At 40.6% G+C, this 58,572-nt stretch overlaps 1 protein-coding gene, 1 long non-coding RNA gene and 1 pseudogene across 3 annotated transcripts; 1 reads left to right on the top strand and 2 right to left on the bottom strand.

Moving 5' to 3' along the window:
- Positions 1-15,163: 15,163 nt before the first annotated feature.
- On the bottom strand, positions 15,164-16,420 carry LOC100720423 (ribose-phosphate pyrophosphokinase 1-like; annotated as a pseudogene).
- Positions 16,421-21,334: 4,914 nt separating this feature from the next.
- Cldn2 (claudin 2) lies at positions 21,335-30,626 on the bottom strand. The gene is made up of 2 exons (XM_013150232.3): positions 30,436-30,626; positions 21,335-24,082 (listed from the first exon to the last, which is right to left on the bottom strand). The coding sequence occupies exon 2, from the start codon at positions 23,903-23,905 to the stop codon at positions 23,213-23,215; it is 693 nt and encodes a 230-aa protein (XP_013005686.1). The 5' UTR covers positions 23,906-24,082; positions 30,436-30,626; the 3' UTR covers positions 21,335-23,212.
- A 2,570-nt stretch (positions 30,627-33,196) lies between these two features.
- LOC134475480 (uncharacterized) lies at positions 33,197-54,767 on the top strand. 2 transcript variants are annotated; one of them, XR_010046617.1, is made up of 5 exons: positions 33,197-38,437; positions 40,301-40,392; positions 41,900-41,937; positions 50,456-50,520; positions 51,914-54,767. It is a non-coding gene; the product is annotated as an uncharacterized LOC134475480 (long non-coding RNA). The 2 variants fall into 2 exon arrangements; XR_010046616.1 differs by having other exon boundaries at positions 51,835-54,767.
- Positions 54,768-58,572: the final 3,805 nt, after the last annotated feature.

Genomic DNA, 58,572 nt, shown 5'->3' with positions numbered 1-58,572 from the left:
AGGATGGTCCATGCCTGCTTTTGCCCATCACTATATCCTATCACTTATCATGGTATCCAGGAGATAATAATCAATGAATGAGTTAGTGATTCGAACAGTTTCAGTTATAGCTCCATCTGTTTCAAAGATTTAAAACAGTGCTCCATTCATTGAAATGGTTAGATAAATACAATGTGAATGAAATACATTATCCTGGATATTAAACTGAAAAATATGAAAGAGTGAGATAATAAGTACTGCATATTTTGGGGATCTGCGACAACCATTGTGAGTGACCTAGTGCTTCTCTTTAGCTAATCTCTTGTATGAATGATTTGAAGGGATGCCAGGGAGAAAAGGAATATGGTCGCTCTTTACCACAAACGTTCTGAATATTATCAAAAAGCGGCTCCTTAGCATGCAATTTTTAAATACTGAGAACTATATAACATAACCTGGAGAAGGTTGTAAAGCCCAGGTTTGGAACGTAAGAACTAAAAGGAGAAAATAAAATTCTGAGTAGATTTCTGTTCACTTTGTTGAAGTGGTGATAATTTATTTCCAGTGCAGAATGAAGAGCTATTCAAAAGCAAAGAACAGACATAACCTAAAAAAAGTTCCAGGCATATATCAGAAGTCAGTACATATTTGTTGTGCGAACAAATGAGCAACTAGAAAAGGACTAGACCAGAAACCCTGTGGCATCAGGGAGTAGGACCATGCTCTCTCATGGTCAGTGATTGTAAATTATCTGGGCTAACAATTTAGAGACAGAGGCTTAATTGGTAGCTTCTTAGTTCCTTATGTCCCAGAGTGGATCTGAGAAGGTCCCTGCAGCTGAAATAAGAAACTTAACTCACTCTTTTGCAGAAGTTTGCAGGTTATCTGACTTCCATTGCAGAAAAAGAATTTTCAGAATGCATCACTAAGAGGCACAGGAAAGGTTCAATAAGCAGAAATTTTAGCACACTAGAGTGGTGTATGGAGAGAAATGAGACACGCTTAAGTTTGGAACTGGGAATATTTATGTGGTTTCCGTGGTGAAAATCTGTGGAATTTGCCTGGCTTGGTGGCAGAGGCCTATAATCCCCACACTCAAGAGACTGAGTGTGATCACAAGAATTCAAGGCCATCCTGGGCCGCGTAGTGAACTGAAGGATAGCCTTAACTATATAGAGAGACCTTGTCTCAAAACCAAAAAAAAAAAAACAAAAAACAAAAAGGAATTTGATAATCTATAGTTGTGGTCTTGGTCTGGGGAAAGGATGGTCTATCTATAGTAAGCTAACGGCCTAGTCATAGGGGAAAACCTAATTTACAAGTGAAATGGTAGTCTATTCACAGATGAAAAAGGACAATTTGCAAGTAAAAAGGGAATAACCAAATTCATTTGCAGGTGAAGGAAATTGTCCAGGTTTTTTGTGTTCTGGAAGAAGAGGAAAAATTAAACAGCTTATATCCTGAAGCTGCAGGTTTCATTTTTAAAATTACAATTTTGTTTCCTCTATGCCTGGTTTTTATTTGTTTTATTTCACAAAGAGCAGTTTCACTGCGAATGTCTTTCTGAGTTCTCTTACTATGAGTTAAAACTCTTCTCTATAGTACTATATTAGAAATGAAGATCTGTTCTGAAATTCTGGGTGTGGACCCATGCTAAACCAAGAGCAATATCAAAAGGAAGTATATTCCTGGTGTGGTGATGCATGCCTGTAATCTCAACACTCAGATGGCTAAGGCAGGAGGATCCCTGTGAGTTCCAGGCCAGCCTGAACTACATTTTAAGGTCTTGTATCAAAAATAAATAAGTACATAAATAAATAACAATGATATAGGGGAACAAAACTCCCAACTCATATGTCCAATATGAGGTCATGTTCTCTAACATCAAAGAATGAATTTTAGGAACAATGGAGGCTAAGAGCAGAACATATTTATTGAGAAAAAGAAAGCTTCTGTCTGAGAGAGACAGAAAGGATGCCAAATGGTTTGCCAAAGACTCTTGTCTTTTCTAGGGACTTTTATAGAACAAAATCACGAGGTGAGATGGTCCATGATGGAGAAAAATGGGAACTCACAAGGCAGGGAGACAGGAGGTGGAACAGAACTATTGTCAATGGATAAGATTACGAGTGTAATTGCTCAGATAAAATTGATTAAGTCAGGAGCAAATGGGGAAGCAAGTTACATAGCAAGTGGGCATGAATAGAGAACAGCACCTTTGCCTGTAGGAGATTGGATTAGTGGCTCTCTTTTGGCTTCCTCAAGATGATCCATACCTATTTAGAATATCAATCCCTGATGTGTATCATTAAGAGTATGGCTGCATTTGTTTTGTCTTTGGGAGGCAGCTGTGCTTACCACTGTCCCACCAATGCTGCACTTGTTTTGTCTTAAGATCTGGCCCTCATTGGGAGATGTTTGTTTTCCCCCATAATGGCAAGGTGTCTGGTCTTTTGCACTGGCTCCTTCAAGGGCCTAATCCTGTCTGACTGCCTGTAATATTATATGTAATTTAGCTGCCTATAATACTTCCTCCTTCCCTTTTATACCATCCACATAATGTGATCAGATGCAGAAAAGAGGGTGAGTCTTCTACACCATAGGATGTAGGATTGCTAAACTGATTTAGTTAAATTTATAAACTTCTCAAATTGACCTAACAACTGCTACAATCCACCCCCTGTAAACTTGGCAACCAGGCACATTTCTTTAAACTAGTCTCCAGATAGAAAGTCATGTATATAATTGCACCTAACATGTTATAACTATCCTATGTACAAACAGAAATGCACTAATTCCCTCACCAGAATAAAACATAAGTCTTCTTTGGTTGATGCTTACTCTTATAATTTCATAACTTCAACATTATAACACAGGTTTATTTATTTATTTATTTATTTTGATATTTTTGAGACAGGGTCTCACTATGCAGTGCAGGCTTGCCTTGAGTTCACTTTGCAGCCCAGGATAGTCTCAAATCCTCTTGCCTCAGCTTCCCAAGTGCTGGGATTACAGGCATGCACTTGTCTTATAACACAGGTTTAACAATCCTTAAGAAACAGTATTAAGTGTATCAACATTATATTAAAACCATATTAGAGCAGAAATAGTATAATTATAATCCTCTTTTTTTGTAGCTGATCACAGGGTCGTAGCTGGGTATTTAGAATTACCTTCTTCCACTACCCATTCTGTATTCTCTTGGCCTTCAGAAAGCACCTCAGCCCATCTTGTTTCTTTGGTAGAGAAACCTATACCTTCGTTCCTGAAGGCTCTGGACTGCTTGTTATTCTGCCTGTATTAGGTCATTGTAGTTCACCACTGATTTTAATAACAGGGCATGGTAATACTAAGAGGCACCCTAAGGAATCTCCTGCACTCCATGTATATTCTTCCTCTTCTCCATTGTAGAGTAGTAATCCAATTTCCCCTTGATAATCTGAGTCAATCACTCCTGACAACACTGTGAATCCATTTTTAGCTTGTTTCCTCAGAGGCATGATGAGACCAAAAGGACCAGGGAGAAGGAAGTCTTAGCTCCTAGTTCAATGGTACCACTGTTGTGCTTCCTGTTACAAGCCTTTCTCCTTCCGGAACTAAGACTTCTAAGGGAGCAGAACATAAGGTTGTGGGGACAGGAAGCAAAAATTTTTCTAGTGGATCACTAAGGGTAATGCTGAGTGGTATTATTCCTATTTCCACTCCTTGATTCCTGGACCCATGAATCCTGGCTATGGGAGACAGTTCCAATAGTGGATGCCAATTCAAAGGACTATATTGCCTTTTGAAGTGTCTTATACCAGCCATGCAAACTATTACCACCTAGCTGGTGCTGTAACTGTGTCTTCAAAAGACCATTCCACCTTTCTGTCAATCCAGCTGCTTCTGGGCAGTGAGGAGCATAGTAAATCCAGTGAATTCCATGAACATGAGTCCATTGCCTCACTTCTTTGGATGTAAAATGTGTTCATTGGATCAGCTGCATGCCATATGGAATTCTGTGGTGGTGGATAAGGAATTCTTTGGGTCCACACATGGTAGGTTTTTTTTTTTTTTTGTCTTTTTCCTTTTTATTGGTACCAGGAATCGAACTCATGACTGCCTACTTGCAAGGCAGGCAGGCACTTATGCCGCTGAGCTAAATCCCCAGCCCCCACACATGGTAGTTTTGGCAGAAGTGTTATGTGCAGCAAAGATAAATCCATATCCAGAATACATGTCTATGCAAGTGAGGACAAGGTGCAGTCCCTTCCATGATGGAAGTGGTTTAACATAATCAACCTGCCACTGGGTCACAGGTTGTTCATCTCAGAGAATGGTGCCATGTCAGAGACTCAAGGTTGGTCTCTGCTGCTGGCATGTTGGGTGTTTAGAAGTGGCTGTAGCCAGATCAGCCTTGATGAGTGAGAGTCCATGTTATTGAGCCCATGCATGACCTCCATCCCTGGCACCATGGCCACTCTGTTCATGGGCCCATTTGGCAATGACAGGGATAACTGAAGAAGGGGGTTGGCCACTATTCATTGGAATGGGCCATCTTATCCACTTGATTATTAAAGTCCTCTTTTGCTGATGTTAACTTTTGGTAGGTGTTTACATGGAAAACAAATATTTTTACATGTTTTGCCCATATGGAGAGATCTGTTCACATACCTATTCCACAAATATCTTTGTCACCAATTTTCTAATTATGTTTCTTCCAATTTCTTGACCATTTGGCAAGGCCATTTCCTATGACCCATGAATCAGTATATAGTTGCACATCTGGCCATTTCTTCTTCCAGGCAAAATGTACTACCATGTGCACTGCCTAAAGCTGAGCAAATGAGATGAGTTCCCCTCACCACTGTCCTTTAGGGATATCCCAGAAGGGCTTGTAATGCTGCAACTTTCCACTTGCAAGTAGTGCCTGCATAACGTACAGAGGCATCCGGAAACTAGGCCCTAGCCTTCTCTTCTTCTGACAGCTGATCATATAGTACACCATACACTTGGTGCCAAAATCTGGATTAGGGTTTTACTAGAGAAATAGATATAACATAATATGTACAAATGCATAAGAAATTACAATACTGACTAACGATGGTCACCCACAGAGTTGGATAAGGAAGTTATGCTTCATGCCAAGGCCAGCCCTAACTCATGATTTACATTAGGCAGAGATGCCATTCAAAAAGCATAGTTTTTAAATTTTAAAGATAATAAAACTCAGAAAAGCAAAACAATAAATTCAATCAAAACAAAGCAGTGAAACTGGTAGAGAACTTCAAAGCAAGATAATAGGAAAACAACGACTACCATAGTATATCTTGTTATCTTCACAATAATTGTCTATTTCTTCATAACAGCAAAAACAAAACAAAATAGAATAAAACCAATCAAAACAGAATATTGAATAAAGCAAAACAGAATAAAACAAAACAGTGAGAATAATATTGGATTTCAAAAACAAGATAAAAATTCCCCATATTTGCTATATTGCATACTGTTATCCTCCATATAGATGCTCAGACCACTGGCCCCAGGCCTACAAAGTCAACTAAACAATATAAGCATTCAGTTGCTTTTTGTACCTCAGTTGCTATCAACTCAGCCCTGTCCTCTGAACCAGCTGGTTGCTTAAAGGACTGGGGGAAGTTGGCGATTCTCAGTGCACCTGTCAGTAGGCTCATTGGGGGGCGCTATTTGACTTTTCTCTTCCTGGGCCTTGTATGATTTGCATGACTTGCCAGAAAGGCTGGCTAGTTGGCTTGTTCAAAAGCCATATATTCTTGCTGTATTTAGTGGTACACAACTCTACCCAGCACTTAGGAAGCTGAGGCAGGATCACCACAAATTTGAGGCCAGCATAGGCCAAAAAGTGGATTCAAGTCCAGCCTAAATTACATAACAAGACCTTGTCTCAAAAAAACCAAAACTAAAAGGTAGGGCACATGTTTGGATAATCAGCTAGACAATAACTGATTTAGATAGTTTTGGACATAATGTAAGCTTTAATCATTGTGTCAGACATAAATAATACTCCTTTTTTTAAATGCTGGTGATTGAATCTAAGGCCTTACAAATGCTAAACACGTGCCCTATCACTGAGTTCTACCCCAGTCCCATTTTCTATTTGAAAATAAAATTTGCAAATTAAATTTGTTTTGTTACTTGCCTCAGTCCCTAAACCCTAAAGTTTTGATATCTATATGACCAGAAATTCCCAGTCCGTCTCCATTGGCTTTATCATGTTTTATCTTACTGGATTTTATTATATGTGATAGTATAAGCAAAATATTTTATAGACAAGGAGATAATATAGTAACCTTTGTTCATTTTCTGTTAGTTGATTCTGAATACCTTGTAATACTTTCATTCTCTTGAATGGTTTTACACTGTCTTTTTATGTTTGATAGTATAGTATATAAAGCTATACTCAATTATTTCAAGGAAAGAGACACTATGGTAGCTACTATTATGTCAGGTTATCCTGTGGTGAAACACTATGTTGCTTAAACTGTTCTGTTCTGGCCTGTTTTGTTATGCTCTCTTTTATCCTAATCTTTTTTAATTAAAAAAAGAATTTCCCAATTCATTTTTAGATAAAAGAGTACAAATATTTTGTATGTTTTCTACATGCCACACACATTCCTTAAATCTTCCCATTCTCAGGACAGGCAAGATAACTTTAGCCAGCAGCTGACTAAAGTGTCCCAAAAGATCTGGTTTTCCAGAGAATCCCCTAGAAAGCTGAAAGAAATAGTAAATTAGTGGTGTTGTTACAGGATTTGGGGGTGCTAGGATCTCCTTCTAGAGGTGGTTTCTAGGTTCCTTCTGTACTGAACAAAGAATTTGTTAAGACAAGTGCAAACAGTAGCAAGGCTTTACATTTATTAAAGATAGAAAAAGAAACATGCTCTGCAGTGAGTTTGGGTCAAGAAAAAATTAGTAAAAGAAGTACACTCTGCACTATGACAGTGAACTATTATGAAAGAAACCAATAGCCCAAAGCTCATTGGTGACTCCTCTTTTGTATTTCCCACTCTTCAGGTTGGCACTGAGTCTAAGCCATCATATCAGAAACTTGCTCAAATTCTGATGAGAAGTTCACATGTAAGGCTGTGGGAACTGTTCTGTGCATGTGTTCTGGAACTTTGCAACTGATGGGTCACATTTACTTTTTTTAGCTAGCCTGCCACACCGTAATCTCCTGCCTCATTTCCCAGAAAGACACATAACCCCATCATTCGTTATGGGATGTTCAGGCAGTGGTAGTCTCCATCTTTATACAACTACTTCCTGCTGAAAGGGGATGTAGGCCCTACCTCCTGTGGATTATGTTCTCTACAATTACCTTGGGAATTGTGGCTCACTAACTGGGTTAAAGAAAAAAACTGCAAAACAAAAACAAAACAAAATCTGTCCAAAGACAATGAGCAAAAAGTATGAAAGACTGCTGCCCTTTCAGTGGGAAAGGGGATGTAGAGTCCAAACATGAGAAAAAGCAGGTCAGGTTCCCATGCTTACTGTGGAGGAGAAAATGTGACAAAGAGGGATGTTAGATAAATTATGGCAGTCTCACTATGTAGTGCAGGCTAGCCTTAAGCTCACTATGTATCCCAGGCTGGCAATCCTCATGGAAATCCCCCTGCCTCAGCCTCCAAAATACTGGAAGAAATTATGGTTTTGAGAGTTGTAGCTTCAGCAAGATTACCTGTATTGTGTATCTAATTAAAAACAAGCATCTCGATACATGTGTCTGTTTAAACTGTGGTGAATTAGGAATCATTAATGACTCTACTTATATGTACCTGGAGCAATACTGTAGTCTTGCTTTTGAGAAGAGCCTCATATCTTCTGGAGGTTCATAGGAGCAGATCTTAATTCTGTGAAAATTTTAGTGACCATTTCCCATAGAGAGTTCTTACAGCTTTCTGCTTCATCCCTTGAGAAAGGGCCAGTTTAATGATTCTTCAGGAACTGACAATAAGGCTAGGGTCTTGAGAGGCTGTAAAGTTGCCCTTCTCGCATCTCTACCAATCTTCTGATGTCCCAAGAAGACATAAGACATGTCTCTTTGGGATCCCTTGAAATACATGATCTGCTTGAAAAAATAGGCTGCCTTTATGGGTTTTAGGATTTCCTGATTTTGCTTTATTTTATTAGTTAGCAAGCCCCTTTCTAAATTGCTGCAGGGGCATGTCAATGCCCAAATAAGGACTTTGAGCTGTTTTGTGAGCACAGGTCCTGGAAGACAGAGATTTGACTTCAATCACATGTTATAAACTGACAGCTGTATAGCCTGCCTTTCAGTGCTTTTCTTGGACAAAGCTACTTCTATCAAGAATCACATCTTCAGAGTCTTGGAGTGGCAAGTCACTGATGTGTTGCCTGCTTGCCTAAGTCTAGGAAATCACCTGTTCTCAAGAGTGGCTAACTACTGAGTGTGTAGGCATCAAAAAGACAGGATTAACAGTAATGCAAATCTTGCTAGGTATGGTGGCGCACAACTGTAATTCCAGCATGCCGGAGGCTGAGGTAGGAAGATTGCTATAAACTCAAGGTCAAACTGAACTACATAGGAAGAATTTGTCTCAAAACACCATTAAAATGCCAGGTGTGGTGGTGCACACCTGTAATGCTAGTACTTGGGAACTCGAGGCAGGAGAACTGTTGTGAGTTCAAGCTCAGCCTGAGCTACAAAATGAGCTCAAGGCCAGCCTGAACTTCATAGTGAGACCCTGTCTCAAAAAGACACACACACAAAAAAAAACAACATAAAAACATAGTGCAAGTCAGGGTTGTCTAAGAAGCATGGCTTGGCATGCCCATTGAGTAACATCCCCCTTGATCTTTGCTTGAATTTGAGAATTGCCCCAATTTTGCTTGTAAATATCTTAATAGTAAGAGAATAAATCACTGTAGGACAATTGAAAGCTTGTAGTTAAACATTTGAGTTTTTAATTGACATGTCAAAGCAAGAGTGAGGAAGCTCCAACTAGGGATCCCTTTGACCCCAATAATTATAGGGAGCTAGGAGGGTTTTACAGAGAGTAACATTAAAACAGAATCCAAATGAATTGAAATTGCTTACCTATGACATCCAGGGTAACCCAGGGTTTTTTGCAGGAGATGTCAATGTCTGCAGACAGGGGAACCATAGGTTGCCCCAGTCCCCTTAGGTCATCTTCATCAGGGCAAGACGTGAGGGTTTTGGCTGGCCTAGCTCCTCTCTGAGAGTGGAGACAGTCAGTCTTCAGTGCCATGTGTCAGGCACATCAGCTGCTTGACACACACAGCAGGGCCAGACCAGAGACAATACAACGGTCCAGTGTCCAGGTTTTTAGTTAGTTAGTTAGTTTGTTTCAATTGACCTTGATTGGCCTTTGGTTTTCCCTTGAATGACTCAAATGTGCTTAAAGCATTGGCAATTATGACACCCATAATTTTGGTCTATTTTTATTTTCTCAGCCCTTCTCCTTTCTTCCTCTTCTATATCCCAGTTGTTGAACACAGGAAAAATTATGTCCAGAAATTGAGTCATATTTGAAAATTCTAGGTCTCTCTGGAATGCTAGGCTCTGGTAGAAACAGATTAGTGATGTCAATATCCCCATAAGAGACAGACGGATATCAAAGACAGGATCATCAATTTCCTCTTCCTTGGTGACATCTTTAAGTACCATAGTTACTGGGCCTTTCCAAACATAATCATAAAGGCCTGAATATAAGGAATTTCATACTACTTTCCTTGCCTTTAGCAAAAAAGATCTAACTAAAGAGTATTGTGATTTAGACTGACATTCTGGACTCATCTCTCATTTCTTAGTTCATACTGGATTTAAACAGTATAACATTGAAATAGAAAATAAGCTATTAAGAGCAAGATTGGAAATCCCAGGGCTCTAACTAGCTACCTGGATGGGGTGTATAGAGAGAAAGAAAAGACTAGGTCTGGGATCCTTTAGAAGATGTCCCTTATAGGAGAATGTAGACCCATTCAATCCCCAAACCATCATCTGTGAAATTCAATGGTACTACCAGATATCTCTGACAAAATAGGTGAGACTGATGCTTTCTTATTTTTTTTTCCTTAGTACTCTCCATACCTTGTGGCCCAGTATGATTCCTATAGGATCAAATTATTCCTACTTTTTAAGGATATAACCTAACGTTGAGGTTGCTGGGATTAGCAAGGGGTTTCCCATGGTAGATACACCCATGAACTCCTTAGGGAAAAGGGGTTAGCCCTCTAGCAGCTCCATTAGAAACTCCCTTGAGACCATAGTGGAACTCCACACCTCGGGATCACCTTAGCATGATGATGCCACTTGAGAAACAGTATCACTTACATTCATCCCAATAATAAAAAAACTTTGGTACTTTGTTTAAGGCAGTAGAGGTAGAAACTTTAAAAAGTTTTAAGAGTTCAAGAACAAGGATGACTCTAGTTTTGCATAAGTATAGCCACTTGAGTTTACTCCTACTCCAGCCATCAGGGATATGCTTTTAATTTATCCAGATTTCTGCTAGAAAAAAACAAGAGAGGAATTCAACCTGATTCAAAAGAAAAGAATAGAAGAGGCCCATATGTTCCTTAAGATTGGAGGCTTAGCTCTTGCCTCAAGGGTAAGATTTCCTGGTGACAATGAAGCCATGAAAATCACAAACAAGCAAGGTGGAACCATGTGATCAACTCACTTGATCAAATAGAATGACTTACAAATGACAAACATGACCAAATTCCTATGGCTGACCTACAGGATGAACCAAAAGAGCTGATTCATGTGATATGATAAACCAAAATGGCTCCCATTTGATCCCCAGTATCAAAACAAAACAGCAACAACAAAAAAATAGCTCCGAGTCAGAGCAGAAAAGTAGACTGGAATGAAAGTAGCTTGCTAATGATCCCAGAGCTAAAATGTCATCTAGGGGAAAACTGCAGATGAGACTTTGAGCACAAAAAGAGCAATTTAAGCACTAGACCAACTTTCAAATAGCTAATTTTTCCAAGAGTGAGAAAGCAGAGCAAAGTATCATACAGAACACAAACAGGAGGAGAAAAAAAAAGCATACTAAACTCCAGGTCACACTCATGTTCTGTGACTGACTGCTCTTCACTGACTTGTACCCACAATGAGTGACCAAAAACAGAAAAGGGAAGAAAGAAAAGGGGAGATAAACTTAAAACTGGACCTATAGGCTACTAACCAGCTGGGAAAAACAGATGCTGTCTGCTTCCCCTCCTTCCCAGAGGGAATACTGTTCCTGGCACCATAAGAAAGATTCCAGAGTTCCCCAAACTAGGGAGAGAGGGAGAAACAACAACAACAACAAAAACAACAAACCTTCTTGGCCATAGATTTTAGAGAGATCAAAAAGGCCTTATCTCCTGGCTGACCCTTACAAATATGCTGCCAGATGTAATGCTGGAGTCTCCTTCTGCAGGTAGTTTCTGGCTTTTTTCTATCCTGAAAAAGCAATTGATCAAGACAAGTGCAGACAGTATCAATATTTTACATTTATTAAAGGTAAAAAAAAGAAACATGCTCTGAAGAGCTAGTTTGGGCCAAGAAAAACTAGTAAAAAGAAGTACATTCTGCAACATGACAATGGACTTCTGTAAAAGAACACAATAGCCCAGAATTCAGTGGTGATTTTCCTACGCTTCAGGCTGGTGTCAAGTCTAGATCTGTAACACACAGAGTAGGGGAGTACCAACAGGGACCACCAAGCTTGTATAAAGTCAACATGATATGGGCTTTATTGTGCCTGGGTGCAGGCACACAGAGAATGATAAGGTCATCTGCTGTAAACAAACAGAAATGTGTTCCATTTACAGGGGTGGAAAGAAGGCAGGGGACACGGGGGAAGATTTTAACAGACATCTGTAGTCAAAGTTCTCTGGCAGTCTTGCATCTCAGTGAGAAAGTCCCTGAAGCATCCCATGTAAATTTTTGGGTAATTCCAGATATCCCCAGGTAACTCTAGCACCTGCAAAATTCCTTGTTCTATCTTATCTCCTTCACAATATCCTGTGCTGGCTGATGAGTTCCCTGCTGAGGGTAGTGCTTATACTGGCAGGCAGGTTGGCAACTGGGAGAGTCAGGTCAAGTCAAACATTACAAGGCCATACTATTGAAAACCTTCCCTATTTCTCATGAGAAGTTCACATGGGGACGAACTGTTCTGTGCGTGTATCTGGGAGGTTTTCTTATCATTCTTTCATTTTGTTACCAGGGATCAAATTCATGACCTTGCATTTGCCAGTCAGGCACTGTGCCACAGAACTATATCCCCGACTGGGAGGTTTTCAATTAACAAGTCACACCCACTTTCCTAACCAGCCTGCCATACCCTAATCTCCTGCCTCATTGTCAGGGCAGAGTTTTTCGTTATTGGGAATAGTTAGTATGAACAAAGTTACAAAACACTGGGGAGTTAAAAAAAAAAAAGGGAGCCCATATGAGGGTTTGAGAAAGACTAAATTATTCAGTTTGGAGCACAAGAAACAAAATGTACCAAGGTCTTGTTGATGCTAGCAAGAAGTGGCCTGTGCAGAATTTGCTTAACAATGATGCTCTTGGAGGCTATGAATTTGAAAAAAAAGATAGTTGACATTTCCTCAGTTGTGAAATTTAGAAAGTTAGCCTTAATCTGCAGTTCCCTTGGACTGAGCTTTTCTCTGTTAGACCTGGAGAGTTGTGATTCTCTTCTACTCCCAGATTTTTACAGATCTGAATGAAAGTAAAATAGCCGTCACCATCTCTTTTCAATTTCTCATCTATTTTTCCTCCAGCTTCTGTTCATAGATTCTCAAGTAGAAGCCTATCTGAGGTCTTCACAGGTAGGGGATGAGGTGGATATTGAGAAGTTTTTGAGGTAGGATGGAAGAAATAAAAGCTAGACATAAAGGAAATAAGAAAAATAATACTTTTAAAAATGAAAACTGTAGCTTCAGGACACAAGCCCAAGATGTTTGTCTTATTTTGTGTTGCTTTGCTTTTTTGTTTTTTGTTAAGCTCACAAAACACAAAAGCTTAGACAATTCTTTTTCACTTGCAAGAGGCCTATCTTTCCCATTGTACCTGCAAATGGTCCTCTTTTACCTCTGAATATTTTTCACCTATGCATTAGAATTTTCCCTATAAATGGATCATTAGCTAAATGTGGGTAGGCTGTACTCCCCTATCCTACAAGCCAAGACTACATATTTCCACCACTAAAAACACATAAATATTCCCATTTCCAAATTAGTATGTCTCATTTCTCTGTGTGTCCACATTCTACTCTAGTGCTCACACTCCACTTGAGTACACCCTTGAAATCTCTGCCTAGTAAACCCTTCCAGTGCCTCTTACAGAAATATTCTGTAAATTTGTATTCTATAGTTGGAGTCATAGAACCTCCAAACATTCTATTTTTAGTGTTAAGTTTCTCATCTCAACTTAAGGAACTTCTCAGACCCAACCAGGTGACAGACTTGATCTGGGAATGGTTGTTCTACTAAATGTGGATCAGCTCTATGGTAGAAAACTTTGTCACATTCCCCTCTGCCCTTCATCATACACACATTTTGGTGTGAGTGACATGACTGTGGGTCACTAGTATGCTTAGATAATAACAGTTAACCATTTGTTAGTACTTATTGTGTTCCACAGTCATGCTGACAGGCAGCTATCATACACATTTTCCAGATGAGAAAACTAAGGTATAGAGAACGAAAGTGGCTTTTATACTGTGTCAAAGCAAAATCTAAAGTCAAGTCTGCCTGACTTCAGAGTTTGAGCTGTGTGGCAATTACACCATTCAATTAATCTTTTCTTTTACTGTTGATAGAAAAGTGCTAAAGCCAGACTACACTAATAGGAATTTGAAAAGAAAGGCATTCCACAATCCCACACAATGTTTAACTGCCCTCATGACCAGAAATTGTTCACTTATGTAACAGATGTCCTTCCAAACATGGAAATCTATTTCCTCTTAATGGGGATTTTCACTCACTTCTGTTGCTTGGCAGCTTTCCTAATATGAAAACAGTCATCAAGATCCTATTTTTACACTCCAGGAGGTCTTGGACTTCCTGGCCTCTGCCGATCAGTGTTCTCACTAGCTCCTTTGAACACCTCTTTCTCAGACAATGCTGAGTTGGGCAAGTCTCTTGGTAAGTGAGAAAATGATACTTGAGAACATTTTGGTTTATTATTACAAAGAGAGGAGTAAAATTAACCATATGAGATGCGTCTAGAATTGTCAAAAGCAGGATGGCACCACCTTTCTTATCCTCCTGCCTTTTCCTTGATCTCTCCTTCATGTCCATCTTTGAGGTTGTTTAATTATGTAGTTGAAGGGTTATGTTACTTAAGTCTCCTGCTTCCTGAACTCCAGTGTGTATTGTCTCTGACTTACTATATTATTTTTTAAAACCCATTGGATTCATTTTTTTTTTTTTTGAGTCAGTGTTTCAATTGTAGTTCAAGCTGGTCTTGAACTCACTTTGTAGCCCAGGCTGGCTTCAAACACACAGTAATCCTCTTGGCTCAGCCTCAGAGTTCTGAGATTACTGGCATGTGCCACCACACACAGCCCAATCTTTTTTTCACAAACATATTCATTAGATTCCTCTATAAGAGAGTAACATCAAATTTTTTTAAACAGGAATCTCGGGTTATGAGAGGCCAAATGGATCCAAGGAAGACGAAAAGTAAATACTTAAATTAATCAAAAGGCACTATACGATACCACCTATAACCTACTACCCTGGTGGTAGCAGGCTAAGGAAGATTAAACTACAGCAAATTATGTAATGTGAACATTAATGATGACAAAACAGGAAGCAAGTCATTTGGGCCCAAGGGGATTATTTGGCCAGGAAAAGGTCACAATGGCTGTAGCTAAAGCCAAATAGAAAGGGTTAGGTAGAAGGAGAATACAAACTGTGTAGGCAAGCAGATGATGATGGGCCAGGCTTCTTGCTCCCAAGAAACATTTGCTGTAGTGTATTATTCCCTTCCCCACCTTCATGGTCCCGCCCAACAGCTGTTCCAGCTGCGCTACCTACTTCTGCTTTAAAGGCTCCTTCACTACAGGGATAAGTTTGAGGCTGTCCAAAGTTTTGGCAATTTAGAACAGAAATTAGAAAACTTGTCATACATGGGCCGGCTCTGCATAAAATTGTTTTGACCAAAGAACAACCCTGAAGTAATCACATGCAAAGGAGTCTGAGCTTTCATAATCACATTCAAATGACCTTAACTGCCAAACTCAAAAATTTGAAATTTTTCAGCAGCTAAGCTCTAGTCAAAGTTTTAAGGCTTATAAAATCATCAAGGAAGGCATAATAGACAATGAAGGTAGGAAATCCTAGCAATCAGTTCAATCTGGCTTTCTCTAATTTAGGATAAACTCTAGTGTACCTAACATGAAATGTGAAAAATCACACTGAAGCAAATTGAGTCTTCCAAATGTGTCATCAAATACCAAGGGAAAACAAGAGGTAGATTGATGTTATGTTCAAAAAGCTGCAGAAATTATTCTACCATAAAGGGACATGACTGAACAGGTAGGAAACAGATTCCTCTTTGTGAGTTTTGCTGATAGATTCTGCAAGGATCATGGACATGTTGTTCACTTCTTTTTTGGAGTATTACTTCATTTTGTCCTCCTCAGTTATGGTATTGGTGACTACTACTGCTTCAAATCATTTTTGCTAATGTGAGAAATGACTGGGCCAGAAAAATCTTATAAGTCAAGATGGCATAAATTCTGGCAGCTCCAGCTGAGAGAAGTTTGTCAACTGCAAGGCAGGTTGTGCCACAAGTGTTAGCCATGTCATCCACAAGAAGAGCCACTCTATTCCTCACATATCCAGTCCATTGCATTGGCTGCCTTCTCTTCTTTGTGAAGCAAGGCAAAGTCCACAGTCAGCTGATCTGCAATGGAGACAACTGTCTTGGCTCTATCAGCATCAGGCAACACCACAATTTGACCGCTCAGAGATATTCTCCATATTGCACTTCAGGACAGAAAATTGTCCATTTAGGTATCAAAAAAAATCCTGAATTTGAGAAGCATGTAGATCCATAATGATAATATCATCTGAACCTGCTACAGATAATGTATTTTCTACAAATTTGGTTGCAATTCGAACCCAGCTCTTATCCTTTGTATCTTGCTGGGCATAAGAGAACCACAGGATGACTGCAGTAACCCAGTTGGCTGAAACAATCTTGTAGGCATTAATCATTATCAATTTGTCCATTAAATTATCATTGATTTCACCACACCATTCTGAACAATGTGGATATCTTCTCCACATTACACTTTGACCAATTTCTGTACAGGTTTTCTGGTTGCTAAACTTCTTAGTCAACAACTTGCCTGCTGACTTAAGCAATAACGGTCTTCTAGAATACATACTGGTGGAAGCTACCACTGCAGATTTTGATAATTGGCATCCTGAGCAACTACCCTAGGTAATCTTTGCTCAGCAGTCACTGTTCCTGTGGAAATGGGAAGCAAGATCAGCACAGACACTCATCATGTTGATACTCTACCATCTTCTATACTTGAGTTTAAAATCAAGGCCTTTAGTGCTTTCAAGTCCAATGAGTGTGGCCTTCACATTATCTTCAGATACTCCTTGTGGGAGATTTTGATCCATCTTCTTGCATCCCACTGGATAATTCCAGAAGCAAAACTCAGGCAAAGAAGCTATAAGGCATATCTTCTCTCTATACTTTTGAGTTAAATGGCCTTTCTCTGTAGTAAGCCCCCAAAACCTTCTTCTTAGACTCCACAAATACAGAAAGTGCTGTTGGAAAATAGGAGGTACCACTCACATGCTAGGTTGCCTGCTATGAGATGTACTTGTCATCTAATATCACATCCTATCCACTCTCTACTCTTTTTTAAAAGCCTGTGAATATTTTCAGTATTACCTCCCCAGTGTCATGATTGTTTGAAACTAGAATTTCCTCAAAGCCATTATAGGAGGTTATTTGTGAATAGGCAGGATATCATTCTGGAGGAATAGGATTCCAGAGATGACAGGTAAGTAAGTGTTCTGTCCTAAAAGGGACCTAATGATGTCCTTGTATAGTGACTGCCTGCTTTGTCAAGCCCTTAGACATTCCTGCATGTCTTCTGGAGTAATGAAGCCTAGGGTAGGGAACTGTAGGTTAGAGTTAACTAGGAAATGCCCAGAAAAGTGGTGGGTTGTAGGCAGGAGGGGATGGGTAGTTTATAGCCTCTGTATCATTGTACCTGATAGCAGCCTGTTAATCTTTTATCAGTAATCATATTATAGCATATAGTAAGAGCTACATTTAGGGCAAAAGAGAGAGATAACCTGCTGGACTTCCTGTTTGAGGTTCCTTTCACTCATGAGATAACAGAATTTCTCATCAAAGCCAGAAGCCGCTTGGGCAGGGAGACCAAGCTTCAGCCAGCTGAGGAGAACCACAGTTACTGCCTATCCTGGGCTCTCCGTGCCCCAGAGTGGGCAGTAATAGGCATGCAAGAATTCCCTGCCCATAGGCCTGGGGCTGAGTGGGAGACCAGTTGACCCTACAAGACCTGATTTGCCCTCCTGTAATTTCAGAAAGGCAAATGGGACTTTCCTGGTGTTAGAGGTCCTCTCCTCTCTTGAGTCTCTCATATCTGTGTTTCTACTCTATTGAGAGCCGAAAGACTTTGCTGCCCCAGCAATTTCTAAACAACTGTCCGAGAGAGGGAAAAATGGTGGAGAGACTGAGCCTCAGGTTTACTCTCTATTAAAGCTCTCTAGAGGTTCTATGAGACAAATTCAAGAGTAGTAGCTTAGCTGTGTGGTATGTCCATGTTTCCCCCATTGCACTGCTTTTCACCCTATTCCTTAATTTTCCATAGTATTGCAGCTGCTGAAAGTAGTTTATTTTGATATCCTTTCCACCAAATTCAAGTGGTAACAGGCCCTCATTTCATATGGATTGACCATTAAGACAAATATATTCAGACACGCAAACATTTTTCTTAGCTACTGATACCTCTATCTTAGGTCATGTTTTCCCTATCTCTCATGGGACAGTCCATATTATGCCTTGTAATACAAGTATGCATGGCTTTGGTCCCCTAGATCATCTGTCAGTTCTTCCAAGGCACAGACTTTACATTGTTTACACTTGTCATCTTCACAGTCCTTAGCACACTGCCTGACATAGTTTAAGTGTTCAGTTAGTGTGAGTGGGTTGGCCGACTGACTAGATGCTGGTAATATTTGGCTGGATAAAGATCTCTCAGAAGGTTGGAGCTGGCCTTTGTGCTAAGAAGTCTAGGTCTCCCCAGTTCCATTAACTATCATACAGCAGCGGGTCACAGGAGCCACACAAGGGAGAAAACATGAGTCACACTATTATCAGAAGAGTGAAAGAGTGCAGAAACATGTCTCCTTGTGCAAGGGTCAGAGCCAGGAGGTGAGGGCCTTAACACAATGGCCTTTCAGGATCTCACAGGTCTATGGTTAATCTAAATTATTTAATTATAGAAGGTAAAACAGGGAGCCAGAGGCTATTCAACTTGGACCCAGACTCAGGAAGATTTTGAGTAAACTTAGAGCAAGGCTTTTCTTGCTTAGCAGACAAAAGGATCAGTAGCTCTTTGTCAATTGTGCCCTGGTTTTTCTAGTTTGAGTATGAAGGTTTCATTCCTTCCATTGAAATTTCCTTTATTAACAAAGTTTGGAGGAACCCCCAGGCGAGCCTCACCCTAAGAAAATGGAAGCTCTATGCTCTATGTCTTTCCCTCGCAAGCCCTTCTACTCCAGTAGAAGACAGGAACAGAGAGTGTTCTTGAGTTTGAAGAGCCACAGGTTCTCGTATTCTGAGATCAGAAATTTATTTATTTTTTCATTCCTGGAAAACTCCTTGCAACCTTGTGTGTTTTTTTTTATTTTAAAAAGGGTAAAACTAAAAATAACAACACAGAACAAAGCAGTTCAGAAGAAAACAATGTAAGTGACACAGATTTCAAAGCAAGACAACAGATCATCACTGGCTACCATAATGTCTCTTGTTTTCTTCTAAATAATTGTCCATATCTTCACACACAATGAATTCATACAAAACAAAATAGTATAAAACTGATCAGAACAGAGTAATGAGGCATTATAGGCCTTCAAAACCAGACTACAGGGAAATCAACAATTGCTGCCATGTCTCTTATTGTCTTCAAAATAGCTGTCCATACCTTCATGTATGTTGAAATTAAATGATACAAAACAGACTAAAACCACTCTGAACAAAGAATAAAAGCATTACTGGATTTCATAGCATGACAGTATGGAATCAGCAATGGATATCATAATGTGTGTTTTCCTTCAAAGTAGCTATTCATTTTCATCACACAAAATACAATCAATTCTCATAAACTGTCTAGGGGAAGTTGTAGGCATGTATAAGCCTCTACATGTATACCTATCCTTTCTGTATTAGAGGGAAAAATAAAACAAACAAATTACTAGAAAACCAAGAAATAAAAAAGGCAAATAACTAACAATAGCAAAGAGCCCAAAACATTGACAATATAGCTTTCAAAAAAGGTGGTAGGAATATAACCAAGATTGTTATTTGACATAGTGATCTTCAAAAGAATTCCTCAGATCACCAGACACAAGCATGCAAAATTGTTTCAATCCTATAAATGTTAACTGTTTTGTTCTACCAACTCATAGAATTTGTACAATAATGTTAGCTATCCTAAGTGTGTTTATACAAATTTAGATATTTTTCTTTTCCCTTCCTCTTTCTTTTTCCTCCTTTTCCCTGAGATACTATTTTTCCCCTTTGAGCAGATTCTTACCCTTTCACTGTATTTATTTAGGATTTGGTATCTTATGTACTATTACCATTTCTTTTACTAGGGGGACAATACGGTAGTTACATATGTATTTGATTTATTTCACTTATGAGCATGGTGAGACCAGAATTTTAGATCTACATTGCCATATAAAGAGTTTCCAAGCTTATTCCCAGACTGTGCCACTGTAACTTGAGGGATTTTATTCACCTCTCAATGCTCCATTTTGTCTCCTATAAAGGACCTACTTCACTGAGGTACTTGGAGGGTGAAGTTGGTGGAGGCTGAAAGTGCTTTGGCTGCCAGGTAGGGGATCATCAGAGCCCATGCAGATTCCTACTCACTCAGCACAGTAGAGTCAGCAAAGCAACCCTGTCTTTAAACCTCCAGTGGCCCTCAGTAATCATTCTGGGGTTCTAAGCACCAGACTAGAGACATTTCTTAAGTTTCTCTCTGTAGAGCCCCCACCACACACATATATACACTGCATTCCTTCTTGATCCATTCCCTCTAAATGGGCTTGGGCACTGGGATTCTAGACTCTGCACCAAATAAGGCTCACATCAGAAGTGTAAGAATAGCATCTATTAGGGGCTGGGGATTTAGCTCAGCAGAATAAGCACCTGCCTGGCAAGAGCGAGGTTGTGAGTTCAATCCCAGTACAAAAAAAATGAGTAGTGTCTGTTAAAATAGTCTTACAGGCTGAGGCCTTCTAAATTCAGAATCTGTTTAAGCTGACTCTTGTAAGACCCTGTTACACTCAGTATTTTTCTATTTAATAACCTTATGAAATAGGCTTTGTTAACTCCCAAGGAAGTCAAATTATTGGTCTTCCACACTCCCATACTTCCAGAATCAGGGAAATTATAACTAAGTTACAGTGTCTTATTCAAATGCAAATCTGGCATCTCCCTAAAGAGACACCTTACTGGTCCCAGGCTCGCCAGTTGGCTAGCATGTTAAGAGAGCACCATTCTGGTGACATGGTCAATGAATTCTTGTTTTCCCTGATCACTGCCATGGGAGACCATGAGAGCCTGCATGCCTGTTTTGTTACCTTGTTGGCTACAATTTATCTTTTTCAGGCTGCTTGAGAATATTTGGCAGATTCTTCCTATTGGCTATGACTATTACTGGCTCAGCAGGGTTCTATTCTAGGAGTTAGGAGACTATAATTAACACCAGCTGTGTGAATCTGGGAAAAATCACTTTACTTGTGTTGGCTTTAGTTTTCCCATTTGCTAAATAGAGATGGTCAGATTTATCTCACCTTCCTCATAAAGGTGGTTCAATAAATGAAAAGAACATGAATGTAATCATTTAGCAAATAACTTCAATGAATTAAGTCTGAAAAGGCAGGAGACATTGGTAAGAAGAGGTTAATCTCCTTGGTGAGGGATGTTGTTATGTTTCCGTGAAATCTGGAATTTGCTTTTCATCCTGTGAGGAGAAAGTCGGGCTTCCATCCTCCCTCCCCTTAGCCCAATTTCTTCCAGTCACACGTGGCCTGTTTGGGCCCCTCTTAATCAATAAAAGAGTTACTCAATCAACAAGTGTTTATTGATCACCTATTGTGTGTTCAGCACTGTTACAGATAGTCTGGGATATACAGAGAGGTGTAACTTGGCCCCTGCCCTCCAATATTTACAATGTACTTTTGAGGTCAGACATACGCACACACACACAGAATTATCAATAAAAATTGTGAACAATAAGCATAAAGAAGCAATTTTTACATTGAGGCTTGGAGGAGGAAGGGGTAAGAGGGACAGAGTGGTCAGAGAAGGCTCAGTGAAGGAGGTGATGCTGAGCAAGTTCTCCAAGCTTCGGGAGGACATGGCTAATGGGAAAGGGTTTCTAGCTGGGAGAATAAGGCATTTTAGAGACCATGAATGCCCCCCCTTTTGCTGGCACTGAGGTTTGAGGAGAAGTACAGGATTTCTTCAGAAGCCAGTCATATTAGTCTGACAAATAAATGACATAAATGACAAATATTTATGACCTGTACTCATACTCCAGGGGAAATGGAGCATTTTCAGATCTTGGAGGTGGGACTGTCTGCCTGGGAAAAATTGTGTACTTTCTTCAGTTGCAATTCCAGGTAGCAGCTCAGTTACCACTGCTCAGATCATGGACACAGGGCCATGGGTATGGATGAACCACATTGCAGTTCTCCTCTGGAGTGTCTTCTAATGGATCATAAGGGAAATACGAAAGATGACAAGGGACCCACAGGGTGTTGCTTTTTAGGCTGATTTTCCATTAGGCCTGAAGATTCTTTGGTGGGCTGTCTGTCTTTGGCACAGTAGAAACACCCCTAAAGCCAGCACAATGTCTGCTCAGCTTCTTAGATATAAAAGTTCTCATTCTCCTAACTAAGCTCAAGCAGTAATATCTTCTTCAGCCCCCCATAGCTCCTGTGTTGTCATCCTAAACCAAGGACCAGTTCTAGAAAGCCTGGTTTATTGTTCCTAAGGAAACCATTCTTTAAGGGCCCATAGCCTGTGGTTAGACAGGAGGCCATGTCAGGTACCCCGGACGGAGGCAGAGGCTTCAGTGAAAGTTGAAACCGCAGTGCTGAGGCAGTTCCTCAGTGAAGTCAGAGTCTGCCGCTGTCTTGAACTTTCCATATCTTCTTTCTTTGTGCCTTCCTCTAGCTGTGGGCTTGATTCCTGGCCCACAAGCATGAGAAAATCCTGAGAAGTGCCTTGGGAAATGGTTTTGGTATTTTGTACTCCCAGGCTTCCTTCTTTTCCTCCCATACTGCACCCAGGTTTTGTTCTTTGAATACTGTGAGATAGCTTTCTTTCAGTTCATATGGCAATCAGTCTAGGCAATCTGCAGTCATAACAAGAGTGGGACAGAGGGTCTGGGGCTTATTACTCACCAATCAGTCTCTTTAGAGGGAAGTTTGAGAAGGAGGTTAGAGACATGCCCATATAAACCACCACTCCTCTTCACTATCCCCCAACAATGAGCTATGTATGAGCCAACCTCAGCTAGAGGGACAGTCTTTGTTTCAAAGTCAGTCAGTAGGATGTGATTAGTGGGTTTTGGAATGGATTCCCAGGCAAACCAAGGGACAGGAGGGAGCCTCTTGGGCCTGGCCTAAGGTAGGGGGTGAGTTGGAATTTAAGGTTGAAAACTCAGGGCATGGAGGCATGGAGGTATGGAGGCAAGGTGAGAGAAATAGAAAAGCTGGTTTGCAAGCGTCCTTGAAAATTCAACCTGTGTTCTGTCATACCAGCTCCTGCTTCTGCCTTCACTTGATCCAGTGGCCAAAGCCAGTCTATCCTCAGCAGTACTTTCTGATATAATCCAGTGGTAATGTCCATCACCCCATGGCCTTAGGGGTGCTGTACACTGGTTCTCACAGATCCAGACACCCCCACCCCCCAGCTCTTGCCCCTGATTCTTCACACATACCCTGTCAGGCTGTAGGAGTTGAATTCACTCTTGGCTTTGGATGATTGACCAGGCCTTGGAGAACTCCTAGTGGCAAGAGGCTGGGCCTGGTAGCCATCATAGTAGTTGGCACGATTTCCTTGGGATGAGCAGGAAAAGCAGAGAATAATTCCAGCTATCAGGGAGAACAGAGAGGATATAATACCCAAGTAAATAGCTTCTCCAATCTCGTATTTCATGCTGTCAGGCACCAGTGGTGAATAAAAGTCCCGCAAAATCCCATGAAGATTCCAGGCAACAGGGATGAAGCTTAGGAGGCCTCCAACAATGAGTAAGACTCCACCCACTACTGCCACTCTGTCTTTAGCTCGGGTTTCCTGGTAGAAGACTGTGCATCTCATGCCCACCACAGAAATAATGCAGGCCAGTGAGGAGACTGCACAGGAAGTCACCATTAGGGCTTGGGCAGCCTGGGTGTCAGCAGGCAGGCCTAGAAGAGTGCTGTAGATGTCACACTGAGTGATGCCTGTGCTATGTGTAGCACATTCCATCCAGAGTCCCTTGGAGAAGCCGACTGCTGTCACAATGCTGGCACCAACATAAGAACTTGTTCGCCAGTTGGGGAGCAGCATGGCAATCACTGTGCCCAACAGTCCCAGAAGGCCTAGGATGTAGCCCACAAGTTGAACGCTAAGAGAGACCATGGCAGACCTCTAAGCAGTGTGTCTTCAGGGCCTGTTCTTCTTCTTACGGCTGTTGTTCTTGGTCCTTGGATCCAGTCTCTAATCCCACATTTCAGAGTGTCTGCCAGGCTGATTTCTCTCCTCCTTACAAGTCTCTGTGGGTGGCCACAAGCAGGCTCAAGAAGGCATCCAGAAAACCTAAAAAAAATCCATAAACCAGATTAAATATTGACCAGAAGCTTATGAGAAACCAGAAAATGCTGGATGCCTTTTGACCTTTGTTATCTTTAGAAATAACACATGAGAAAGGAAAAAAAAAAAAAACTTTGAAAGTGGAGCCAGAATATCATCACCTTCCGCGTAGGTACATGCCTTAAGTTGGCAGTCAGACAAAGGTAAAGGCCAGACAGGTGGCTGCCTTCCGAGAAGGTAGTGATGGAAGTGGCGGGCAGTTGTGCTTGTGTCAACTCCACTGTTAGTCTCCAATGTCTGCTGTTTAATGCACTGCTAAGCAACAGTGCCATAGGGCCCCTCAATTTCAGACTGAGGCCAAACTCCAGGGCACTGAATCAGGAGGAAGGTCCTAGACTATAGACTTGGACTCTAGCATGTTAGGGGCCACTTTAATCTTGAAAGGCTCAAAGAGTAGTGGCTTGGCTCTGAATCATCTTCCCATGTCAAAAATCTACTCCAAAGCACATTGCGGCAGGCAACAAATTTTTCTGTCCATACTCTAAGAGACCAGGCACTCCCAGCCTGCCCAAATCCCTTCCTACAGGCCCAGATATTTTCTATGTGATCTCGTAATACATGTCTCCATCATCAAACTCTCAGATGATGTGGGAGACTTGAGAGAAAGGTTTTTCCAAGTCCTAGGAGGATCCTTGAATTTCCCTGAGTTTTCTGTTAACAGTATAGTGGACAGGAAAAAGGAAGCAGCTAAATTGGATTGTTCCTCAGAAGTCCATTCTTGGACTGAGAATACAGTTCAGTGACACAGTGTCTGCCTGGCCAGTGCAAGGTCCTGAGTTCGATTTCTAGTACAAAAAAAGAAAGAAATCCATTCTTTCCTCAGTCAACCTTGTGTCATTGAGCAACCACACCCACCCCTATAAATCTATTACACATCTACTGACACACCCAAATCTGAATGTTTCTTATAGAACCTTCTTGCTCCAAGTCTGGCAAAGAGTTTTCTAGTCAAATTTCCACATGGAAGTCAAGTGTGGTGGTGCATGCTTACATTTGGGAGTCACAGGTAGGATTGTTGCAAGTTTGAGGCCACCCTGGTCTACATTGTGAGTTCAAGATCAGCCTTAACCATATACTGAAAAAAAAAGTCCAATGAAAACCTCATAGGCACCTTGAATTTGACATGTCTACAAGATAACACATTGTGTTCCCCATTGCATTTTTCCTAAAACAATTTTTCCCTGGGTTCCCTTGTGGTCACTGAATGGTATCTCTACCTATTCCCTTACACCAGACCAGAATGGCAGAATTGATTCTTAACGTCTTTCTTGTGCTACTATTTGTTACTGTTCCACTAGATACATCTCTTTAATATACCCCAAATCCATGACTCCACGTTTTTTCATCTCCATTGCTACTTTTAAGTATAGGGCTTCATCATTCTCTCTCACCTGAAAGCAACAGCTTCTTAACTGGCCTTCTAATCTTGTCTCTTCTGATTCATTCTCCACTCTGTTGCCAAGGAGATCTTTTAACACATCTGATTAAATCATTACTCTAAGATACTGCAATAGTTCCCCACTTGTTAAAGAGCAAGGTCCAAACTTGTTTGCATTCCATTACCTTCCAAGCTTCACCTGTTATTCCCCTCTTCATGCTCTCTACTGGCCTGGCGCAAGTACCCCACTTCTAAGACCTTACAGTATCTGATATTTATTTACTTTTACCATCATCATCATTGTCAGTGTTGTCACTGTTGTCATCCTCGTCATCTTCATCACAATAGTAACACCTATAGAGTGTCTCTTTTTGATCATTATAAGAATTTTACATGTGTTAACTGATTTATTATCTCAAATTTTGTGGTACCCACTAATGATCTCTACTGTATAGTAGATGAAGAAACTGAGGTAAATATATTACTTTTTGCATTATATTACAAATCCCTGTATATACTCATTTTCTGCTAGTCTATGAGCTACTTGAAGACAGAGACTATATTGTATTTATCTCTATTTTATGTTATGTAGAGAGTGCTTTACTCAAAGCAAGTGTTCAAAAGTATCTTCTTTTTCCAGCCCCTTTTTTATTTTCAGGCAGGGTCTCACTAAATCACTAAGTTGCCCAGGTCAGCCTCCAACTTAGAATCTCCCTGCCTCAGCCTCTCAAGTACAAAAATATCTTAATGAATAAATAAGAGTGGTAAAGAGGTTTTAGGGGCTTCACATAACTGTAAAAGAGGATTTCTAAGTGACTCTGTGACATTTCAATGCAAGAACCACCAAGGTGCTACCTAATGTTGACAAAGAAATTTGAGACAAGGGAATCAGAGGAAGAAGGAATTAAATAGAGAAGAGTGAGAGGGAAAAACAGACAAACAGAAGCATCTTTACATCTGTATTAGGGCATATGCATATAAAGTAGCTTGTTGAATGGCTTGTCTTCTCAATTAAATGTTAACAGTTTGATGAAAATATATGAAACTTCGTTGTGCCTTTGGAGTATTGGACACATGGTTGATAATACTATTCTTCAGAGTTAAATATGATGATACCAGTGTTTACACAAAGTGATGCAAAACAGAAAACAAAAACACTTGATTTCTATCATTGTAGGTATGATAATAAGTCCTTTCCCAGCACTGATTTTCTTATTACTTAGCTGGGCATTATTAGAATCATGACTTCCTCTTGGCAAGATCTTCAGTGCTACCAGGCAATCCTTCTATTTCTCCCCAGTATGCATCCTCTTGGTGACCACTTTAAGTATTTGGCAGTCTTTCTTAAATTGATTCTCTTTTGCACCCAAGACTTTTAAAAAACCATTTACAATTGTTGTCTCTACTTCTTTACCATTCCACTTACTTCTCAGCCCTCTACAATCTGGTATTTGCTGATACCCTTCCACTAAATGTTTTCACCAAGATTATCAAATATTTACTATTCCAATACTCAACAATCCCATCTTTGTCATCTTACCTTGTCCCTCTCCTTCTGACAACTTCTCCCTTTTATTCTGTTGCACCACTACTAGTTTTCCCCAGCTCTCAAAATGATTCCTTTAGATCTCGTAAGTTCCTCTTCTTCTGCCCACTATTTAAATCTGACTATTCCCCCAAGATTTTCCTCTAGACTGATCTGCTTATTCTTTAATCTCCATGGGTGATCTCATGCACTCTATGTCTGTAACAGTGAATCCTAAATCCAAACCCGCTGCTGCAGATCTCTCTCTTGAACTCAAAGTTTGGGTAGTCAACTGCATTTGGAATGGCCCCAAATGAATGTGTTAATGGCACCTCAAACTCAACAGCTGTAAAGCTGAAACCAGCTGCCCTCCTGTCTTGTTATCCTGAAATATTGTTCATACAGTGTTCTCCATCTTATTTCCTTATTTCTGTGGGTAATTAACCATTCAATAACCCAAAGCAGTCATGCTTGATTCCTCCCCTTTTCTTATCATATAATGATTATGAAATTCTGTCAGGTCTACCTATTAAATAAATCACAAATCCATCTACTTCTCTGTATCTCCACTTCCGAAACCTTAGTTCCAACAACACAACCATCATCTCTTGTTCACTTAGACATCACAAATTGGTCTTTGTAGTTGCACCTGCATTCTATTCCATAATCAACTATCCTTCCAGTAATCAAGGACCCTTCAAATGTGGAAATCAAATCACAACTATCACCTCATCTTTTGCCAGGTTTCAAACATTTCAGGAGACTTTAATTCCTTTCAGGATGAAGTTTAATCTCCCTATCTGAGAAAACAATAAAAGCTGTCAGTTGTCTGAACCCCTGATTTTCTTTCCAGTTTCATCTTGCACTATTAACTTCCAATCTTCTTCATTTTGCTTGTAACACACACACACACACACACACACACACACACACACACACACACAAAGTCCAGCCATACTGGACTTGTATATCTCTGAATTTGCCCATTATTTCTCTTCAAGCACTGATGAATGCTGTCCTACCACCCACCATTTGTTTGGGTAGTTGCTAGTCATCCTTCAGGAGTAATCATCTCTTTGAAACTATCCTTGGGACTGGAAGTAATGATGCACACCTATAATCTCAGCACTCTGAAAGGCCAAGGCAGGAGTACTGCAAGTTTGAACTCAGTCTGGGCAATTTAATGACTTAGTGAGATGTTGTCTAAAAAATAAAAAAGTAATTGATCTGGGGATATAACTCATTTGTGAATATGCTTCACCAGAGAGAGAGAGAGAGAGAGAGAGAGAGAGAGAGAGAGACAGAGAGAGAGAGAGACAGAGAGAGAGACAGAGAGACAGAGACAGAGAGACAGAGAGAGACAGAGACAGAGAGACAGAGACAGAGAGAGAGAGAGCTTTCCTTAGTCCCTACTCCACTCCCCCTTGCCCATTGTTTAAATGTTTTTCCACTGTATCTTCTCTCTATGTCTGTGCTTCCAGTGAAAGTTGCTGAGCTACCTTGAGTTTTTTATGGGAAAGCCTTCCTCCTTCCCAGAGCAGCAGCTTTTGCTTCCACCTTCCTGGGATGGCAGCAGACAACCTTGAGTTTTGAATGGAAATCAACAATATCCCTAAGCAGAGAGACTCTCCTCAGAGCCAGTTAAGAGACTATTTGGGGACACAGAGAGGGCAGGATCAATACAATGTCATTAATGAGGCTTGGTAACTCTAGAGTCTAGTTTGGTATAGCTGGGTAAAAGGAAGAACAGGTTGTTAGAACTTACTCAAATGGAAAACATTGCTCCCTGGAGACTAAATTCAGCCAGGGTCAGGCAAACAAGGTAGACAAAACAGCAAGTATGTAGTTCTGTAGTGAGCCAGGCTAGATTCTGCTTTTGTTACATGAGCAGTAGAGGCAAAGTTAGGGTTTTGATAATGGGTCTTGACCTGAATGTCCAAAGATCTAGTTTCTTATTTTGGTTTTCTACCTGAGACCTGTTGCAGAAGTCCTTTAACTACTCTAAGTCTTCATTTGCTTGTCTCTAAGATTTTACTTCTCAAATAAAGTAATGAGGACTGGAAACTATTTTATCAAATATAGAAGACTGAAAAATAGCTAATGGAAGCAGGTAGGTTTAAAAGAAAACTACCGTTGAAGGATTCTCCTAGAAGCCAAGCATTGCCTGTTCTGGGTGAACAGAACTCTAGGTCTTGCCAGTTAAATTTGTTTCCTGGGCATTATGCCAACATACTCCACAGCTAGGGGGCTGGGCAAGAAAGTTTCAGTAGGGTCCTTACCTAATCTTCATTAGAGGAGGGACTGAACCTGTTGGAGAGGATTAGAAGGGTCAATAGTGATAGCAGCTCCTAACTTAACCCTTTCTTACTGGGCACTTGCCTTGATGTTTACTCCATTTTTTACTCCAAAAAGCTTGTACATGGTGTTCCTCCGTTTACAAAACTTTCAAAAGACTGAGTAGGATGGGAAAATTAAGGTTCTCGGGCTCAAGGCAGGACTTGCTATGATCTTCTGGACCTGATGGAATCCAGCACAGCCCTTTTCTGTCACTTCATTTCTCTAACCCTTGCCCTCATAGCTGCTCAGAGGAATCTAAGACACTTGCTTCTCCCTTTGCACTTCACCCCCAGCTCTAATGGCTCCAGCAAGTGCTTGGAAAGTTTGTCCTCAGAACATTTCACCTTTCCTTCTGCACCAGCTAATTGATCAGCTGAACTGCAACTGCATTGAGAAATTTTTTAATTGCTTCTTTTAAAAAGGTTTGTTTTTATCTGTCATTTAAGTAAAGCATGTTCATTTTTTTCCTGTGGTACTGGATCAGTTTAGAAGGATGAAAAACACGGAGAGGCAGAATTTAGAAAGTAAAAAGCACCTACAATCTCTGAAGCTAGAAGTGCTGTGAATATTTTGGCTCCAACTCCATTTTCAAGGAGGACACAAGAGAATAATGCCTCAATGCACAGGACAAAGGCAAGTGTACCAGTCCTGGAGAGTTATTTAAGGGCTTAAAGGGAGGAATGATTGCACTTAGGGTCCCCTTTCTGTTGCTTCTCAGAGTCTTCATGCTGAAGAGGTCTTTAAAGCATCCAGTCCTCCTCAGACCTCACAGTTAGGTAAATGAGTAAAACATAGGTCTTTTCTTCCTGTATTTACCCCCAGCCTTTTGATCTCAAAAGTTCCAGCCAGAAATTATCTAATTTAAATAGTGGTTCTTCTCACCCTGAACTTTCAAGGTAAAGAATATTTATGACACCTTTGAGGAAACAAATACCGACAACCTAAGTGCCATAGAAATTTTCTGTCCCATATCCTTCATTCAGAAACACAAGGTGGCTCAATCCGATTCCATGGGCTGAATTTGAAAGGCAGCAGCTAAATCAAGATTGAGATACTTACAGAGCTGTTCTTTTGCAGAGCCTTGGAGTAGGAGATGCCCCTGGAGAGGGAGGAAGGGGTTCTGAGAAGGGGGAGTGAGGTCCAAGGTGATAAAGGATTTCTAATGGTTAACCACAGCTTTGCAAAATCCATCTGCAAATCCAAGCCTTATTACAGATGAGAATTAAACCCCTGGAGGCTGGAAACGATTGAGGTACTTAAAAAAAATATTTGGTGGGTTTTGTGTTTTTCCTGTCAAAAACTCCAGCTGGGCTTTTGTGTATTGACCTCTGAACACCCAGGAGAAACTGGGGGGGGGGAGTGGATTTGGCTCAAGTTGGAATTCAGAACATTCCAGCTTTGGGAGGGAGGTGAGAGAAGGGGATTCTATTAGGAGTCCTTGGCTAGCAGCCCAAAGGCCCAACAGGAATAAAAGCCTCATAAACAGCTTCAGTGAGTTAGTGCCCAAGCAACCCTGAACTACCTACAACTCCACAGATTCTTCGCCACAACTGCCTCTTCAGGTTGACTCCAATGCCCAAGGGCAAACATGGGCACTGTGCATTTAGATTCTGGATTCACAGAGCAGCTCCTTCAATGCGGAGCTGAGGTGGCAGTATCACACATAATAGTAGTACACTCTGTGTCACTGAAGTGTCTCATAATTTCTGTGTAATTCAGTGAAGGGATTCCTCTCCAAGTGGAAAGAAAAGTTTTCCTATGTTTTGAATAAAAAGATACTAGGTGCTATCAAAAAGAATTTGGAAAATAAAATGTAAAGAAGAAAATAGAGCTTCTTACAATGCCACAAGCCAGAGATAAATGCTGCCAACAATTTGAGGTATTATAGAAGACATTAATAGAAGCATTTTTTTTACAAAGTTGTAACAAGATCATACTATGCCTACGATTCTATAATTTATATCATTTCTAAAAATGTGTCATGGACCTGTTCTTATGTTAATAAAAAACAGTTACAGCATTCTCTAATGGCTACACTGCATTTTATAATATAAAATATTATTTCTTCCACCATTTACAGACATTTTATTACCTTCATATTTTCATTATTAAAAGCTTGCACTTTTGTACATAGTCCTGATGAATTCTTATGCACAGAATTGTGCATGATTTAAAAACTAATATGACATATTACAAAAGTAGAGCAACTATTACTAATTCCAGGTGAGAAAATGTAGGCTCAATGAGATGAAAGAATAAATTACCCAACATCTCAAGTTGAGTAATAAAAGGTACACATTCAATCTAATTATCTAGTTCAGTAAATTTTCCAGTGCTTGACAATGACTCCTTCCCAAGAAATCCCATGTGAAAATAACAAAGCTAGTGGGTCACTATTTGTTGAACACTTTTAGTATCAGGCACTGTGCTAAGGGTTTTCATATGCATTGTTGATACCCATATCAAAAATGTAACTCCCAATCTGTTTGACGTCAAATAAGCTGAGTTCATGATTTCACAACATCAAGTAATGAAGTCATATGAACCAAAGGAAGAAAGAAGGAGAGTGTTATTGGAAATTAGAACAGATGAATAGCTCCTGGACTTCCAGGAGGGATACCAAATGGAGTGGCCACCAAGGCCGTTTATCAGGATTAATTTACATAGAAACGTCACAGTGTAGATAAAATGTGTGTCAATCTACAATTAGCCTATAGAATTACAAATACTACTGCTTAGCTAATATTGATCCAATAGGGAAATGAGTCATATAACAAGTGTACACATGGAAAGAACAAAAGGATTTTGGGGAAGAGATGGATCCAGTTACTTTGGTCACCCAGCCGGGAAACTGATGCCTACCTGGATTTACTGGATCAGGTGGTTCTCAGTACAGTATAATCTCAAGTTATTGTTTAGCTTTTAGGGAAGCATGTAGACCTGGCCATTGAATTCTTATCTTGAAGCCTGGCCTTTTTCAGATGTGCCTCCAGTAACAAATCTGTTGTCTTTATTTTTGTGCTGACTTTCTTGAGAGTCCAGTCCCTCTCTGACTGTATATTAGTTTTCATCTAATTTAGCTGCCTATAATATTCTCCCCTCTGAAGAGCTACCCCTAACCATGGTTAAGGGAGAATAGGTTAAGTTTTAATCTAGTTGCTTTGAACTGAAAGTATCATGTAGGGACATGACAGTCAAGGGCCTTTTCCACGGGACTAATTTAAGGGGGCCTTATGAACTCCTTTTAGAAGGTTGATATACTGGGTCCTGGTCAAAATGATCTAGCATATTTGTTTTTGGTTCCATCTGCAAGATCACTTAGAGTTTGCCAGTGAAGGTAGATAAATTTTACTAAGAGATTAGACCATGCATGATCAAAGGATGAGCACCAGAATGGAAAGACAGGGTGAGGAAATGAGCCACACCTAGGCATGCTTTTAAGGGATTGGAATAAGGATAATAAATAACTGGCTTCTAGACCTGTCTGCTAACGGAGGTTATCTCTGATATTTATAAGTCTGATATTTCTTTGGTACAAATATCTCCAGTTTTAGCTATAAAAAGATGTTTTGAAGGAAAATTTTAGCTAAGGAATTTAAAGATTCTTTCTGAGCTTTTATAGCCTCTACTGTAGCTTTTTAACCTCAATAAATCATATTAGTGGTCAGCTACAAATGCTGCTGGAGACTGCCAGCATGATTCAGTGATTGGAGCCCCCTCTTACATCTAGCCTTCATCACTATGGTGTTATTTTTTTCTGTATCTCTTAGTTGTACGTTTCTCCTGGGTGTTCAAGACCAGGTTAAAGTAACTAACCTTTCACTAGGTATTAAGGTCAGTTGAGCCTCCTGAGGCATTACTTTTTTTTTTTTATACCAGGGATTGAACTGGCCACCTTGCACTTGCCAGACAGGCACTTATGCTGCTGACCTTAATCCTTGGACCTCAGGCATTATTTTTGGAACTATATACTGAGCATCTCAGAACAGTGTCAGTGTCAGCCACCAAGATAAGTCACAGTCTTGTTTGACCATGTGGCTTCCTGTGGAAGCATGGGAGACACTTCTTTGGTGACCCTTTTTTTTACCATCTTGTACATTTGTTGATTCCTGGGGTTCAATAATCTCCCTGGGTGACTTTTCAAAGTTGTAGGATGTTGTAGAGAAGGTCCCCTAATGTCCTGGGTCCTTGCTGACCTTGGAGGGCCAGGGCCAAAATATTGGCTATCCTCTTATCTCAGTTATATTTCTAATTCTGGTCTCCAAACCTTAGATGTTGAACATCCAGAAGGTTAGTTACACTAATATTACAGTGGGAGTGGTAGGTTTTAATTTTATTATCTTATCTAAATGTCAAGAACCTTGAAATAGTATAATCAGGGAACTGTTAATTCTTTAACAATCATGATTATCTTGGAAGTTGAATCCTTGCCAATATTAACAAATAACACATAAAGTTTTACAGAGAAAAATTGAGGTTAACTGCAACATAACATTTTAGCATAATCTGCTGACATTATTAAATTAGAACCATTAGATTTTAGTATTATCTCTGAAACATTTAAATTATCATTTTAATATAGAATAATTTTGCTTAGTTATCTTTATATAACTGCAAGATATTAAATAACATAAACTTCTACCTAAATTTTCTATCTTTCAATAGAATGCCATTTCAGAAGAATATACTTATCTGTAGATATATTTTATAGTTTATTAATGTCTAACCTTTAATTTCTAGAGTGGCATTGACTGGACTGCAGTGTTTAAGAATCTGTAAGTGTATAACAAATACATAAGGTATATAACAATCACATAAGCATAAATCTTGGAAAAGTATTTATATCATCTGGTTGACTCATGTTGGATTGATATGCATATTTCATCAGAATATAAGTAAGGGAAAGTCAGATGCTTGAGTCTAAAAAAGTTTATTAACATAAACAATTTTAGCTGGAAATCACCAGTGTAACAATATATTTTTTGTTTTGTATAGTTGAAGGGCTATACTCTTGGGAAACACAAATAGATCATATAATATCAATGAAGTTAGCAATAACTGGTATCACAACTACATAATAATCTTTACAAAATCTTTACCTATGTTTAGTTTTTAGGTTTTTTGTCTTTTTGAGACAGGCTTTCACTATGCAGGCTGGCCTTGAACTCACTTTGTACCCCAGGTTGGCCTCAAACTTGCAGCAATCCTCCTGCCTCAGTCTCCCAAGTGCTGGTATTACATGTATGTGCCACTATGCCTGGCTAGTTTCTACTGTTAAAACATATCTCCATAGACAAAAGCTACCATCAACTCCAAAAATCAAAGAATCTTAATGACTGCTTTATAACTTTGTGAGAGAGAAAAAACATCAAAGGACAGATTGAAGATGCTTCTTTAAGCTATATAGTTTTGGCTCATAAAGACATTGTTTTTGAAAGTAGTTCTCTCTGCTGTCACCCAGAGATCAGTTCCTTCCATGTCGCAGAATGAGGAGCTGTCTTGCCAGTCACATGAGAAACCCCTGCCCAGGCACTGAGTCAGGCAAAACTCTCATGTGTATCTTCCTGGATGAGCATGAATTCTGATTTCCTTCTAATCCAGGGATAGGGGTTATGTAATCTATAAAGGAATGCTTATCCTTGGTGTTCTTAACTACAAATGAAGATTTATTTTCTAAAGGTTCAGGAGCTTCCAATTAAAAGGGAGAAATGATCTTCAGGATTGTAGAAAGAAGCACATTACCATTTCCTGACACACTAATAAAAACTTCCCCTGACAGAAGTGAACTTAAATCTTGAATCCTCAGAAACACCCACACTAGCTGTCAGCCAAAAGCCATTCTAAAATGTCTGTGTAATAGAGCTATCTTGTAGTAACCAAGTAAATCAAGTAAAAAATGCAAGGCCTTGTTTGCAAAAATAAAAGTGCTTCATCACAGAAACCCACATCACGATATTCCATGATCTTACTTTTAACATAGTACAAGTAACCAACAAAACTCATAAACGACCAGCAAACAATGCATAACAATGTTTGATTACCAAAGCAAATCACAATCCAGGATCCAGTCAAAATATTCAGGGATGCCAAGAAACAAAAGCAAATGCTTACCTCCTTCTAATTATCTCCAGATTGACACAGAGGAAATATAACTCCCAACCTGTTCGATGTCAAATGTGCTGAGTTTGTGGTCCCACAACACCAAGGAATGAAATTGTGAACCTAAGGAAGAAGTAAGGAGAGTTTTATTGGAAATTAAAACAAAAGAATAGCTCCTGGATTTCCAAGAGGGGTCCCAAACAGGGCCACCTCCCAGGGCCTTTGTCTGGCCTAATTTATACAGCAAAATCATAGTGTGGGTACAATCTGAGTCAATCCATAATCACCCTACAGGATCATAAGTACAACTGCTTAGCTAATGTTGATCCAGTAAGGAAATGAGTCATGTAGCAAGGGTACACATGGAACGAACAAAAGGATTTTGGGGAAGGAATGGATCCAATTCCTCTGGTCACCCACCCAGGAAACTAATGCCTATCTGGACTTACTGGAGCAGGTGGTTCTAAGTACAATATAATCTCAAATTATTGTTTATGCTTTAGGGAAGCATGTAGACATAGCCATTGCATCTTTATCTTGAGATTCCTTCTTCAGATACTCAACAACAAATCTGTTGTCTTTATTTTTGTGCCGACTTTCTTGAAAACTCAGTCCCTCTTTGACTGTACATTTATTTATCTAATTTGGCTGCTTATTTATTGTCTCCTTTAGTCTGCAGAGCAGAGTCAGGCCTGAGTTATAAACCTGGCTAACTCTGGAGTTTGGTTCTGAATCTATGTGCTTGATTCCCTTTTTTAAATGATATAAAAACAAACAGATTTGTTGACCGGAGTGAATTCAGTGAAGCAAATAGGAAATCCTCCTCCTTCATAAAGTGACCTTTTAGGGACTAACAGGACATTGAATCTTAGCAGTACTCCTGAGCAGAAGTGTCTTCAGATTCTTCCTCTTTGCTAGGCTGGGCCAGGCTAAAAAAGCAGTGGGTCTAAATTCAGGCCTGAGCTGGATATGGTGGTACACTCCTGTAATCCCAGCACTTGGGAGGCTGAGGCAGGAGAATTGTTTGCGAGTTCGAGACCAGCCTGGGCTACATAGTGAGTCCAAGGCCAGCCCTAACTGCATAGCAAGACCCTGTCTCAAAAAAGACAAAGAAAAACAAAAAGAGTGCCATAATAAAATATTGTCATGAAAAAAGTAAATAAATAAATTCAGGCCTGAGGGTCTTTGGCTATGGAAACAATGCTGACAGCTTGGGAGGGATCCTGGACTAATCCTCTATCTGGCTTTGAGGCCTTGGCAAGTCTTTTCATCTTCTTTCCACAGGCTTCACCTGACTGACTTTGCAACACTGTGCTAATGAATTGGAAAGTATTTTGACAAGTAGAAAATGCTGGTAGAATGAAAGATATTAGAATTTGTAATAGAGGGACACCTTATCATCTCACAGTAATTCTGTGTAATTGAGGATAGGAAAAGGCAGAATCTTAGGGGAGGTACCAGGGCAGATGAAAGCACTGTGTTGGCAGGATGTGGTTACCATACTGGCAAGCACCCAAGGACTAAGTTCTAACAAATGTTTCAAACAGTTCAGCAAGGTCAGATCCTGGTGGAATCATGCCAAAATGTATGATTCCTCAGCATTGAGCTGGAGAGACTCCTTAGCAGTGTCTGGTAAGACCAGCCTTAGATGCTGAGATACAACGACCCTAGATAAGTGGAAGATGAAGGTGGATCCAAAGGAAGAGAGAAGTGCAGCCTGAGAAAAATAGTGTCTAGCAAGGGGAGGACTAACGAGAAAACAAAAGAAAGAAAGCAAGGGCCTGGGAAGTGCTGAGTTAGGGAAGAGTGTAAAAGAGGTCTAGATCTTTAAGGAAGAAAATCTACAGGGTCCACATAAAGTGTGTCTTGAAGGAGAGAGATATGCTATGAAAAGAGGCGTCTAGAAGAAGAAATGAGAGTGAAAAGGGTAAAAATGTAAGGATGAGAGGACTATGGAAGAAAGACTTGGAGTCCAGATCAGAGAAAGGCTGAGAGAGATTTCAGCCTGACAGTTCCACCAAGTAAGTAGTTCTTGTCATGGTCATTGGCGACTGTATTTCATCAAATCAAATGACCACTTTTCATTCCTTCATTTCCCTTACCACTGTGAAGCATTTAATACCCTCAATAAACTGCCCTGCTTCAAAAGTGATCTCCTTTTGGCCTCTGTGATTCAATACTCTTCTGGATATCTTTATATCTCTCTAGTCTTTCATTAGATCCCCCTCTGGCAGATCCTAAAATATGAGTGTTTCTCAGAAGTAGAAAGAAAAATAGTAGTTACCAGAACCTGGGAAGGGTGTACATTGGGGGCAATGATGAAGTGGTACAGGAGTGCAGTCAAATAAGAGGAATAACTTCTAATGTCCTATAGTAGAGTAGTTATGGAAGACTACAATTAACTGAATATTTCAAAATAGAGGATAGAGGGGATGTTGAATGTTCCCAAAACAAAGAAAGGACATATAGCTGAGGTGAATGATACGCTACTTACTTTGATCCAGTCATTTCTCGTTGTATATACATATTCTTGGGTTGCTATACTCCACTCTCCACACAGCAGCTATGCACTTGTTGGCCCCCACCCTACTCTCTCTCTCTCTCTCTCTCTCTCTCTCTCTCTCTAAGTATTTTGTATTGCTCTTTTCCTTGTCATTACACTGCCTTTCTGATTTCGATGTTTCTTATTTGTGTTCTCAAAATATGTTATCTTTGTTTGCCCTCCCGCTAGTCCTCGTGGGTTGTAGTTCCTGTTTCTTCTTCCCCACTGCGCTGTGCGAATGCTTAGGGGGTTTGGCTTTCACTTGTCATTCTCATCATTATCCTTGAGTCAAAATATAATGATTAACATATAGTAGGTGCTCCATAGAGATGATATAGTTGGACTGAGAAGAGAGTATAGTAAGAAAAGACACAGTCAAACTCCCTGGAGAGAGAGAGAGAGAACTGGAAGGAGTGAAAGGTAAGAGGATTCTGTAAGGAAAAGCTAGGTGAGGAAGAGGAGTTCTTGGAGGGGAGGCAAGAGAAAGGTTCACAAAGACATCTGTGAAGAAAGAGAGAATAACAATTTGACAGGAAGTACATACAAAGGTTTAGAAGGAGAGGTGGCAGCAATGCATAGGATTTTTTCTGGAGGGGGAGTACAGGAAATCAAACTCAGGACCTTGTACTAGCTAAGCAGGCAATTGTGCCACTGAGTTATGTCACCAGTCCTAATGCATAGACTTTTAAGAAGGAAGATATGGAGTGGTGAAGGAATTATCAATAGGTGAAACCTATGTAAAAACTGTAGCAAGATTTTGCAATTTAAAGGAATGTCTACAAATTCATGCTTAGTCTTTGAATAGTTGGTGTTAAGCTTCCTTTTGTAAATTAAAAAATAGTATTATTTTAAGGTGCTTAATTACAAAAATAAAATTTTAGCAACCATATGCCAGTTTCCTCTCATTTTTCAAAACTTTGAAGTTGTACTGGTCCATGAAATGTCAAAGAATCAAGAGTTCTAGCAGGCAAACATTCTATGTCAATGGGTTTCAAAATTTTTGGTAGCAGAACTACTTTACACTATTTTAAATTATTTACAAGATAACACCCAAATCTTTCAGTTGTGAATAGATAAACAAGCTATGCTATATCTGTACAATGGAATACTACTGAGCAACAAAAAGTACGACACTAGTGATACCCACAACTACATAAATGAAGCTCAGGTACATTATGCTGGTGAAAGAAGCCAGACTCCAAAGTCTGCTCAGAGTGTGACGTTATTGATATGAGATTATGAAAATGACAAAGCCACAGGGATGGAGAATAGATTAGTAGTTGCCTGGGGCTGGAAGCGGGAAAGGAATGACTACAATGATGTGGCATAAGGGAATTATTATAGGTGTTGGAAAGCTAAGGGTTGGTACAATGACCACTAGCCATAGTAAGTCTAATGGTTGTACAAAAGTAAGTCTAATGGTTCAGAAAAAGTGAATTTCATGCATCATTCCATGTTTTGTCACACAGAATGTTAACAAGACATATTTGTAAATTTTAAAATAAAACATGTTGGTTAAAAGTATTGAGGTCTTCAAAGGGATTCCATCTTCATACCTATAGATATTTTTTACATTAGGAATTAAAATTGACACATTTAAAAACTTATTTTTCTATTAATTTAAAAACAATTATAAAATGCTTACATGATAATAAATATTTTTGAAAATGAACTCTATTTTCCAAAACAAAAAATGGCAAGAAAAGTGACTTTGTATTTCATATTTGAAAATCTCATTAATAACTGACTGGATAAGAGGCAAGTGGATTTTAATATCTGGCCTGGCATGCAAGCTATGGCAAAGCATTATTTTCAGTTGAAGTATTAGAGGAAAATCCAGCCTTACAAAGACAGAAAATTAGAAGAGGGGAGCATTTAATAACTTTTTCCTGCAGAATTCTAACATTGTCTCCCCCAATAATTCTCACTTTTATATAAATTCCCTTCCCATCAACAGTAGGTATTCATGAGTCTCATGACTATGTTAGTTAAATGGCCAAGAAAGACTATGTGGTGGCTATCTAATCACAAGATCCCTTTAAAATCAGGGTTTCAAGTGGCAGAAAAGGAAGTCAGGGAGTTTCATTTTGTGAGAAGTATTTGACACACCATCAATGGTTTTAAAATGGAGAGGACTATATGAGAAGGAATATGGGTTGTCCCTGACACAGAAAGTAGTATTTGGTGGAGAGCCAGCAGGGATCTCAGATCCACTCCCAGAAGGAACTGGATTCTGCTAACAACCTGAGTAGGCTGGGAAGAATTATTATTTTTTTTCTTTAGAGCCTCCACATAAGAGTGCAGCCAACTGACAACTTGTGAGACCCTAAGCAAAGAACAGAGGTGCACCCAGTGGACTTTCGGCCTACTTAACTGTGAGATAATGAGTATTGTATTACACTGTTAAGTCTGTGGTAATTTGTTATGGCAGCAATAGAAAACTAATAAATTATATCAGATTCTTCTTGATAACTATACCTAAGCTCCACAATGGTAGTTTCTTAATGTTTATTTGCAATGTTGAAACCTAAACCATATCAATGAACCCTTTGTACTCTGTTACATTAAAATCTATTGGTTTATCTTGCACTTTGAATGGATCTGTTACCAGCACACGATTTTGTAACATTATGCATTAGTCATTGGGAATATATCCGTCATATATAGCTCAGCGGCAAAGCATCAGCTTGGCAAGCATGAGATCCTAAGCTCAATTCTCTATATGAAAAAAACACATAGAATGAAGAATGACATGACTAACATGAATACTGCCTGATCTGTGAGAGTCATCTACACTTTTACTTATCATTGCTTTTGTTACGTTAAATGCAAACCAATACAGCAGAAAGAAAATAATGTCAGTGTTACTATAAAAATAAAACATCCTCTTTAATGTTGGGTCCCATAGGTTCTTTGAACCACATGTTTTAGGGCTGCTGGCCTAGGCTAAGACCAGAAGAGGTAGGAAGAGGCTGGGGGTAGGGCTAATAGAGTTGAAATTTTAATCTTGTTTAGAAGTGACAATAGAAAAGCTGAGAGTGGTGACACATGCCTGTAATCCTAGTATTCTAGCAGGCTGAGGCAGGATAATCCTAAATTTGAGCCCAGCCTGGGCTACTTAGTAATTTAGTGAGACTATATCTCAGAATAAATTTTTTTTTAAAAAAAAAGCCTGGAGATGTAGCTCAGTGCCAAGGCTCTGGGTTCAATCCCTAGCTCTACAAAGTGATGATGATGATGATGATGATGATGATGAAGATGATGATGATGATAAAAGGCAGTAGAGGAAGCAGCCGGAAATAAAGAGAAGAAAATAATTTCTAGGTTATTCCCCCAAGAACCACAAAACACAATTAATCCACAGTCACTTCCCAGACTACCTCAATAGAAAGGTTCCTTTTACATCTGAAAATGGGTTGGAAAGAAGGCTAGCACCCTTTCATGGGACAGGTGTTCAGATGATAGGCCTTTGGTAGGAGGCAAATGTCAGCATGACTTGGAGGCTCTTTGGAGTAAGTGTGGGGTCCAGAAGGACCTGCAGGGAGAGGTAGAAAGTGCTCTAGACTTGTGCAGAGGAGGAGATTCATGACAGTCCTGTGTAGGCACAGTGTAGTAACAAGCCTGTCAGGGAGAGGAAAGCTGGGTGGAGTTGGCGGTAAGGCAGAAAGTACAGGGAACGCTTGTGAATGCCTGGCTTTTCCCCTTCTGTCACGGGTTGTTAGGGCAGGGACAAGAGCAGGTGGCAGCCACTTAGGAGCTGTGCTTGCAGAAAAAACCTTGGAAGTATGTGGGGCAAAAGGAACTAACACTAATGTACCTACAGCATTTTATTTCATCCTCACTTCAGCTCTCTGACATGGATATTATTATTTTTATCCTTAGGAATTTGAAGCTCGGAGATAAGGCTTAATCTGAACAAGGTAATAATAACATGGATGGTAAACTACCATGGAAGGATTCCAACCCAGGGCTACTTCCAAAGCCTGTACTCTGAAGAACCACACTATAGTCAGTGATGGAGGGGAAAGGGAATAATTATAACAATGATCACAGCCAACGTATACTGAGTGCTGGATACTTGTTGGGCTTTAAGCAAAATCTACATCTTAGTTCATTTAGCCTCCAATAAAGCTCTGTGAGGTAGAGATCATCACTGTCTTACACACCCAAGTCTAACTCTAGAGCCCCAGCCTTTCTACTTTAAGGTCTACTTCAGAAATTTAAGCATTAGATAGGAAGGGCCAATGCAGGGCCAATGCAGTCTCCATAGCTATCTGATCTTCAATAGATCTCTTAATCTCTTTGTGTCTCAGTTTCCTGCTCATCTTTTAAAGGATCGGTAATATCTCACAGGATTTTTGTAAGGAGTAAGTAGAATGAGACAATAAAATGCTTAACATTGTATCTGAAATGTAGTAAGCACACAATAATGGTTAGCTATTTTTATTCTATTTATTTATTTGTTTATTTGAAGCACTAGGCATTGGACCTGGGGCCATTTTCCTGAGCTACACCCTCCATCTTTTATTTTTTTATTTTGAATTAGTTGCTCAATAAGTTGCTAAATTGTGCAGGCTAGGCTCCAATTTGTGATCCTCTTGAGTCAACCTCCCAGACTGCTGGGATTACAGCTATGCCCCATTACACTTGGCTTCATTTTCATTTGTTGTTGTTACTATTATTTTGTCAGGATCTATTTGCTCCCCCAACCACCTGCCACTAGTTACCAGGATCTGTTGTTTTGGGCCAGGATTTCCAGCACACTAAGACTAAAACAGCAAGAAAAGGTGCTGCTGCTGAGAATTCAGCTTCAGTGCATCTTCCCAAAGCCTGATGCAAACTGAGAAAGGAGGCATCTCAGAGAAGAGTTGCTGCGATAGCTATTCAGAGGAGCCAGGCCCAGACCTGGACCCACTAAACCCAGAGGAAAGGACCTTGGCTGGAAATGACCTTTCCAAGTCTCCTGCCCCCTGCCCTCCTCCTTCCTCAAAGTTTTGTTTTTCTATGCCTGGGTTGTCTAAATGAGGAGCAAATGGGAGTTTCAAGAGGCTCTGACAAGATAGCCTGTACCACATGGGCCACAACCCTGACTCAAATGTGACAAGAGGCAGAGGGTGCAGGAGAAGAGTTTCTCTAGCACCAAACTGTTCTCCAGAGGAGGCTCCGTATCCCAGGAACCTGAGGGGCTGGGTCCAAGGTGTGGCACATTTGGGACATTTGGACTGGAGGACACTATTTGCTATTTTTGCTTTGGGGACATGATTGGCATGGAGTAGGGAAGTGAAGACCTTCTCCTTCCCTCCTCTGTCTGAGCAGGCTGTGCTTCATTCCTGGTCACCAGCTGGCATCCTTGATGGGTATTTGGGCTTCCTGCTGCCAATCCAGCGCCCTAGCTCAAGAGGCAGAGGTTGGGGGTGGAGGAAGATCTCCTTTCTGGAAATGAAAGGAGAAACTCCTGCTGGCAACTTCATGCCAGTCATTGAGATCCTCCTTCATCAGTGCTGTGGCTTAAACGCTCCTCCACTTTCCTCCTTCGCTTCCAGTGGCAGCAGTGTGGTGCAGAGATTAAGAACACAGAGACTAGCTGAGTTTGAATCCCAGTTTTAGCACTTTTAACTCTGTGATCTTGGACTGATTCCTTTTACTCCCATCTGCAGAGTGAAGCTTTTAGTTGTGTCTTTCTTAAGCTTGTTTATGAGATTTAAATTAATTCATTCGAAGCACTTAGAACAAAGCCTGGTATATAAATGTTTAACAAATGTTCTCTGCTCCTATTATCTGCCTCTGTGCCAGTTCTCCCTGCCAAGATTACATCTTCCCTTTCTGCTTCCTTGAATGCAGCTCAGCTCAGTCTCTTCCTTGTCTGTATGTCTTCCTGGCATGATCCATTCTGCTGATATCTCACACTCAGAAACATCATGAGAGCAAAGGGCTGTGACTTCAATGGCACTACTAAATGAATCACAGTATGGCATGAACTAAATTGATTTAGTGTTATCAATTTTTCATTTCTTTATGGCACTGGTGATTGAACTCAGGGCCTTCGCACTGAAGTATATCTGCAACCCTTGTTTTTTTATTATTTTATTTTATTTTGTATTTTGAGAAACAGTCGTACTAAGTTGTTCAATGGGGGATTGAACTTGTGATCCTTCTGCCTCAGTCTCATCAGTACTGGGATTACAGGTACGCACCACCATGCCTGATTTGTCAATTTTTTTGGTCAAATTTTTATTGTGACCTTCAGTAAAAAATGTATTTTATACCATGGCCAAGTTCATGTATTTACATATCTTTAAATACAGACATATTCATATGGATAAAACAAAAGTTTCACAGAACAATATTTATGCTTACATTTACTATTCATGGTATTAAGTGCTATTTGTAACCCACTAAATCAGTTTTAAGCCCTGCCATTTTTTGTAATCTAAAATTTGAATATCCCTGCTTCAAGAATAACCCTGAGGCTCCCCTCCTCTCTGATAAACTCTATTTGGGTGGAATTAAGAGTTCAGAACTTTAAAACTCTGAAACTGCTAAAGACAAATAGCCTGCTTACAGAATGAAGACAGAGACAAGGGGGCTGCAGTGGGCACAGTGTCTGTGTGTGTAGAGAGGGGTTTGCAGGGGAGACAGAAGTTTAGGGAGGCTGAAGCCTAAAGAGACAGGGTAGGCTCAGGTGGCAAAGGGCTGCCACACAGAAAAGTTTGGATTTTTTTGTGGAAATCACTAGATGATTTTAAGCAGAGGAAGATTATACAGTACTCAGTTCTGTGCCTTAGAAAGATCACTGGGGCACTGTGAAGAGAATGGATAGATATTGCCAGGTGAGAGACAATCAAGACGCTGACTTGGGCATCCAGATGAGAAAGGACAGAGGAGACCATCATCAAAGAAACAATGGGGAGATTGGCTAGCATGGAGGAGACAGATGTAAGGAGTGGTGAGGACTAAAATAGGTAGGGCTCAGAGACAGAGGTTTTAGCTTGAGTGACTAAGTTAATATGGTGCCAGTTATTGAAGTAAAAAGAGAGAAAATTTGTTGGGGAGAAAAATTGCCTGGCTTTTAAATGACTTTGAAACACCTATCAGGAAAAATTGCTGGCTAGAAATATCTTATTCTTTTATTCATTTAATAAATATTTGTGAAATTGACATAGAGTGACTAACATTTTATTTTGCTAAGTGAAAACATTAAAGAAGTAAACTATCATTAACCATCACGGTCTTACCACCAAAAATTGGGAAGAACATAGTCTCAGAATGCTGGACAGATTTTTTATATGTAATTGCATGAATTTGCGTTGCTGAAACACTCTTCTAGCTAATTTTTCCTCGTTTTACTGTGACCCATTGCAGACATCACTCTGTGTTGACCTGATTTGTAGTCTGGCATTTGAGAAATAGGCAGAGAAAGAGAGGTCTGCAAAAGAAACTATGAGGTTTAATTCCTAGCATACACACTCTCTCTGTCTCCCTCTCTCCCTCTCTTCCTCTCTCCCTCTCTCCCTCTCTTCCTCTCTCCCTCTTCCTCACCTCTCAAGTTCCCAGAGATAGGAAGGAAAGCAGGAGAGAGTGAATATAGAAGCCAGAAGAGGAAGAAAAGTTTTCAAAAGTGAGCTCTTGGCCAACAGTGTGTATTCTCACCCAGAGTTCAAAGAGGTCATCGAATTTGGCAGTTAGAATATCATTGATGACATTTGGCATTGCCCTTGTGCTGGGATGATAGGATTAGGGCCAAATCGCATTTGGCTGAAGTGTGAATGGGAAGCTAGGGAAAGTATAGAAACTTGAGGTGAGGGGAAGAAGTGAGAGAGAGAAGGAGGAAGTGAGAGAGTGAAAAAGGATGGAAGAAGGGGAGAGAGAGAGAGAGAGAGAGGGAGAGAGAGAGAAGCAAAAGAATGTGTGTAGAGAGGGACAGTGTTGCATTTTGGTTGAACAGAGACAGACATGTTGTGCTTAAAAGGAAACAAGTTGGTAGGGGAAAGCTGAACGTTCCTGAAGAGATGAACTTAACATCTGAAGGAGGGTGGATGAGGCCAACGCTCAGGCAAAGGGATTAGTGTTTAACGAAAGGGGCACCTTGTCCCCTGAGCAGGGAGGGTTAGAGAAGGAAGTTGGAAAGGCTGGCCAATATTTTTGGGGGTGGAGCAAGACCCTGAGGTAATTCATGCTTGAAGGCCTGTGTTTTCTCAGGGAAATAGACGAGAAGCTTTTCTGAGCAGGGAGGAGTTGGAGCAGGAACATGGTAAGGAGCTGAAGGGATTTTGGAACGTGGTCTAGAGCAATATAGAAGCTGGATCTAGGGCTCTGACAAGGGAACACACTCCGGGTTAACTGGGGGCCCTGGCTTGGCAGAGGCTGGTTGAGTTTTTCTTTTCCCAGCAGCTTTGATCTCTCTACACAACAAACACCCAGAAGCAGGGGCCATAGCACCTTTTACTTCCCAGCCCACTGCTTGCTTGCTAAGCATTGTCCAGTGAAGAGTTTGGCCCAGAGAAGGGACCCAGGCCTCTCGGAAAGGTCTAGCAAAGAAATCATTGACAAAACTTGCAAGCACCATAGAACTGTTAGGGAGAGATACAAGGGAAAATTTTGAATGTCCTGATAGGAAATTCTCCATTTTGGTTGTCTCATACACCTTCTGTTACCCTGCTCCCCACCTTACTCTTGTTCTATGTAAAATGTAAAACAGAAGACCCAGGATCCTGATTTTTATCCAGCAACAGGACCGGGAGAGACCAACAAGAGGGGTCAATGCCTTAACCTCCCACACAGTGAACAAGGCTAGGCACTTTTTAGGTGGCAGCAACATAGAGCAGTTAGGGAGGGAGAGCAAAGAGCCAGGGAAATGAACAAAAGCTCCTTGAGTTCGGTGAGAGGACTCAGGGAGCTGCGTGTAAGGCAATCCCTGATCCTTGAGTTCCAATACCCAGGAGAATAAAGGGAGTGGCTTGAAAGAAGTTCAAACTGGGAGGTGGTATGGCGAAATCTAGTTGAGCATTAGCCCAAAGCTCAAGAAAAATGTCTGAGTCTTCCCCTTTTCCTTCCCTCTTGCCTATTGTCAGAGGTCACCTAGAGGTCAAAAAGATTACAGGGCTTCCTTCTGCTTCTCCTACTGGCTTTGCAGCCAGTGTGCTCAACCTCACTCCTTCTCTCAGACTCACTCTTCATTTGAGACAGTGACCAGACTACAAGCCAGTTCCCAACTCCTGGAGATCAATCCAGCAAAAACGCTCAGAGACATCTAGAAATTCAGGCTCCTGCCAGAATGTCTTCACGATCCAGGATCCAGTGTGCATGAAGAAAATTCAGGAACAGAGATTCACCCCACAGCCCACAGCTGTGCATGCTACTGGGCTCAATTCATCTCATCTAACAAACGTCTGCTTACTTAAGGCTGGTACAGTGCCAACCCCTCCGTTGGTTAGATGTGACCAAATTGTTACAAAGTTTTCCTTTGACTGAGCCAAAATGTGTCTCCCTGAAGCTTCTCCCTTGGGCCTTAGCAAAATAAGTATATCCCACTGCATTGTAGTCCTCAGAGATTTGAAAAGTTATTTCCCCAAGAGTTTTCTCTCCACCCTCGATAAGCATTTCTTTCTCTGTCTTTTTAATTTGTTTTTACCTTTTTTATTACCCAAATAGTATCAGTTCAATTGTGGAACATTTGTGTAAATTCAGAAAAGTGTAAAGAAAGAAGTAAAAAACCCACCCTACTCTTCCCCTCAGAATCAACAATTTTGACATTTTTCTAGCCAGTGTTTTCCCTTGCGTGCTATACATTATGCACTGTTTTCTTGCCAAAATGCAATCATCCTCTAAGTGATATTTTATAAGCTTGGGTTTTTCTCTCTTAAATATATTAATTTTCCTTCAATTTTCTACAAGACTATTTTTTTTTTAATTGGGAATCAAACTCAGGACTTCACCCCTGCTGGGTGAATGCTGTACCACTGAGCTATATCCCTGCCCCATGAGACTAATTTTAATATGAAATGGTTTAACTGATCAAGGATTTATTTAACCAGTTGCTACAAGTGAGACATTTAGATTGTAATTTTTCTTTGCTACAAATAACACAGTGGGACTGGGATTTGAAGTAAGGTGAAGGCAGGGAGTAGGTAAACGGGTAAAAGAGGAGTCCTTGAATAAAATTAGTCACACTTTTAGCATCTAATTTTTTTTTTCATTTTCTGTATTGATACTTATATTTCCTAGAACACGAGTGTGAATGCATGCTTAGTATTTGGTTGCAAGGATTTACCTTAGTCAGTGTGACTGGTTTCCTATTATTGGATGTGGAGGTCACTTCTAATTTTTGATACTCGTAAACCAGGCTGTGGGAATATTCAAACAGCTAAATCTGTGTGGTGCTGGACACTGAGGTCAGGAGCAGGAATATTTGCAAGACCTCTAAAGCATAAGTTGCCAATAAGTTGAAACTGGAAGCTTTTTGGCAAAGAACAAGAAGGCTGGCCAAGGACTGTACCCAAGCCTCTGGGTTTGTCTGGGGTCAGCATCCATATCCATCTTTGGTCACAGAGGGTTCAAACTGGTAGGGACCTTGGGGACCGCTGGGCCAGTTCCTTTATCTCACGTGTGAGAGAACTGAGGTGTGGCTGCTCCTTCTGTATTTTAGAACTCTGTCTCCCCCTAGCTCCCTGACTCCTGAACTGGAAATAGCTTTCTGAGATTTGCATTCTGCCTCAAAGGCTCTGCAAATTCCTCCCTACTCTCCTGCACTCTGCCACTGAGGCTGGAGATTCTGGCCCTTTTGCAAATTAATTGAGCAGTAATGGTGTGGAGGAGTGTTGAAAGGAGTCTTGAAGTTCACCCCCTGGGTAACTGGGACTGTCCACCCAGGACCCCCTTTTTACCTAACCTAGATATTATGCAATGCAGTCAACCTACTTCAAGGCCCCTGGCAAACCCATTTTGCATATGAACTGAAATAGTAGGTGAGTTCCTCATTCCCCTTAAAAGGGTCAGCTGCCTTTTCCCATGGGGAAGCAGTTTGACAAAAGCATCTCTACCCATCCTTCTATCCCTAACAACTCTTTGTGGTTTGAGGTATTAATGAGTTCCCCTCCTTTTCCACTTGGGCCTGGCTACTGCCTGGGGAATTCACACAGATGGTGTACAATTTGCCTTTTCTGTGTTTTCCTTTCTGAATTGGAGCTAAAGCAAATCCCTTATCTTCTACTGACACCCTGTTTATTCAACTGGGAGAGATTTCACACCCAAGCACCCAGATTTTCATCTCTGAATCCCTTCCCTAAATGTTCAATGCCCAAGTTGCCCACCTCAGCACTCCCTGAATAACATGAGTTCAGGCAGGGCTAATAAAAGGGTCTCTGGGGGAAAGACCGAGAGAATCTTGAAGGTTCTGAGCAGTAGAGAACCTTCAGTTGTCCTGCCCTCCATGAAGAAAGAATGGACCCCATCGCTCCTGCTGTTGCTGCCTCTGACCCCACCCTGGCTCCAGCCCTAGCTCTGGCCCTACCACTAGGCCCTCAGGTCCTTCCTTGCCCTGTTATACCCAGCACCTCTTGCCCCTTCTGGACAAGAATTTCCAGGGATCATAAGGTAAGTGAAACTTTAACAGCTTGAACTAAGACTTAGGGGATTCCCAAAGTTCTCTGCTCTCTATGAAGGGAGAAGCCCTTCTGTCTCTCTGACTGGAATGTTTCATCTGGCTTTTACCTCCCTAATCCCTCTGCAGGAGGGGACTAGGGGACAGTGGGCATTGTCAAAGCCAAAAGCGAAATAGCCAGGCACCCTCAGGTTGTGGAGTTTGCGGGCACAGATGAGACTGCTATGAAAACTAGGCTTAACATGACCAAAACTATTGGACCTCAACTGTGGCAGTGGGATCTGGGGAAAAGGAACCAAAGTCTATAGAGGATTTTGACTGGCATTTTTTTCCTGAACATGCCACAAAATTACCATTTGCTTTTTTCCTACCTCTGAAGTCCAGTGGAGAAGCAGTGAACCCAGGAATATGTTTGGCGTCTTTTCTCAGCCCAGGAAGATGTACTATTCTGAGTTCTGCTTCTTGGAGCAGGAGACAGGAAGCAAGATGTTTTCTATTCAGTCTTCATTGATTCTTCCACACATTTTACATTTAACAAACATTTACTCAAGTGCCTGCCATGACCAGGCATTGTACTAGTCATTGAAGACTCAGACATGACCAAACATATTTTTTAAGAAGCTCAAACAGATAATCATAAAACAATGAGATAAGAGCAATGTAACACTGATAAAGCAAGGAAGAGGGGCAGCTCCCTTGGCCTGAGCCCAAGGACCTTAGCAATAGCATACTGGAGCAGATGACACAGGGGCCAAGCTTTGGGAGGACTCTTTTATTATCTCAGGGAGCCATATTTCAATGTCTTCCTCTTATCAATTGCTTTCTCATCTTTGTTGTAGAAGAGGTCGTCTTTGGAGGCCATGGATGTTCCCCACAAATGACCCCCAAGGCAAGTGAGGACTGGGTGAGTTGGAGTTCCTGTGACATTTTTTACAGGCACACATAGCCACATGCATTCACACTGGTGGTGGTCCCTTTCCAGAGAGCTACTGACTTCAATTTAAAATTGCAGATAAGGGAAAGCATTCTAACAGCTTTGTTAGCATTTGATTGCCATGGCAGCTCTGGAATGAGGGAAGACTCGAGGTTCCTGTGGTAAATGAAAAGATGAGGAACTGAGGCTCAGAGTGGGGAAGGCATTGGGACAGGCCCTACAGTCAGTAGGTGGCAGAGCTAGTGCTCCAGTCTGTTTCCTGGGGCCTCACTCAAGTGTTTTCTCACCTCACCTCCTTCACTCTTTACTGCACCAGTAGAACGCTATCTCCTGAACAGCCTCCAAACAGATGTTGGAACAAGGGACAAGAGAACAAACAACCCCCAGGACTCTGCCTACATTTTATTCAGCCAGAATCCAGACAGACCCTCCTGCCCTGAGGGCAGGAAGTGGGCAGGTGGTTGGACTCTAGAGATGTCTAAAGTCTCTTCTAGGACATCCTATCTGTAGGTTTCTGACCTCTGATTTAGAGGAGGCAGTCATCTGGCCTAAAGTTTCAACCGCATGCTGGCTTTTGCTTTGGACAGGTTGCTGCTCAGGCCACAAATGCTGACTCTGAATTTCATCACCCTGTCTGGTAGGCTTCTTACACTAGGCTCAGAACTTCACACAGACCCATTTGCGCTTTCCCGGCAGGCACTTATGCCGCTGAGCTAAATCCCTGGCCCCAATTTGCTCTTTTTAAAAACATTTTTGGTACCGGAGATTGAACACAAGGCTTTCATTTACACTGAGCTATATCATCAGCCTTCATTAGCTTTTTAGATAGAGGAAGAAGGCACTGCTATGATCACTGTCTCATAGGTTAGCAAATTGAGGCCCAGAGAAATTAAGGGACTTATTTAGTCCAGGTTGTTTTCCCTAGTTATTGTCCATGACTTCTAAGGAGGATCCTCTGTGAGCATCGTGGAAAAAATCTTTAGTAGAAAGATATAGAGAGCACAGTGCTAGAAAATTGTTGACTAGAAGCAGCCTGGGATTGGGATGGGGTCAGTGCTAATCAGTGCTGGCATAGGGCTCTCTACAGCTTGGCCCACCAGGGATTACCTTCCTGCTTAGCGTTATCTTGTAATAATTCAAAAGGCTCTGCTACAAATCTCTTCTTTTTTCCTTCTGACCCCATTTCTATAGCTAAGAGAAGGGATGTATGGATTGGCTTCACTCTTGGCAATACTGGTCCTTTTGTACATAACAGTTATGGGCCAATTTTTATTCTGTTGACAGGCTCTTCTAGCATAAATTCTGTTACGTTGACTATCTGTACAGTGCTGTGGATATTTTATTGCAAAACTTCCCCGTCTAGGCCACGATCAACCTCTATGAGGACTCCAATAGGGAAGAGGAAAAGGTGAAGTAGAAGATAATGAGGAGAAAGAGGAGGCCAATGAAGAGTTCAGAAGGGCATGTGAAAGAACCTGTACCACGCAGGGTCATAGCTCATCCACTTTCCCCCACCCCTGACCTGTCCATACTGAAGTAACCACAGTCTCACTGGACAGTTTCCAAGGGCATTGATTTTCCAAGAGTTTCCAGGTGCAGCTTTCTGAACTGAAAACTAGTTGTTGAGCTGCCCAGCTCATGTGGTCTACCTGAATGACCTGTAAGGCCAGATCTCCAGCATCTGATTGTCTGGGCTGCTCTTGTGTCAACAGTAGAAGGGTTTTAAGAGCACTAGGGGAAGGAAGATGGCATTGTGAGGCACCCAAGAAGCAGAGTAGAATGGGGTATAACCATGTAGAGGATAGCAGTCACACCTCAGGATCCTCTGAGGTCACCCCCACTTTGCACTCCCCCCAATCCATCCCCACTGCCAGCCTTGGAAAGTGGACACATAGTTTGGTCTCCATGTGGAAAACCCTACTTCTGGCATCACCTCCAGGAATGGCTATATGAAATTAAAGCAAGGTTGTGTTGCCTTTCTTATGGGTCTTGAAGGAAAGGAAGGGGGCATCTATCCAGGGAATCAGCTTGTTCTGCCCTTCTCTTTCATTTGGCTTGTTACTCACTGAAGTCTATGTGTCAGCATAAGATGAATCAAGTGAAAAATAAACTGGATAATGTTTGCCTTTTTCTTATAATTGTGGTGATTTCATAACTGAACTCTGTCCTTGTTGTGAAGCCATGAGCAAAGAGGGAGAGACTAGTTCAAGACCAATTCATTGTTCTACCTACCGAAAAATAAATCTACAGATTTTTCTCCATCCAGGATGAAGAGTTAGGGAACAAGCATGGGGCCAGGCTCTGTCAACTATATCAGACTTGATTAAGCATGAAGAATAGCTTAGATAGGGAAAAAGGACCCCAAAGGGCCTCTTGAAGTTGAGAGTAGTAGGGTTTGGGGATTGATAGGAAGGTGAGTGGTACAGTTTTGTTTGAGGCTTAGAACTGGCTGTGTACATATTAGGCAAGGTTGGAGTAGCTACTGAATCTTGTTCATTCCTCCTCAGTGCCCTTCATATCCACCACAGCTCAGGCCTTCACATTTATCGCTGCCCCAATTACTCTTCAACGAATTTTCTTGACTGCAGCATGTCTTTTTGTGATTTGTGTTTTACATTGGCTACCAGATTAGATCAGGTCATGCCTTGGCCTTGTCACTGGCTAGCTTTATGGTTGTTTGTTTGGTTCGCTTTTTTAAAATTTATTTTTATCACAGAAGCCCTTGAGAATCCACAGCTTCTCTACCAGAAAAAGCCATGTACACACACACAGACACACACAGTGCTGTATATTCACAAGTCAGTCCTTACTGTAATATTGTCAGCCTTCCAGTCATCTGGTTTTTGTCTTTCTCCTCAGAATCATTCTTTAGCATTTGAAATTTACATTGCCTGTCCTTGAATAAGGTTTGTTTTCTAATATTTCTGTGACTTTAAGCCTTTGTCTGGAATGCCTTTCCATGTTGGCATACCTCATAAACTCCAATTCACCCCAAAAACTAGTTCATATCCTGTGGGAAGATGCTCTATGCTCCTAAGTACAAGCTGGTTACCCTCATACATTCAAAGCTCCCTCTACCATGGCATCTGCCTCATTTCCTATGCAGAAAAATGGGGCTGTGTTTGATATCCCTATATGACTTCAAAGCACTGTATATTCATTGCCAGGCATAAAGCAGGTGCTCAGGAAATATTGAAGGAAAAACATCCTTGGTTGTAAAAGCAGTTGGCAAAATCAATACTGTTCCCTCACTTGCCCACTTCCCCATGTCTTAACTTACTTACAAAGGGGTCAGGGTAATGCCAAATTATTGAAGAACAAATGATGGCTTTTTCCTATACTTCCTCTCTCAATTTGAGACAAACTGAGTTCTGAGCCCTATCTGGGATTTCCCAAATCAGACACAGCTTAGAGCAGCCCATCAAGCTCACCCACTGGTGCCATCTGTTGGTCGAAATTTAACCTCGTTCCTTGATTAAGACCACCAAGCCACTGATCTGTGACCACTTGTAATTCCTTTAGTCCATTCTGTTTCTGCTTGTAAGTGAAGTGCTACTATGTGTTAGCTGTGTGACCTTGGGCAAATTACTTATCCACTGAACTCATCTCCTCAGCCCGGGCACATAGTAAAATCATTCAATAAATGATTGTAGTCACAAAAATAGTAATTGTGGTAGCTATTTCAGATTTTATAAATGAAATAAGCTTATAGGCTGGAGTCAGTAATGACTAATTTATTCAACTAATGACTGACCTGTTAGCAATCTCTACCTGATTTCTCTGGATGGTTTACCAGTCAAAGCTTTTTTTTGCAATATCTATCTCCATTGAAAAAAAATTTAAAAATACCATCAACAGAGGCTTAGTATGTCTTCTTGTACCACTAGACATTCAAACAGTAGCCCAAAATGACAGAACTAGAATTTCTCCCCTGTCCTCCTCTCCCCTGTAAAGAAACTCCCTCCACACTGTTTTGTGTGATACCTTCAGAAATTCCTAGACTTTGAGAAAGATAATTTTGAAACCACTGTCCCAAAGGTTAAACCAAGAATGATTTGATGGGGGATTAATTAGAATTTTAACATGTTTAGTGTTCTTTTAAAATCCTTATTTTGGGTCCTAAACTCTCAGTACTTCACAGCTCAAAAACTGTTTCAGTACTTTTATACCACAGATTATCAGGATTTAAAATTCTTGGAATCCCAATATCCTTGGTTTTAAAGTATTATATAGCATAGAATTACAAATCTTTAAATCCTCAGGGGTTTAAAGACCCTGAAAACCCTCGGAGCAGTAATTCTTAACTCAGAACGAGCTCTTCTCATCCCCCCTCCCGTGCTGCACACATGGTGTTGTTTACTGGGCAGATATTCTGTCTCATTCTTCTCCCAGTCCCCTCTCTTGAAATGGCTTCTACTCCCCCACCTCCACCCCAGTTGCTAAGTGATTGGCATCTACTGTCTGAATAACCAGAGCCCAGTGTTAATTGTTTTATTATGGACATATCTAGTCCTTGTAGCATTTTCAACCTCAGAGTACAAGCTCAGGAGAAAATCTCTAAGCAAAACACAGAGATCTTCCTCCAGATCTATCAGGCTATCCCATCCTTGTGCCCCAAAACTTCTCCACCCCAGCTCTCAATGGCTCCTGTTTTTTCCCAGAAGATAGCAATAGATTTCATCTGTTAATAGCTATGCTGCATTTGAGTTGGGCCTTGAAGGATGGCCATAGATAGAGATAGAGGAAGAAAACTTCCAGAAAGAGGCAGCCATATGAACTCCTTCACTGAATATATACTGAGTATATATTGAATATACTGAGCACCTGCTATATGCCAGGCATAACTATTACATTGATTAATAGAATGGGTGTTGGAGGCAGATGATCCTCGGCTCAAAATCCCTATCTTCAGCACGCTGGCTATTCATTGGCCTACTCCCCTCCAGTGTTAAGGTCAGCTCTTTCTGCTCTTCAAAGATCTCACTACACTCTCTGTAGTTCTTTAGTATATCATGCCTCTGTTCCACATGCTTGTTACAATAGTTGCCTATCCTATGCATCTGGACGTGGAAAGCCCCCTGCCCTGAATCAGTGGGTATTACTGACCCCTACATTTAAGCTTTTCCACACAACTATACCTGTGTATTTATTTAGTGGGTAGATCTGTGGTCTCTTATCCTCCCCAGTCTCCTGTTGTAAAACAGCAGCCAGTCCTTCTCCCTAACAGGTTGTTTTGTGGTCTGAATTTTTTTAGACATACATGAGGCCTGATATTGGTTATTGTGATTTTGATTTACTCTCAACTAGCAACTCCATGAACATGGACACACTCAGGTATAAAAAACCTAGTGAAAGTCCTGGGTTCGATCCCTAGCACTACAAAAACAAAACAAAATATCAAAGAGTAAGTGATCAGTAAGTGGTGGTTACAATACTCGTTCTTGGCTAATCCTAACCCAAGCGCTTGCTACACCCATTATCTATGACACTGTATTTACAACAATCCCAGGAAACAGGCACAATTTTTTTGATATATTACATATTGTCATCTTAGAAATAGTTGTTCAAGTTACAAAATCAAAGCATAAGAAATGGATAGACACTCAGACATTGACAGTGCAAACTTCTGTTCAATGATCCAATGAAAATTAAGTAATATGCACATCTATCTTACATACTTATACATACAGTTATATCCTTTAGACCATTTTCTTTCCCTTTCATTTTTACAATATCTGTTATACATTTTAGATCTTCTTACTCTTTCAGTTTTTATTATTTTTTACACTAGAGAGACAATGTGATATTTACTAATGTGAGTCTTGTTTATTTCACTTATGAGGATAGTTTCAAGTTGCCTCCATTTACCTATAAAGACCTCAAGATCATTCTTTTTATGGCTGAGTAATATTCCATTGTATAAAATACCATGTCTTTTTCATCCACTCTGCGGTTGATGGGCATTTTGGTTGTTTCCAAGATTTAGCTATCACAAATTGTGCTGCTATGAACATGGGTGCACTTATGTCACTGTGATGTGACATTTTCAAATTATCTGGGAAAATATGCAGAAGGGGAATAGCTGGATTGAATGGAACTTCTAATCTTAGTTTGTTGAGGAATCTCCATACTGATTTCCACAGTGGCTGCACCAGTCTACACGCCCATCGACAGTGGACAGGTGTTCCCCACCCCCACCCCCACAGCCTCGCCAACATTTGTTATCAGTTGATTTAATGGCAGCCATTCTTTTCAGGGTGAGATAATATCTCAGTGTTGTTCTAATTTGCATTTCTCCAACGACCAGTGATGGGGAGCATTTCTTCATGTATTTATTTAACAGGCACAATTATTACCCTCATTAATGAGTGAAAGGCTAAGAGTTAGCAGGTTTTTCATTTTTTATTTTTTGAAAAACAGGAAAAGAAAAATAGAGATATGAGCACAACAGGACAGGTTCACTTCAGAACAAACTTAAGAGGGAGGAATCTGGCACAAGAGACCAGACCAGAAGCTCTTGTATAGCTATTGGGCCTTTTGTAGGGTTATGGGAGAGTTGAGTGAAAGGGGTTCTGACTATCTGCCAAGAACAAATCTTGAAAGAGCACAAGTAGGCATGGTTGCCCAAGGATGAGGTTTAGGAAAGTGCAGGGAGTAGCAGGTGCTATCAGTCACAGGGCCAGTTGTGTGTTGAGTCCCCAGGCTCAGCTGTGCTGGGAGAGGGGCAGTTTAAAGGGATCTCTGGTCAGGGTGGTGGTGGTCTGATTCCTTCATTTTGTACATGGGCTTACATGTAGAGATTGCCATAAGCTTTGCTTGGTCATATTAAACCAAAAACATAGTAATCAACACCATATCCCTTAGAGGTTATATCAGTGAGGTAAGGCCACCATTTTACAACAGGGGACAGGAGAGAAAAAGGAAGCAAATATTGATAACTACAAAGTCATAAGTTGGGGTGGGTGTACAGGAGGCGCTGATATTAACTGGGTGGGAGAGAGGGCACTCCCCTTCCAAAAAGGAACAAGCAGTAGGGTGACTAGGATAAGAGAAGAGCTAGTAATTCTTATTATGGTATGGGAACACAGTAGAAATTACATGGATTAACTCTAATACAACTCTGAAGTACAAATAGAGTTAGGGAAATAGATTTTTTTTATTTTGGAGAAAACACAGAAAAGAAATAAGAGGCATACAAACAACAACTACAAGAACAACAAAAATCCAAAACAATAACAATACATGCTTTCAAAGCACAATTAACAGCCTGGAGATCTAGCTCAGAGGCATAAGTGCCTGCCTGGCAAGTACTGGGTCGTGAGTTTGATCCCTGACACAAACAGACAAACAAAAATCAACCAAGATGATAGGAATTTAACAATGGTTGCAATATTGCATATTGTCTTCAGAGGACTTGCTTAAATTATCAGACATAGACGTGTAAATTGATCTAATTATATCAGTATTAACTGTTCTTTTCCAAGAACAAATTGGTAGTATAATCATTGTATTTTTACCTATATATAAACAAATTTATATCATTTTCCTTTTCCCTACCTTTTCTCCTTTCCTCTATCCTAGTTATTTTTCCCTTTTGAGCAGTTTCTTGCCTTTTCCCAATATCTATTGTAGGTTTTGGATCTTATTTACTCCATGTTACTTACACTACGGAGACAATATGGTATTTACATATGTGAGTCTGATTTATTTCACTTGTAAATATGGACTCAAGTCTCATCTATTTACCTATAAAAGCTTTGATGCAATCCTTCTTTTAGCTGAGTAGTACTCCATTGTATAAAAGTAGCCCTTCTTTTTTATCTATTCTGCATTTGATGGGCATTTGGGTTGTTTCCAAGATTTGACTATTACAAACTGTGCTGCTATAAACATGGGTGCACATATATCAATGTGGTATGATGCTTTCAGTTCCTCTGAGAAGCAGGATAGCTGAGTCAAATGGGACCTCTAATTATAGCTTCCTGAGGAACCTGCACACTGATTTCCACAGTAGTTATACCA

This window comes from Cavia porcellus, unplaced genomic scaffold, assembly GCF_034190915.1.
Source record: "Cavia porcellus strain 051 isolate PalLab524CR breed Dunkin Hartley unplaced genomic scaffold, mCavPor4.1 scaffold_3, whole genome shotgun sequence".
NCBI lineage: Eukaryota > Metazoa > Chordata > Mammalia > Rodentia > Caviidae > Cavia > Cavia porcellus.
This window is presented reverse-complemented; position numbering and strand designations above follow the sequence as displayed.

Excerpts from the sequence above, each read along its gene's own strand:
- Cldn2 (XM_013150232.3), bottom strand. The coding sequence starts at position 23,905 with ATGGTCTCTCTTAGCGTTCAACTTGTGGGCTACATCCTAGGCCTTCTG.